At 46.4% G+C, this 72,089-nt stretch overlaps 2 protein-coding genes across 5 annotated transcripts in view; both read right to left on the bottom strand.

Annotated features, from left to right (window-relative positions):
• LOC142557111 (phospholipid-transporting ATPase ABCA3-like) overlaps positions 1–22,057 on the bottom strand; it is a 103,850-nt gene extending 81,793 nt beyond the window's left edge. The window contains exon 1 of the mRNA XM_075668725.1: positions 21,925–22,057. Within this exon, the coding sequence (XP_075524840.1) occupies positions 21,925–21,934 (10 nt within the window). The 5' untranslated portion in view covers positions 21,935–22,057. The remainder of the gene's footprint in view (positions 1–21,924) is intronic.
• An 11,427-nt stretch (positions 22,058–33,484) lies between these two features.
• LOC142557110 (uncharacterized) lies at positions 33,485–63,505 on the bottom strand. 4 transcript variants are annotated; one of them, XM_075668724.1, is made up of 9 exons: positions 63,332–63,505; positions 57,733–58,019; positions 55,844–56,003; positions 50,625–50,806; positions 49,720–50,070; positions 41,937–42,206; positions 38,050–38,177; positions 37,795–37,860; positions 33,485–33,787 (listed from the first exon to the last, which is right to left on the bottom strand). In XM_075668724.1, exons 2-8 carry the CDS (start codon positions 58,012–58,014, stop codon positions 37,830–37,832), a joined length of 1,404 nt encoding a protein of 467 aa, XP_075524839.1. In that variant the 5' UTR covers positions 58,015–58,019; positions 63,332–63,505; the 3' UTR covers positions 33,485–33,787; positions 37,795–37,829. The 4 variants fall into 4 exon arrangements, with proteins under 4 accessions (XP_075524839.1, XP_075524837.1, XP_075524836.1 ...); XM_075668722.1 differs by lacking the exon at positions 63,332–63,505 and adding an exon at positions 62,346–62,674; XM_075668721.1 differs by lacking the exon at positions 63,332–63,505 and adding an exon at positions 61,229–61,769.
• Between the last annotated feature and the right edge of the window lie 8,584 nt (positions 63,506–72,089).

Below are 72,089 nucleotides of genomic sequence, written 5' to 3'. Positions count from 1 at the left end.
CGTTCTTACCGAAAAAATAGGTGTCTAAAAGGGCAAGTCGTTCACGATCATGGCGCTGCCGAACACTTGCGCCATGCAGCGAAGTAAAAAGCAATTTGGTTAGTGCAGTCAGAGCTAGATCTGTGTTTATTTGCTTGTTTGCTTGTTTGTTCGTTTGCTTGTTTGTTTGTATGCTTGTTTGTTTGCTTGTTTCTTTGCTTGCTTGTTTGCTTGTTTGTTTGTTTGCTCTCTGTTCGTTTGTTTGTTTGTTTGTTTGTTTGTTTGTTTGTTTGTTTGTTTGTTTGTTTGTTTGTTTGTTTGTTTGTTTGTTTGTTTGTTTGTTTGTTTGTTTGTTTGTTTGTTTGTTTGTTTGTTTGTTTGTTTGTTTGTTTGTTCGTTCGTTCGTTCGTTCGTTCGTTTGATTGTTTTATTGTTTGTTTGTTTGTTTGTTTGTTTGTTTGTTTGTTTGTTTGTTTGTTTGTTTGTTTGTTTGCTTGTTTGTTTGTTTGTTTGAGCTCTGCCAAGCCAGGCGACCCTAAAAACCCGGCCACTCACGTTCGCGCCTCCTGCCATCCGATAATATGCAATAAGCAAGAAGTGAGCGGCCGAACTAAAACTATCTATACTGTTGCAGGACGCAATGCGTAGTCATAATGATCCCTTTTCGATGGGCCGCAGCTGCTGGATGCATGTCGCACTGACCGACCCAATTCACGGGAACGCGTCCTTGCTTCCGACAGCACTATAGGGAGTGTGGGGTGGGGGAGGGGAAGGTGACATTAATTTTACAATTTCTCAAGATCTTTCCACTGCCGAATCGGTCACTACGCTTTACAGGCATGACTTCATCTCGAGTTCGGACCTGAAATATACAGCTAAGGTTCTTCGAAAATCTTCCGTAGTGTGTTAGTTTTAACAACTTGTTCAAACAGTACAGCACCGGGTGCAGAACGAGCTTGTATCAATGCCGCCTTCGTGCGGCGGCGCCACGAACAAAATGGCACATGTCGGGAAGGCAGGGCGCAGCAGGCGCTGCCGCCAGCAACGTTGATTTCATAAGTTCCTTTTTCAGGCTTGTAGCGCGGCTCAGAAAGAGCAAAAAGGATGGTGGAAAGGGCAATGAAAAGGAACGGAGAACAGCGTGAGCGCTCATTCTGTACTGCATTCTCTTTCATTACCTCTTCCACCTTCCTTTTTGCTCGTTCTGAGCTGCGCTACAAGCCTAAAAAAGTAAGGACATACCAACTCGCCCGAACTGCCAAGCTTTTGACCTTCATAAGTTCCGTCGTTGCCTTGGTTTCTTTTCTGTATTGCGTTGCAGAAATGCCACGTGAAACAAATCTGATTAAACATTCGGCATTTTCTTTTCATCTTCTTTTTTCGTCGTTCTTCATCGTGGCATCACCAGATAGAACGGCGGAAAGACAGTATACGCGCGGTCTGTGGGCAACAGTACGCCCAAAGATCAGCAATTGAAACCCGATACTCGAAGCTCACAGTCGCCGGCACTTTTTGCACCGAGTGCAAGCGCTGGGGACACCGAGCTGATCCATCTTGGTGCACAGTGAAAGCGAGAACCTCTGTGTCGCATTGTGACTTCATTTGGTCCCATGGCAATCACCTGGTACTCACATGTGGCGAAAGAAAAGAAAGGGTGGCAGCCGCGAGCTCCAAGTATTGCGTTTCAATCACTGAGCACTGTACATTTCCGACGCAACTTTGCGATGATTTAGTAGTTCTAACATTAATAAAGGAGCCGTTCATGCGCAAGAGCTTGGCGTCTCATAGGAATTGCCTGTCTTTGCCTCCTCAGCTGTAACGGCTGAGAAGCTTGGGCTACGAATGCAAACACTCAAATTTGTAGTCAACATTTTACCGCCTTATCAGCGCATCAGTCTTCCTTTTATGATTTACTTTCATTCCTCGCGCTTCCCAACTCTAGTTGCATCCGGCACACGCCTGTTTCCTGCGCAACGACAGCGAACGCAAAGGCACCGGCGTGTTCACACTTGCCGTCACCGTCGGCTGTCGTCGCGCTGTGTGAAATGGGCCATGACTGATGATCGGGTTCGTTTCTGAGACATTAACGATGACGAAGCGTTTGCAAAGGTAAAAATAATCAGAGCCGACAGAGAACGGGAACTTACCGACGCATGTGTGATCGGCAAAGCAGCTCAAGAAAAAAAACAATTCATCGACGGTTGCGATACTCCTTAAAGCGAATTTTGAGTGCAGCTGTTTAGGCGTTTCGAATTCGCGATACACTGAGACAAAGAATTTGATTCTGAACGACAGGTAGCCATCAGCGGTGGCGCTGAGTCTCTGCTCAGGCAGCTCGTTTGGCAGCAGCGGCCGACGAAGCATTTCCACCGGTCGCGTCGGTCACTGTTCAGAAAGAAAGCGTCAACGCGGGAACGCGTGGCAGACGCGAAGCGCACTCTCTAGCGGCGTCAACTCAGCAGGCGAAGTAGCGCATGCGCAGTGTATGCAAATCCCATGCCAGCGAACGCAGGCATGCGGCCACGCCAGTGGAAAAAGAAAGGAAGGATGCATACCGCAACGCGATTGAAGCCAACCTGCTGGTGGCACAACAGGTGATCGCACGTCGAAGTGCGCTGTTGGTTTTACTGTTCCCACTCCACGGCACCCCCTGCCGTGGAGCGGCCCAGCGCGCCATCTCAGGGCCGTGGGGGCCGTGTCTCAGGGCTGTGCTACCACGACCACAGGGCCGCGGAACAAACGCACACCGAATAAAAACTACTGGCATACACCAAATCTCCAATCTTGCTTCGTGACCTCGACGAAAGAGGTCACGTGTTGGGCCTGTGGTTTCACGGAGCGTTCGCTTGCCAAGGCTGGCTGCTTGACGTAATGCTACCTCCCATATTTTGCCTTCCTCCATGCTACCGTCACTCCACTTTTTTCCTCACCCTTTCGCCATACCCTCCTCCGCTTTCCGGCTCATAATTCCGTTGCACCCTCCTCCTCCTCTCGGCTTTCCTCCTCGCTCCTCTTCGGCATCCCTGTTTTTTTTTTCGTCCCGCGCTGTGGCCGCGTTCGCTCCCACCTTTGGCTTTGCTCGTTCGCTCGCTTACAGGGGCCGCCCACGTTCGCCGCAGAAAGGGGTACGTCTCGTTTCTATATTTATTTCTTGTCCTTAAGTTAAGAGCGCCACTCTTAAGCGCCTATTCCAACATTGAGCGTCGGCGTAACAGAGCAAACAAGCGCAGCGAAGGATGAAGGAGCGAACGTGGAGAGCAGCGGCGCATCAACGACGGCGATAGCGAAGAGAACGCGAAGAGGGTGCAGCACAAGGAGGAGGGTGCAGCGGAACCATGAAGCGGAAGGAGAAGGAGGGTATGACGAAAGCGTGAATAGAAAAGCATACTGCCGCTCAACACGGCCTCTGCGGCAACGATCGCTAGGAGATGGCGCCAGAGTAGCACGCCGTCGTCTCTTCACCGTTTGCATTCGAAGAGCGCATCCACCGATAGCACATATGAAAACAAAGCGCTGCATGAGCAGAGGTCTGTCCGCGGCTGCAGCTGTGAATCGCGCTCATGCGTCACACACGCGCTGCTCCTCGCGATCTCGTGATTATCGAGGCAGTCGCGCCTCACTTCGCTCCGTTTACAATGTGCCGCACGGGTCAGATTGTCCGCGCCAGCCAATGTATCGCGAAAGGAAAGCACCTAGAGATTTCGCATTAGGGGTTGTCGTAATCTTCGGTGAATTTCCTTTGCTCCAGAAATAAATGGTAAAGCCTGGGCCGTACCCGAAGGCGGTACAATGCCTCGCAGCATGGGCGCCGTCTAGGGGGGGGGGGTGCGGAGGGGGGGGGGAGAGCTCCGGGACCCCAGCGCTCGTCGCATGCTTCAGGGGACGCTTCCAGGTCTGTTTGTTTAGCTTTTGTGCCATGAACCTATTCTTGCAGCACGTTTACACCCTCGTGTAAACTAAAACCATCACTTTTCTTGGCTTTGCTCTGAAGCAAGTTTCTGGCGCGTAATGTACCTGCGCTCGCACTGTGTTTATGCGGTGCGAGCAAAGCCGGGATATTGAAACGTGCTATGCCTATTACATTGCTTTTCGCGTTTCGTGCGTGGTCAGAGCGGCGCTTCGGCCGTGTTATCGAGGGGCTTTTGTTGTCAATGTGATCAGCCGGGCTTGAGAAACGGAAAAGCGTGATATAGACAGGAAGGAAAAGCTGCAAACCCGCGAAACTTGCTGTTGGTGCTCCTTCTTTACCATTATCAAGGTGATGCGCTCTCCCTTCGGGTTTGCGACAGGCAATGAAGTTGCTTTCAGTCAGCTTACTTGAGGGTGCTGTTTTATGGGAGGGAAGGGGATGCGGGGGGGAGCGCCGTCACGGGGTGTTTTTCATATATTGTGAGGTTTGTTTGCTATTCGGAAAAGATTGTACGCAATTTGTACGTCGCTGAAAACACAGCAGTTAGATGTCATTTGGGGCTGCCTGTGATTGCCTACAAATGCCTCATTGACACTTTGATGATTAGAACAGTACTTTTTGAACTAAATAATTCATTGCAATTGTGTAATAAAATTTTAGGAACGAAATAATTACTGGCGGCTACTCCACTTTACTCTAAACAATACGCGCTAGGTTTTCTTCGACTAACACAACTGCTCTTTCTTTAGGTATTGGTGCATGATAGTTGGCAGACACTGTATAATTCACCCAGTAACCGAAATAAGGCAAAGCCGGATTCACTCGAAATCATAATCAACAGCAGTCGTGCGCAGCAGCGCTTATACTCGCACTCACATAAAAAAAAAAGAGACAGCGAGAGATGCTGCACTTTCTCCGCAAAGGCGAAGCTGTATTAGTGATAGCGACAATTACAGGACGGAAGATTACACCCCCGAGAGACGTCCGACATTCTTCGTGGTAGGAGTAAACTCAGGCTGTTAAATTCAACTGTCTCCTGCTTGAAGTCTTGTCAATTTTCATATAAGGCCATCACTTCAGTGAAGAATTCTTCGAGGTCACACAGTTTCTTCAAGAGCAAGATATATATATATATATATATATATATATATATATATGCATAGGGTGTTTCAACGAACACTATCAAAAATCTGTAAAAGTCGGCTGTGACAGATATCACAATTCTAGTTCATGAGCTCGTCTTCTCGAAGCGGCGCACACTATTTGCACAAAAACTTGAGATGCAAATACACTAATTAATAAAAGCTCGCTAATTAAGTGTTTAACCAATTACATTATGGCCCATATTGCAAGTTACAAATTATAGCCGTAGAGTTCGCAAGGCGGATCCACTTAGAACGAATTTTCAAGGTGACACCAATTTTGATATATAAGTTCCCGAACTTTGAGGAGAAATGCATTGGCGTTCCAGTTAATTTGTTAAAAAAGAACGTCGTTTCATGCACTGAAGCACACAACTAACTGGAACGCCCATGCATTTCTCCGCAAAGTTCTGGAATTTATATGTAGAAACTGGGGTCGTCCTGATATTTCCTGCCAATTGGATCCGCCTTGCGAAGTCCACTGCTAGAATTTCTAAATTGCACTATGGGTTGTAAGATAATTCGCCATAAAGTTAGTTAGGTAATTCTTGTTAATTACTAAATTTTGCGTTTCAATATTTTGTTCAAGTAGCGTCCGCCACTTCGAGTAACCGGCTTATAAACTAGAGTTGAGCTATCTGTAACAGGCAACCTTTAAAAAAATTTGAAAGTGTTCGCTGCAACACTGTATATATATCTATATATATATATATATAATTATTGGTTGAGCACCCCCAAGTATGATACCCCGGTTTGTAAGCACCTTCAGAAACCACCGATCGAGTTATGTACGATACGTCTCATGTAGTCCTTTTCCCGGGTTGCAAAGAAAGCCCACGAAATGTGAAAAAGAACCATGTGACGTAGCGCTTGCGCAGTGGTATCGTGCTGCTCTCAAGCGTGCGCGTTCGGTGAACAAGGTCGGCTCACGTCGGATGACGGAGCCAATGCATGCAGCTGGCCAAGAGAGCGAGAGAGAGAGAGAACTTTAATGAGCACCAGCAGTTCAGTCGGCTGGGCCTAGGCCTCCAACGATGAGACGTCGAGGTCTTCCCTCTTCGCCGCTTCGTAGGCCTGCTGGGTCGCCCACAGTTGGTCGTCGAGATGGGAGCTGCGCAGGGCGGCGTGCCATCTCGACGAGAGGGTCACGGGATTAAGGCCTGGGTATTGATGTTTGCTCTCCCATAGCATGTGGGGGAGTGTTGCTGATTCAGTTTTACAGACCTTGCACGTCTGGCTCGGGTAGATGTCGGGGTATATAGTGTGATAGCGTGTGAGGGAGGGATATGTATTCGTCTGTAAGAGGCGAAGGGTGGTAGCGGGAGAGAGAAAAACTTATTTTTGCGCCAGCGCCCGGCGCTCAACCCTGGTCGGTCAGTTACCAGTCCTCACCCAACACGTCTCTGGCGTGCTGGATAAGCAGCAGCAGGAGAATGTTAGTTGCATGGGGTGGTGGAGTGAGCCAGTCCGTCCATGACCGTGGCTTGATGTTAGTGGGAATGGTGGAAAGGGTTGAGTGCAGTTTGGGTTGAGTGTGAGGGCAATGCCATAGACAATGCTCTAGGGACGGATATTCCATGCAGTTCGGGCATTTTGGTGGCCCAGGTAGGCCTTGAATATAGTGACGGAAAAGAGTAGTCACTATTAAGTTTGTTTGAAGTCTTCGGAGAATATCGCTGTCTTCTCGCGAGAGGTTAGTAGGAGGAGTAATAAAGGCGACGGCATTGGCGTGAAGTTCCTTTAAAAGTGATGTGCGCTCCTTGTGCAAAGTCTTTCTGTGTTCCCTTGGGTCGGCCATAGTCACGGGGGACCCGGAAAACTAGCTACGCGGGTGAGCTTACGAGTTCGGGAGTTCCCCCCATGCCTTGGTGCCCAGGTATCCACTGCAAGATAACACAGAGCGAAGGGTGTACATCCAAGTGACATTGAAGTAGGTTGTGTATATGCTCATGTAGCATGTTGTCGCGAAACATGCGGCATGCATCTTGGCTATCGGTGCAAATAAAGATGCGTTGGGTAGGATGATGAGGCCGGGTGACTGCTTCGAGAATAGCGAGAGCCTCTGCGTCAGATGGGTCGGGGACTCCTACGTGCGCGTTCACATGCTCGTAGTCAGGGCCGACTACTGCAGTCAGACATCTACCCTCCGAGTGACTAGCGTCCGTATAGTAATACATAGTGTCTGGTAGTGGGTTTTACCAATTTACTCGTTTGACTAACGGTTAGCGGCGAGCTTCGTGCTTGTGCGGCTGCATATGTTGTGGTATGGGTAGGACTGTGAATCTGGGTAGTGAGTCCCACGGTTGTGAATACAGCGGTGTAAAAGAGGGCAGGGCACCTGTCTGGTATCCTTGATGTTAGAGCAGTTTGCGCCCTTGTGGGGATGTTTGAAGCCTTTGAATTCGCGCTTGTCTGCAAATTGTAACGCGTTCATCAAGTGTGTTGAAAAGCCCAGTGGCGGCCACAACGTCGTTTGCGGCAAATCGAGGTACTCCTGAAGCTAATCTGGTATATTTGCGGAGCGCCGTTTCTAATTTGGAGTGCTGGGTCTTGGTGAGAGATTGATGTGGAAGTTGGTAGAGCACACGGGAGTAGACAATCGCCTCAATAATCCTTCGAAGTTCTTGCTCCTTTAGTCCTCTGTGTTTACGTGTTACTCTAGATAGCATGTCGTATATCTGGTTTAGTTGTCGGATTGTTTTTTCTAACCACACTTCAGCTCTTCCGTCATCCTGAAGGACGAAGCCCAGTATTTTGATGTTAGATCGGCGAGGTATTTGAGTGTGTTCGATATAGAGACTGATGCTTTGGCGCTGCTCTTCCGCGCGGCGGCCTATTTGATTAGTTACCACTATGTTCTCAGATTTTGTTGCAGAGCACTTAAGCCCAACACCGCTAATAGAGCTGCCGAGGAGATAAAGAACGCCCTGCCGCATCCCCGTCGGCAGTCACGATGCAGCCGACCTTGTTCACCGAACGCACGCCTGAGAGCAGCACGATAGCACTGCACAGCCGCTCCGTCACGTGGCTCTGTTTTTCATATCGCGGGCTTTCTTTGCAACCCGGAAAAAGGCACTACGTGAGACCTATCGTACAGGAAATAACTGGATCAATCGTTTCTGAAGGCGCTCTACAAATCTGTATATAATACTTGGGGTCCTTAGCCAATAATTGAATAGTTGGCTAATTAAACCTAATTATGATTAGTGAGTTACGGGGAAAGAAATTGCCTGAGTAACTATTGGTCAGTGCGAATAGTATGCGTTCGGTTCAATTCGCTTCCGACGCGCCTTTCACACTTAAAATGTTGGCTCAAGTTACGCGGGACACCTTGTATATGCATATATATGGGGTTCCGAAAGCTGGTAGGGCCCAAGCACCCCCCCCCCCCCTCCGCCCGGAAGAATGAAAACTTTCCACCTATCTCTCCCAGCATCCTCGTAGCGTTCTACTATGAGGCAATAACTGGGGAATGAGAGCCGACCCCGGAGGCGGGGGTGCAGTAACTGTCCCAAAGCGTTAGCTGCCACTACAAGCGAATGGGACAAACTGAAACGCTCCCACTACTCATGACGCAAGGACACAATTCACTAATTCTAGCGGCCTAATGGAAGCTGGAGGGCACACACCTGTCCTAGACCGTGCTATGCGGGACGTGACGTATACGTGCCAGTCGCGTGAAAGAAGTGCAATACAGGTCGAACGCCTCTAAAATACAGGTCACTTCATTGTAAAGGTCACGCAGCTCGCTGCTCACACAAGCACAGGGACAGGGTTATTCTTTTGTTATACAGGTCATCCTTTCTAGAGGCGTTCGTTGCAGAGGTGCTGGACTGCAGGCTGACGTCGGCCTGAGAGAAGCATGCGTACGGTTTGAACGTCACGCTGACTCAAATACACCAAACGCATAGAGAAAGGGATTGAACAAGAGCGGACACTCGGCGAAAATTGGAAACAGGAAACACGTCTCACTATAGTATTAATATTAACTTCGACGAATTGGGGCCGCGAGCATCGAAATAAAGAAGAATGTGAAATGAGATTAACAGAAATTGTTTTATTTTTTTTTTATTCTTTCCCGGAAAAATTAAAAATATATGCGTATAAATTAAATTAAACTTTGCGGCTTACTTCCGTTGCCTAGCGACAGGCGAACCGGCGAATGACGAGCCAGATGTTTGCGTCGACACACCGCCGAAGCGAGAAAGACCGGCCGCGCATCTGAGCGTTGGACTGTTCGGGCACCCCGTCTGCCTGTTTTTATATTTTGGGATTTAGCCTGGTTTGGTGGCCTCCCGGCGAATTATTGCGTTCATTCGTAACCTCGTCATGGCAGCACTGCACTATTGGACGACGGCAAGGTGAGAAACTTTGTTCGACAGTCTGTGACGCACTTCAAGCAATTAGGCTTACTGCCCGGCACCTAGGCTAGACTTGTGACGCAGTTAACGAAAAACAGCGTGGCCGTCGTGGAGCAGTTAAGTTGAATTAAGGAATCGTACTGGGAGATGTTTGCAACGCTTCCTGTAAGCCCCGATATTATATTAACCAATTTCGGTAGTTTTTGGGCACGCTAGTCGCACATGGTGCTGTGACGCAGTTTCACGTGTACTGAATTTTACTGCGACAAGTTTTGGCGCTTTCCCTGACTGCCAACATTATTGAAACTAATTTCATTACTTTTTGGGCTACCTTTCGAGCGCAGTGGGCGCGCCTGGCGCTGTCACTCGGTTAGCGAAAATCAGCTCGGCCGCCGTGCGCGGTTTCGCGCTTTAATGCATTGACACGTTCATGGCGCTTTTCTTTCTCTGACGCCCAACATTGTTGAAAATTATTTTCTAACTTTTATGTTATGAGGCCCGCTCGCCGCGCCTGTTGTGACGCAGCGAAAAGCAGCTAGGCCGTGGTCACAGTTAGTTTGGCGCGTACTGAATGTTACTGCGACAAGTTTGTGGCAATTTTTATGTCTCCGCAACAATTTAAGCCTTCTTTCGGTACCCACGCTTGTCGAAAACCCGAAGAGCAATCGTCAAGAGTGATAACACGGGAGTGCGCTGCTTGCGCTTGCAGGACGCACAAGAGATAAGCCAAGGAGCTCAAACGCCAGGAACTAGTAACTCGAAAATTCTGTCTTCTGAACGGCACCCACGCATTTTGTCTTGAGTGCGAGTAGAAGGAATTCTGCGAGCGTCCAGCATGGCTCTGGTTGAGAGCCTGTGTTGTGGCCACCTCTGTGTACTCGTAGCGTACTATCGCGTCGGTTGTAGCCAAGTTCGCGAAACGCGCCGTTGCCCGCCCATTCGTGCTATTAAAGTGCAGGAAATAAATATTGAGAAGAGGGGATTGCTTGGGGTATGTACGGTATTGCTTGGGATGAGTCGGGTGTTTTCTACGCCGTGTGAGTAAATACGAAGTGCTTTTGTTTGTAATGCCGCCCACTCACAACTTTCGCACGCTTCGCCTCTACAGGCATTATTCTTGCATGTTAATACCAAAATAACGCCTGTAATTGTTTCAGCTCACGTCGTCTGGTGGAGCTTCCTGCGGAAACTACTGCTGCCTATCTGGTGCCACAACGCTGGATGAATGCACAAAAAGCCCGCGACGAGCATTTACAAAGAATAAAATAAACGTTAATTTTGCCTCATTTCACAAGGTGTCTTGCGTCTTTATGAAATTGCACGTGGCACATATTTAATGGAGCCTTGTGAAGATCGTTCGCAATCAATTTTACCTAATATGGTTTGCAAATAAACATTTAATAAAAAATAAATTATAAATAAATATTTGCTGCAAAAGCAAAAAAAAAAAAAATACAGAACGGAGCCGGCGTGATGCGCACCAGCTAGTATTCAAAACGCGCGCGTACAAAACCGAAACCGGAAGTGTGCTTCAGGTTTTAACATCCACGGCTTGGCGCGCTGCAGTCAATTAATTCGGCCGCTGGGCTCTATGGGAGTGTCCGCTCTTGTTGTATTCCTTTCTCTATGCCCAGCGCTTCACGGCCATTGGAGCCGAACAGTACAGGCGAAAGCCTGTGTCTTATCGCTCATAACCACTGCAGTGACTCCAGCAATCTCTGCAGTCTTCTGCCAAATATTTCGTCATTGTACGTTCAACGAGAAAATCGGAAAGTCTTCGTGGACTACTTTGGTAGCAGCGAAGGCCTCTTAGCTCAATATCACCCATGCAAACCCCTTAATGAGCACAAACACGATGTTGAAGGTCATATTTCGCAAGAACGCGCTTTTTGAGCGCCGAAAAAGAAACCCCAACGTCGACGCCGATCCTCATTTACAAGAAAGAGTGCATTACGTGAATGTCACCGTGTCGGTGTAATGTTGTTGTGATACTTGTAGTGACGCTAGTTGGACGTCAAAATAGGTTCATTCAAGATCGGCATATGAAGCACTTACTTACCCAGTGGTTACATGATTAAGTACGCGACAATGTTAACGTGCACAGTAATATAACATCCGGAATATAAATGCTGGAGCTCCACCTCTAAGCTTACCGCGGTAAGCCCGGTTGGTGGGTTGCATTTGCATCGCAATTTGCACTAGTTTCCTACTTTATATACTACCTGGTGCTATGAATGTGGGCTGCCTCGCACAAGTGGCTACGTTTCTCAAAGCATAAATGCGTTTTCCGGTATGTCACACCTTCAGACCATGAGCGCCTTCGTCCCGTCGTCTGCTTCAAATGGCAGTGCTCTGACTTCTGCGGTTGACGGCGTTGTTCCCCAGCACGTAGATGGGGAACAGCAATGTGCTGTTTAATGTTGGAATATCAGGTATTATGGCAATCAATGAAAACAGTGAACACACAGTGGCAATACAGGGCCAGGAAATACCTCAGCTAAAAGAATATAAATACCTTGTTATATGGATAAACGATGGCGATAGATATACGGAAACAAAGGAAAGAACAATAACAGCAAAAGGGAAGAGAAATGCAGCTGAATGAAGCACAGAGCGCTATGGGGATACAATAGGTACGAGGTGCTCCGGGGTATGTGGAAAGGTGTAATGGTTCCAGGACTTACTTTTGGAAATGTGGTTCTTTGCTTGAAATCCGGGGTACAAGCAGGACTCGATGGCAACCAAAGGTCAGTGGGACGCCTCGCACTGGGCGCTCACGGGAAGGCTACAAATGAAGCTGTGCAGGGTTGGACTAGTTTTGAAGGGAGCGAAGCTCACAGTAAAATTGATTATGATGAACGACTGAGGAATATGGAAGAAAGTAAATGAGCTGGGAGAGTGTTGAGGTAACTGTACAGGAAAAACATTGATTCACAGTGGAGAAAAAGAACTAGAAAGCTTACCACCAAGTATGCGGCATGTAGGGTGAGCAACACAACAATGAAAGTCAAGCGGAAAGTCAGAGAGGCTGAAAGAAACCTGCCATTAGTAACTACTTAAGAGGAAAAGACGAAATCGGGAAAGAAACAATTTATGATAACTCAAAGGGAAGCTCATTACTTTTCAAAGCGCGATCAGGATGCCTTAGAACGCGCACCTATAAAGCGAGATATAAGAAGGAAGAAGAAGCATGTGCTTGCTACGGTAAAGCTAGCGAAACAACGGAGCACGTTTTATTGGAATGTGAAACTATCTGTCCAGCGGTCAATTTAGGCACCACTGGAATCATTGAAGCCCTTGGGTTAAGCGAGATCAGGGGGAAAGTAAACATGTCCGCAATAAAGATTAGTAAGAGGCGATTGGAGGATTGGTGGAAGAAACGTAGGGAAGCGACAAAAAAAAACGGAGTCGTACAAAAGCAATTTGGGGGTCAGAAAATTTGGTTGTGGGAGTTCATCGTGGTATTTTTTTTTCTTTTTTAACCTAGGTAGGACATTAGGCAGTATAATAGCAAGAGCTTGGTGGTGCATCCAACCGCCCCGTTTCAAAGGGGGCCCTCATATCATCCATCCATCCATCGCTGACGCGCCGCTGGCGCCTTGCGACGGCCGTCCGGTGCATATATATGGTGGTGCATCGTGCGATGATCGTGTTTCTCTTATTAAAAATACACTAAGCCGAACCCACGCGCAACTAGGAACTTACGTGAAGCGAAGATTTCGTGAAGCGGTTAAGCACCACAAATTTGTCCATTCCAATCGCATACGTGTTTTTGGCGTACAGAAAACTGGAGTGCAACCGGACCAGGCAGTGTGGCATACGCGACGATATCGCCTCAAATAGCTAGCTGGCATCGGCACGATACAATTATACGCGCAATTTGTTGTTCCAGTGGTTACAGCATCGGGCTACTGCGCTGGGCGACCAAGGTTACATCGCATCATCGGGCACCTAATTCAATTCAATTAAGTGTAAGCCATTCGGCCAAGAAAGGAGCCGCACTCGGCAGCCACGATCAGCAAAGCCCGGGTGGGTGCGCGAAGAAACTTTCGCTCTTTGACGGCAGCCGATGCGTACACGCGGATTGCACCAACCGACACCCGGTAGAACTTGAAATTTCGCGAGTGTCCTGGCTTCGACCGACAGTGCCAGAAGGTCCTCGGGATATACTTTAACTAGCGAATCTCGCATCGGACTTGTGACTTGCATGCTTACCTATAGCATGAGCTAGAGAAAAGCCTTATGAAGGTTGAAACAGCGAAACTACGTGGGTACGGGAAATGTTAAAACTTAGATATTGATCTTATTAAGCCAAGCAAGCAAATGATTTCAAATGCGAATAAGCGTTTCGTTAGATCCTTAACGAAAAAGATACCTCAAGAAATCGCCCGGATTATCTTCCTCACTATTTGCAGCCTCGTGCCATACAATGCCGTGCACATTTTTTTTCTGTTTATTGTCCTCAATACTGACACGTCTACTTGTTTATATCTTTGCGGTCACCACTATTTTACCTTTCAACGAATGTTAAAAGGTTATTCATGGGGTCATGTGGCCGTTGGGTGCATGCCACTGGGTATGTGGCCTAGGGGCCAACATGCACCTTGTTACGGTTGGCGTGTAACACTCCGGTTAAAAAGGATGCTCGAAACACCCTGCTCAACCGAAACAGAGGATGGATTCCTAATCTGCTGTGGTTATCTCGAGTGGTTGCCGGTCTGGCAGGTGCCCCGCAGTGATGACAAGACCCTGTGTGTGTGCGACCAAGGGGAGAACCCTTTCCACGAACTGTCCAACTCTAGGAGAGAATGCTCGCCGCGAACTAAACAGGACCCGCGGGTTGCCGCCAGAGGAGGCAAGCCCGTGAAAACTCGCTTGGAAGGGATCAGCCGCCTATCCCCGACCAGAATCGGTGCATGTCACGCGACGCTGACGTGAGCAAGATCCCGGCTACGATTTGAGTGGGCCTATTTAAGGGGCCCCACGATGTACTTTTTCAAATCATTCATCCTCTTCTGATCATTCACCAAGCATTGAATAAACAGTACAAGTTTCGCACTAGAAATTGTCTCGTCCTCGCCATGTCGCCATGGTCCACTGGACGCCTGCAGCCCGCTGGCAACGCCACCCTACACAATAGTAACGCCGGTCGATCTTCTAGAAACAGGCGTCGCCACAATCTGCAGCTCATGAATGAACCTTTTTTTGACGTCAACTTGCGTCACTACAAGGATCACAACAACATCAAAACAACACGGTGAAATTCACGTAATGCGGTTTCTCTTGCAAATGAGGAAAGACGTCGACGTTGTTGTTTTTTTTTTCTCGGCTCTCAAAAAGAGCATTCGTGCCAAATATGACCTTCATAATCGCACTTGTGCTCTTTAAGGGCTTTGCATGGGAGATATTGAGCTAAGAGGCTTTCGCTGCTCCTGAGACGGTCTACGAGCACCGTTCTGATTTTCTCGGAAAGTATACAAGAACGAAGTATTTGTCAGAAGGCTACAAAGATTACCCGAATAATTGCAGAGGTTATGAGCGATAACACAGACTTGCGCGTGTATTACTCGGCTGCAATGGCAGCAGTGGCTGCAATGGCGGTTTCGCGCGTGCATAGTGGGATCGAGCACATGACGCATGCGGCAGGCACAGCATCTGTTCTTTTCAAGAGCATGGCTAACGCGTCTTTAGTTCGGGCGCGCGCAACAAACGCCTCCAGAACGTAATGACCTCGAAGAATTTCGGACGCCCAAGCAGTTCGTTATAGAGGCGTTCGACTGCATTACACTTCTGTGTATCATACACTTGGATACCACGGAAGCAGGCGAGCTGATAGCAGGACATCCTTCTTTCCCCTAACCACTTCGGCGCATGTGGCACCCTCTCGCACGAAGATATAGAAGCAAACATAATAAAGAGAGAGGCAGGTTTGTGATGCCCAACCACTGCATGCGTCGCCTTGCTCAGACGCCCACGATACATTTTGTCAGAAGTGGCCGCAGTCGCGCGGCAGGAAGCAAGCCATGGACGCCTTAAAACTACTCTGCCCACTACAGTTGACCGCCAGTGTCAGAAGAAACTGGGAACTCTTCAAGCAAAAACTGGACCTATCCCTGACGGTTACCTCGACAGACCGACCCAAGAGAGAAGCGGTCAAGGCGGCCATCCTCCTGAGCGCCGCGGGAGACGAAGCGCTTGAGCTCTATAACTGCACATTTGCCGAAGGTGAGCTCAAGGATGACTACAAGACACTAGTGTGGAAGTTTGACGCATACTTTATTGAGCAAGGGAACGAGGTTTACGGACGCCACTTGTTCCGTATGCGAGCCCAAGATGAGGGAGAGCAATTCGAGCGGTTTGTACGTGACCTGAGGACGCAAGCTGAATTTTGCAATTTCGGGACCCTTGAAGATTGTCTGATTAGGGACCAGATTGTATTCGGGACTAGCAACAAGACTTTCCGACAGAAAATGTCGCGGGACAAAGCCTTGACTGTACAAAAAGCCGAGAACATATGCAAAGCAGCTGAAGCGGCGGCACAACAAAATGCTGCATGGGCCAACAAGCGCATGCAAGTAGACTTCTCTCGCCGATATGAACACGGCAAAGAACAGAAAGGGACGGTGCAAGCACTGTGGTCGAGTAGGCGCGCCACAGCCTTGTCCAGCCTACGGAAAAACTTCCCACGCATGTAAAAAGAAAAATCACTTTTCTTCGTGCTGCAAGAACCCGCAAGTTCAGGACATGCCGGAAAATCGTGAAGATAGCTTTGATGTCCTTCAACGTCAGCATCTGTGACGTAAGCACAAAACCAGGAAAAGGCTGGACAGTGCGTGGCAGGGTCTCTGGCCACGAGATAGAACTGAAAGTCGGCACGGGTTCCCAAGCCAATTTGATTCCGCTTAGTATTTTTCAGCGCATATCGAAAGTGAACACGTCGCGCAAGAGCGCAGCAGTGCTGACTGCCTACAACGGCTCCGAGATCAAGCATCTCGGCGTCGCCACTAAAGCACTAGAGATGAACGGTACCACTTGAGAGACTGCCTTCTTTATCGTCAAGAAAGGACGCCAAGCGATCATTGGCTTGAGCACATGCATCGAGTTCGGCATTGTCCCAGCAAACATCGACTCAGCCAGGCGAAGTGGAAAAGCAGGGCCAGAAATGGAATTTGCACACCTTTTTCGTGGAGGGGGCTGCGTACAAAGAACGTACAGGATGGTTCTGCGACCAGACGCGGTTCCAGTCGTACAACCTGCTCGGAAAGTGCCTTTGGCACTGAAGCAACCATTGCGTGACGAGCTGGCACGCATGGAGAAGGCGTCCATCATCGTCAAAGTAGAAGAACCCACCGACTGGGTAGGTCCTCTGGTTGTGGTAAGAAAAAAGAACGGCGCTCTCCGCGTGTGCATGGACAGTAGAGAAGTAAACAAAATATATTACGTGAGCACTACCCGAAGCCTACCCGCTAAGATATAGAAAGTGAGCTTTCAGGTGCTCGATTTTTTTCGCGACTGGATGCCAACTCTGGTTTTTATCAGACACCCCTTGATGAAGCTACATCGCGCGTCTGCACGTTTGCCACTCCCTTCGGGTGCTATCGGTTCCTAAGGCTACCGTTCGGCATTTCGTCTGCCAGTGCGGTCTTTCAAAAGACACTGACAGAGATCTTTGAAAGTATCCCAGGCGTACGCGTTTTCGTCGACGACGTCCTCATTTGGGGTGCCGACAAAACCCAGCATGACCAACGTTTGCGTGCCGCGCTAGAAAAGGCAGAAAAAGCAGGCCTCACGTTTAATCCTGAAAATGTGTTTGGTGTGAAGGAGATAACATTTCTAGGGGACATAACCAATGAACGCGGCGTACGCCCACGCCCCGAGTTGACTGAAGGCGTCCGAGCCATGCCCGCGCCGGAAGACAAAAATGCCGTGAGAAGAATGATGGGTGTCGTCAACTATTTCCTAAAGTATGCACCCAGCTTAAGCGATAAAACGGCGTTTCTGCGATGCCTCGTCAAGGACGGTACGGTTTTTGAGTGGACTACAGCCCATGAGCGCGAGTGGCAAAACGTATGCGAGGCATTAACATCTCCGCCGCTCCTGGTCTTTTTTGATGAAACTATAGAAACAAAGATCTCGGCAGACGCGTCAGCCATCGGCATTGGCGCGTCGTTATTGCAAAAACACCAGGATGAATGGCGCCCAGTCATATACGCCTCGCGAACGCTAACTGATAGCGAAACGCGATATTGGCAAATCGAGAAAGAAACGCTTGGCATAGTGTTCGCCTGAGAAAAATTTTGCGAGTTTACTTATGGCAGCAAGGTCCTCATAGAGACGGACCACCGACCGTTGTTGGCCATCGCAAAAAAATACATCGGAGAAATGCCACCCCGGCTACAGCGTTTCTTTGTTCACCTTCTAAAATACAATTATGACTTGCAGTTCGTTCCTGGAAAGTACCTGGTCCTGGCTGACAAGCTCTTCCGTGCGCCCGCCCTTTCACCAAACCCGGAAGCAACGGAGGACATCGAGGTTCATGCAGTTCGTGTCGTCTCGTGCATGGTAACCCCATTGACAAAACGTCGCCTTCAGGACGAGACACTATCTGATCCCTATCTGAGTACTGTAATGCATCAATTGCCGCGTGAAACAACGGTTCAAGGGGAATTACGTCCGTTTACGGCTGAGCTATCTGTCATTGACGGCATATTTCTGAAAGGGTGCAAAATTGTCATACCCAAGTCCATGAGGAGCGAAATGTTAACAAAGGTACACGCAGGTCATCTGGGTACTGTTAAGAACAGCCCGCTGAAGTGCAAGTTTTGCCAGCCAGTTGCGACAGCGGCGTAAACTTTCGTGGAGCGCCACCGTAACCCTCTAGCCTCACGGCATCAACAATAGCCGCGGCCTTGACTCTCCGTCGCAGGAGCCAAGATGAGTTCGACGAAGCAGGCTTTGTGCCTGAACCCGCCACCGCCGATGTGGTCTGCTATGAACAAGGGAGTCCCCGGGGGAACGTAGTTCGAGGTCCCTTCCCGCGTGCCTTTCCTGACGCAAGCCCCGAGTTCTGCGAAGTCCGTCTGTCCTCGGGGAGTCCGTGAAACCGGTGCGAAAGTGTGTGTGTGTAAGCCCTGCCGTAAAACGGCGGCTCGGCTGCGTTGAGTGGTCGGACGTTTCCCTCACCTGGGGATCGGGGGAGGACTGAGTGTTTATAAACCGCTGTTGAGCGGCTGCTCAGTGTGCTTTCTCTCGCAGTCATGCTAGACTGATGAACTGCAACGTCCTTATGTAGATACTGTAAATAAACCCATATTCATCGTTCTCGATGAGAAGCAGTCCTTCCCTTCAACAACGTCCTCAGCGTGGATAAGTTGGACGACGGCATGGGCCAGCTACCATCTAATTCATGCCCGACTCCAATCTTGATAACGGGTTACGAGCGGTGGGATTGACCTCCCAATCCTCACAGTATATGAATAAGGGCAACGCAAGAGCGCGCGCACTTATTTTTTGGCCTGGGCTAGACAGTAGCATTGAATCAATGATTAATTTGTGCAACGCATGCCAAAAATATGCGTACAAGCAGCAGTCTGAGCCCCATATTTGGGCCCGACACCCAGTATGCCGTGCATGGTACAGAGTTGGCATCGACTTATTCCATTTTGCCGGGGAAGAGCACCTAGTAGTGTTCGATGCGCACTCCAATTTTCCTGAAGTGGAAAAATTGTCTACAATGACGGCCCATGAGATGGTACAAAAACATCCGCGATTTTCGCGCGCTACGGGATCCCTGTGCTAGTATTTACAGATAATGGGCCTCAATTTGCATCCAAAGAGTTTGCCGACTTCGCAAGGCGATATGATTTTGAGCACATTACATCAAGCCCGCGATTTCCGAGATCAAATGGACTTGCTGAAATGGCAGTACAGATTGTTAAGCGCATTATGAAAAAGACCCCTGAATCTCACGACGATTTTTGGTTAGAACTCTTGTCTTATCGTGTGTCTTTACTAGATGATAGACATTCACCTGCCCAACTGTTACAGGGACGTCGCCTGCGCACCAACGTTCCGGAATACAGCCCTGAGCTAGGATGCCCAATACTCAAGCATCAACAGCAGACCAGGGGCAAAACGCTGCACCTTTTGCAGCAAGGAGACACGGTACGCATACTCGACGACAACTGGTCACGTAAGGCAAGAGTGCTGGTTGGTTGAAGCAAACTCCTTGCCCCCACGTGGTAGGATCCAGGTGCTTCACGGTCTCCCAAACTCATTGTTTTGACCAAACTTTTAGACACGCCTAAAGGAGTCGCATCGCAACGGAAGAATTCCGCGGGGAAGCTCTGTTTTCTTTTTCTAATGTTATCTTGCTTGACAAAAAACGAAAAACAAACGTTTCTTTCCGAAATGGTCAATGTTTTTTTTCAACTGCTTACATCACTGGTCTGGTGCCGAGTCACGCAGTATCTCAATAAAGTGAAAACATCCGCGAGATTGGTCATCCAAAAATACCGCCCCAGTTGTTTTCCCGACAGCTGTTCGCACATAGTCGGATCGCTGCTCCGATCGTCACCCAAGTGAACTTGCCACGGTGCCTGGCATAGTTTCAATTTCAATTTATTTATTTATTGGTAAAAACAAAAAAATTACATGTCAGTAGTATACATAAGGAGGTGCCATAGTCAAAGACTGCTTCGGGACCTCGGAAAGTGAAGTCGTCGGGAAGCGATAATTTCCCTTTATATTCGAATAAATTAAAAGCATGAAATTTCGAAATCGGCATTACTTCTTTTTTACAAAGCAATAAAATAAAGTTTAATATAATCCTTACCAAACGAAAAACTCCGTGGAACTGTTAGTGAGGTTCCTAATTCTGTGTGCCTGGATGCAGCATCATGAATCAGCCTGCGCACGTTTGACTTTCGCAGCACTTGCATGCATACTCGGAGCCGGTGGTGCTTACGACCTATGTTTAGACACCAACGCTCGCGCCCCGAACGTAGCGAAGGGGAGGGATCGTATCAGATGACGCCCGGAGTTCTTCGACCGTCGCTTTGCGATCGCGCATGCGCCGCAGGATTTCGCGAGGCGCCAGCGGTGGCGCTCCGCGGAGTACTGCCATGGGCTCCCGTGCTCCCGCTAGCAGTGGCCGCGTCTGTACATTTTAGAACATGCGCGAGCGCCAGCGATTACGCTGGAACGTTCGACGAGTCAAGTTTAAATAGCCGACGCGTCTATATAAGCCGCCGACCAGACGGGATCACATTCTCTGTGCGCGCATACGCGGACACAAGAGAAGTGCACAACAAAAGGTCGCCTATCAAGTGAAGGAAGCATCGAGGCGAAAAAAAAAAGACACAAAACTCATCTGCGCAGGCTCTGGAAAGGTAGCACCACGTGTCAATCGGGTACACGTGCCGGTCTACGCGAGAGATAACTGTTAAGGGGTTCGATCTCTTCCTCATGTAAGGTAATCGAAGGCTGACTAACGCACGCCATTCCGCCATTATTGATATGCCATGCCTCGGCCACAAGACGCGTTACTTCATTTTTGTGCCTGTACCATATCGCCCATTCATCTGTCTAACTTAGGCGTGTAGTTACAATATTGGCAGTCTTGGCAATGTAAGGAAAAATTAGAAGGCGATCCACCGGTTAACGGCCTTTTATCTTCCATTAGCATCTGATTGATATACCGCCCCGTTTGCCTTACGTATAAATAGCCACAGCTAAAGGGAACATTATATACCACACCCATACGACAGTCAGTAAAATTGTTGTTCTTGATTGGCCTCTTGTGTCCGTGTCTGCACGCCTTTCTTCTTTGCATTAGGAATCTTTATTAACTAGCTCAGCTTTCTGTAGTTCTAATCAGATTCTCCCCGATCGCGAGTTTGCTCGCCGCTATCGTTGCGCTTCACTGTCGCTTGTTTTGATGGGCACAAGTTCACCCCGAAAAGATGTTGAATTCTAAACTCACAATTTTGACACTGCGTCGTTCTTCACCGTCGCTACAGCGTGACAGCACTTCACACTATATAGGTAACCTAGCAGCAGCGGCGTAGCGAGGGGTGTCATCCCGTGCACATGTCCCCCTGCGCCCTCCCCTGAATTTGTCAGTACGCGGCCTTCCCAGACCCCTCTCCCCCTTTTCCCCATCGCTCGTCAAGTGAGTACTCTTCCCCTCCCCTGAGAAAAATTTCTTCCTCCCCTGAGAAATTCAAGACGCCACGGCACTTCAGTTGGATTGGCGCGCTCCTCCCGTAACGGTACTTCGGTGCGAAGTTAGAGCTGGTGAACCGCGTATACCGATTCCCCATCTCGTAACTGCCATGACAGAAAAAAGCTTCTTGCAACTGGAAGCTCCTTCGACATTATGGAATGGTTGTAGCTGGAGTCTCATAATGGCAAACGCCGCACGTACCCGATTATGAATGCTTGCAGCTCGCAGTACGCGTCCTATAAGCATTCTTAATCTTAAGCGAGAATTGCTGGCGCTGCGCGGAAGAGGTCGAGAGCCACCACTCACCTAACTGCATCTTAGGGCTGAGGTGGATCCCTGTTGCCCGGTAAATTTAGCTGAGCCGAGGCTGCTTCCTTCGTTGCACGGCGCTGCTTTCGAACGACCACGGAGATCGCCGGCGGCCGCGTGCCTCGCACCAGGCTTAGTGTCTCGCGCACAGCACACGCGCCACGTTGCAACGAGGTAGTGGGTCGTTGTAGTTGTTGTTAATGATTGTGGCGCATACCCACGGTAGGGCATCATCATCATCATCATCATCAGCCTGGTTACGCCCACTGCAGGGCAAAGGCCTCTCCCATACTTCTCCAACAACCCCGGTCATGTACTAATTGTGGCCATGCCGTCCCTGCAAACTTCTTAATCTCATCCGCCCACCTAACTTTCTGCCGCCCCCTGCTACGCTTCCCTTCCCTTGGGATCCAGTCCGTAACCCTTAATGACCATCGGTTATCTTCCCTCCTCATTACATGTCCTGCCCATGCCCATTTCTTTTTCTTGATTTCAACTAAGATGTCATTAACTCGCGTTTGTTCCCTCACCCAATCTGCTCTTTTCTTATCCCTTAACGTTACACCTATCATTCTTCTTTCCATAGCTCGTTGTGTCGTCCTCAATTTGAGTAGAACCCTTTTAGTAAGCCTCCAGGTTTCTGCCCCGTGGGTGAGTACTGGCAGAGTCCTTCCATGTTTTTCTGGTCACGAAACTCCGCCGTCACACTATGGGAGAGGTTCATATGCTGCCCAAAGGTGCCGCGACGCGGCGCCACTGTGCCACAGAGGGCATCGTTCGCTTACCGAAATTCGTGCGCAGTGCGAGGCGAGCTGACTTTTCGGGTACGTTCTGTGCATGTGCTGTGCTATTTTTCGAGTGTTGGGCTGTTTGGTTGAAGTGGTGGGGTGGGACAACGATGCCAAACACGTGTTGCGTGCCTGGGTGCCGTTCCGGCTACAAGGGCACGACCGAAAAGGTGTTGTTCTGTTTACCTAATAACAAGGAGCAGCGCGAGAAATGGAAGCGGGCCATACCGCGGCAGGAAAGTGGCGGTTTTAATTTCGAATCGAAGTATACACGTGTGTGCGCGAAACACTTTGACGCCTCGGACATCGTCACTGCGTACAATTTCAACATCAACGGCGACGACGTGTCCCTGGAGCGTGAGAAGCCGACGCTGAACACATTTGCTTTATGCTTTGTTGCAACCTCAATTTGTGTTGTACCAGGATAGAGTAGTTCACAGCAATAGCGCCCTTACCCCGACCATCTATGAAAGGTATAGCATTAGAATTCCTTTAAATGCAAGTGTTAAAACAGAATAATATGCATTGTTTTATTTTCCATTGTCCTTTAGTCTTGGCTAATGATGGGCTACAATTCTTCAATTGCACGTACTTTTAAGTCTATAAGCTGCTATGAGTAAGAAGGTTGTTAGCACACTGTTAGCTACATTTGTATTGTGATTTGCTGAGCAAGTTTTGTCTGCATGTTTAAGTAACAGCTGAAGAAGTAGAAAGGTGGTATCTCTAACAAGCCATTTAAAAAAAATTGCTGTATTTGTGATGTGGCTACTTGTGTTCGTTTGAGAGTTCTTTAGCCATGTGTTATGAAATGCTTATGCTTTACACTTTCTTGTTTATAGAAACAATCGACTATGCATTCTGTACTTATTGCCATTCGTTTGCTGGTGTTTGTTTCCTGCCTCCCAATGCATACCTCTCACGTTTGATCTTATTTCTTTATGCGTATTATATCAGTGTCATGCTTTTAACAAACTTCTTGCATTGTGAATGGTGGACCATTTGTGACCGGACGCCTCCGTGCTATCTGTATTTCGCTCCGCTTATTTTACATGATAAATAAATGATCGTGCTTGTATTTTGTTTTTGCACCAACACGTTTCATTTATTTTCTTAATCGAATTATAAAGTTTCTTTTTTTCATTTTTCGACCATGATAAGAATATCAGGACCGGTGATTGCAACATTTTAACATATTGTAAATAGTTGCGAATTAAGAACCAAAATACCTAGTCTCGTCGTTTCTGCGTCGAAACCACGAGCAGTGAAGTGCTGGGCTTACTGACGCTTCTAAACGACTGCTTGCTAAGGCAATTGCCTAATTACAGCTAGTTTCAACTGTGCAGGCCCTAACACTTCAGGTTCGCCTTAATCCGTTGTTAAAAGCCGCACCGAAGGCATTTAGCAGGATGCGTTGTTGGGCAAGTTGGTTCATTGTAATAGGAAACATTGGTTGCGCTTTCTAGACAATCACATGTAAAAAGACAGGACAGGTCTGTCTGTCTGTCCTGTCTTCTTACATGTGATTGTCTAGGAAGACATTTAGTAGCGAAGTTCGTCTTGCATTAATTCTACCTAAATCTTATTCAGAAATGACATCGCTTTGCAAGAAATCTTAAGCGCATGGAGCAGCTCAGTTCCCTTTTCTTTGTCATTAAGTATTCTACGGTAGCAGCCCTTTGCAATAGCAATTTCATTCTTTTGATCTCGTTATAAGATACTGCCCACAGAGTCCTTCTATGCCACAGTTTAACAGAAATTGAACAGCTGTGCTCGGCGAACAATCTGGCGCTATGAGCAAAGGAGAATTGGCGCTTACTCCTCTGGTGATAAGTGGGACCACTGGCGTTTTGTTGCGAATGCGCGGTGTTTAATTTAAGGCAAATATTAAAAAGCGGAGCCCACCGAAGCGTTGAGGCGAAGGGCGATGACGAAGAAATCCGGACCGGGACCGCTCGGCCGTGTACAGCGGACGCACTTCGACGGGGGCGAAATGCAAAACACCCGTTTATTTAAATTTAGGTGCATTTTAAAGGATCCCAGGTGGTCAAAACTAATCCCGAGTCCCCCACTACGGCGTGCCTCATAATCGTATCGCGGTTCTGGCTCTTAAAATTCCAGATCTTTCTTCTTTTTGGTCTGAGACCGCCACAAGCTCCATGTTATGAGCGGCTTTTTTTTTCGTCCCGTGCGCTCATATCATCGCAGAAGACAAGCTCAGGCAGTAATTTAATTATATTCAATGTTAAAAATAGTTACGTGAAACTAAAGCGATCGTTGAGGAAGTTGAGAAAGCTAGAATACCGAGGCTGCCCCACACACAACCACAGCGGTAGCGGCGTTCGCATGCCCTCATATGCACGGTTGCGCCTCTAGCGGCGGGCGCTGGCGCTATATGAAACTGAGGCGGCAGTTTTGTGACCAGAAAAAAACATGGAAGGACTCTGGTACTGGTAAGACACAGCTATTATATCGTAGTAGTATATCGTCGTATCGTAGTTATATCGCATATCGTATACGGTAGGGCATCGGCCGTCAATCGGGTGCTTGAATGAAACGGTCAAGAAGGGGACACTAAATTGGATTGTTGCTAATTGTCCCCTACCGTTATGATCATCGCTCGTCCTCTCGACACTGCTCGAGCGATCATCACTCTGAGTACTTACTTAAGCCTCCACTATCATCCTCATCAGCTGTCGTGCGACATGCCGCGCCATCCGAATGAAGAAAACTTCGAGATAGAGAGAGAGACAGAAAGCAAGTCGTCGCTGTCGGAGTCCAGCTGAGTCCCCGATCAAACACATCGAAGGATATTCGCAGATCTGTAATGCGCAAAAATCAGCCAGTATAGGTGAACTGTGATAACAATTCTCATTCCGGCGCCTAATGAAAGAAATTGAAAGAAATGCGAAGTGTTGCTCACAATAACGCGTGTTGTTTTATTGCGATAGCAATTATACGGACACTCCAGGCGCATTTTTGCCGCGCCCCGTGATGTTCCAAATAAAGTCCAAGGGCGCTAACACCGGTACCGCGCGTCTATGTTGTATGTGCGAGTGAAAGCACGCGAGAGAAGCCGATGAACGGGGCTCAATCTGGCGCGCGCAGAGAAAGCGGAGAGCAAGCGCACCGTCTTCCGTCGCGCGAACGGCAGCTGCGCATTTCGTGACCGCACGCAAAGGGAACTGATGACCGCAGCTGAAACTCGCGCGCCATACATGAAGGGAAGGGGAAGGCAGCGCGGGATGGAGGGGGGGGGGGGAGGGCTGCGACTTCGCCAACAAGTGCGTATTTTACGCCGTATCTTGAAATGGATCTTCAAACGGCTCATATCTTTTGTGCGCACTGTGTTCTAGCCGCTCTTGCGTTGAAGCGATATACGGCACGAAGGTCACTTCGCTCGCCGCTGCTGCCGCACTTGCTCGCACCGGCGCTTTGACAGCGAGTGTCCGCGCTCATCGAGTGTGATGTGTTATTGTATGCTTGTGCGCGCTGACACCATGCTTCTTAATTCATTTAGTAAACGAATGCTTCCAAGTTTATACGGCCGATAAAACTAATATTCCTACTTCGTATAGCTGTCTACTAATTTGATTTCCATCGATGCTTCGCCTTTCGGGCGAAACTGCGACTTTTTTATCATGTTATGTCATGTCATTCATTAAACGTAGGTGCGACACCTGGAAAATGAAACTCAATCCGAATAAAACAGTATATACATGACTTTGTCTAGAATGTTCTCAATTATCAGTATACTTTTGAGAACTGTGTAGTCCATAAGGTTAAATAAATTGAGTATATCGGCACCACATTCACACGCGATCTGTGCTGGAATGTCCACATAGATAACATATGTGGTAAAGGCAGTAAAGGTCTATGGGCCCTTATAGGCGAAACTTAAAAAGTGCTATTTGTGATATTATACGCTTAGCTAACAAAACATTAATTCGACCCCTCTTTGAATACGCGGAAATAGTATGGGATCCACATACACCGATATGACCAAAATAGACATATTCGGACTTGCTTCACGACTTTGTATACAAGTATACCGTCGTTGTTACTTACACTCAGTGTTGTGTAGGCTTGCTGACCTTCCCTTCGCTCGAATGTACAACTTCTTATGAAAGACCTAAAGTTCTTTTTTTTTTCTTAATTATACATCAGCAGGGGTGCTATATTCTACGCGTTCGAATAGACGACGTTCGGTTTCGCCTTACGCAACTGTCCAGGCCGCGCAGGCATGGCGGCCTATAGGTCGATCTGTGGGCCAATCGAGTGAGGTGAAACCGAACGTGGGCTTTTCGAACACATACAGGATAGCGGTGCAGCTTAAGATTGACCACACAAATTATTTTCTAGTTGAGACTATTGGAAATCCCCCTCCCTCCACCTCCGCCACCACCATAAACTGTTCATTGCTATCCGACTAGAACGTAATCAATGCTATATAGTTTTGTCTCCGAGTTATAGCAAAAGAATCGAACTGGTTTTCTGATGCTGTGGTAAACTCACCTTCTCTGGACTTCCTGAACAGAATCAATAATTTAATATTCTCTGACCCTCCACGATTGGTATTTCTTTTCTGCGTTGATTTTTATGCGTAAGTTGTACCATTTTGCTGGTTTGGTATTGTTGTTGTTTTATGTATGATGAAGTTATATATTTCTATTGCTGTACTTGATGAGGACTGAATGCGTTGCCCTTTATGAATATTGAGTGTATTTAAATATGTAAGTGTGTCCGCTCTTGTAATAGTCCTACACGGGGCTGACAGTGTCAATAAGTGAATGATTGAAGATCAGCGATGCATTGCTAGCTTATGCCATTTGTTATGTGCTCGCGGTCTTGCCTGTAACGACATGCCATTCATGTTGTCGTGCATGCCCATTCACGTTCATGATATTCATGTCACGCATTCATGGGGAGTGCGGAGGAAGGGATGGGGGGGGGCGGTCGCTCCGTCGATTGTGCGTTCGCTCTCTCGGGCTACTCGGTTACACTGAAATTATCGACGATGACTTCTGCACGTTCTTTAATGCGAAGCATTCTATGCCTCATCCTTGGCACTTTGCAGTAGTTAGGTTCCTGCCTCGCCCTGCCTTTATACAAATAAAGTGCGACCAATGGTGGAACCGAACACCTCTGCCATGGAGCACAGCAGCCGATGCTTTAATTGCTACGTCATGATCGCGCGCATACTTTTTTCAAATGCAGCCAGCTCTCGTCTTCGTTCCTCGCAACAGCTCGCGCTTTGAGGCGCAGTGTCAGACTTCGCCATCTCCGGGACAGGCCTACGTTCCCCCAGTGTTTTCTTCATAGCATTCCACGATATGCAGAAACAGTGCGACGTTCTGCCAACTTCATGATCGCCTGAGTTAATCGTGTTTCAACGTTTCTTCACTGGAGTACCAGTGTAATAGTCGTGCTAGCATGCACCACATGACGTATAGCCATAAGTATACTTTCGACTGTATGAAGCGGACAATTGTTGATGACGTCACAATCCGTGTTTCTCTCTCTCTCTCTCTCACGCTCGTTCGCTATACCCATGCAAAACCAGACAATTGTCATGTAGCGAGCACGCGTCGAACAACCAGCGCAGATATCAAAATTCCTTTGCTGCCATACGTACGAACGTCTTCGATGTGTGTGGTCGATGTCGTGCTGCTGTCGTCCCACACACTCATGCTCGCGACTCACACGCACTACTCAATTTACACAAACACGTTCGTTCACCTGGTGATGGCTGGCGGAACGCCAAACAACATGCTGGACAGCCAAAATGCTTCGCATAGCATCGATTCCCACGGCACGTGGCATCTGCACAATAATTTTGGTCAGTATTTATTTGCGCACAGTTTTCTGGGATGGTTGCGCTCACGTGACTGGACTTCTTGTATGCGACCGATGAACTTTACAAGTTCGGTTCGCACGGTTCACCGTGCTTAGCGCCACTGAAAACAATGTGCATACCTTTCGAGCAAGCTGTTCGGTTCACGCGTCTCACGCTGCTTCACGCTGCCTTGAAAACAGCGTACATGCTACTAAGCATAATTTTTAACGCTTGAAGATTGCCAATAGGCATTGCAGCTCTAAATAGTCTCGTACATCCTGTTATGCCAACAGTGCAGCGAAAGCGGAGTACCCTTCGAAAAATATAAGTGCCCAGTCTGCATAGTGCGATATGATTGCGCCCTTCACATCTCATTTTCTCGTCACCTTGCAGACATCCTCCTAAAATACTTTTTCGTGTTAATTATCTGATTGACATCAACTATCATCTACACTGGCAGGAGCGTGATCTAAAGGAATATAGAGAGGCTGGCTTGATAACCTTGATAACCTCTTACAGCTTAATAACTCCATTTGGCTATTGTTCCTTCCATTAAGTGTCTTGGAGGTATATTTGAGCAACATTTGTCGTGGAATGCTCACGTGGAAATTGTAATGGGTAAGCTCTCTCAAGTGACTGGAATACTATGCAAGCTGTGGTTTTTTTCTTGCAGAATGTATTAAACTTCTTTTGTACAAATCGCTGTTATTACCATATATAAGCTATTGTCATCTTGTCTGGGGCACTACAACGCTTTCTAACATCAATGTACTACATAGAATACAGAAAAAGGCCGTACGTTGTACACTAGATGTCCCTTACTTAACGCATGATAGTCCTCTATTTGAAAATCTCAATTTTCTATCCACACCTAACGTTTATGAAAATATGTTAGTGCGAAATTATATGACCAGTATTACAGAAAACGATGGCACCTGAAACGTATTTGCAACTTAATAGCAAAACATAAGGCATTCAATACAAGGAGCTCTGAAATATGGGAACTATACCTAAGTCTAGAACAAACTATACTTATCAAATGCTACGTTTTCAACTACCCTACCATTTAAACAAGGCAAACATAACGTAATGCTTATTTCTGTGCTAGAATAAATATATATCTAGCCGCAAATGTATATATAGATTCTTGAAGGTTCTTTGGTGAGGTGCAATTCTTGTATAGCGACTTTTTGTACTAAGCATATCAAATCCTTCTGTATATGCTACTGCATGAAATATTCCATATATTGTGCCCTATAATAGTGATGTACATAGTGCTGCATATCTTGTGATTATTTCTTGTGCATTTTGTGATGTATTGATGACTAGCTGTATTTATGAGAATTACTCATCATGTATGCTTTACTTTCTTCTGATACTTCCTCCTAGTTATACTGAAAAATGTTACACATTATAGTGTGGAAATCCTAGTTTTCCAATTGTGTTCAACTGTGCTCATGCTTTGTTGTATTTGTTGCTGCCCGTAAAACGGTGCCATGGACCACGTCAGGCCTTGCTGGCTTTTTGTCCTTGGCCCTCAGCATCAGTTGTATGTTGAAATAAATTTGATTTTATTTTATTTCAAACACACACACACACACACACACACACACACACGCACACACACACACACACCTGCTTGCGTCAACAAAACTATCTTCAGGAAAACAGTATCAGATCTGCAAATGCACTGAAAGTTTGGTTATACCAAAATAGTGAAAGTATACATTAAAAGCACATAAGTACATATATTTAGTTACGCTCATATTCAAAAATATGCTTACGTTTCGCACGATTGAAGCACTGTCAACAAGTTCTTAGAATGTGGATCGTGTTCCTCAAGTGACTTATTTCTTCGCTAAATCAGTAAGAAAATTACAAGCGTGCATCAGAAAATAGAAAGAAATTAACCGACAATTACGATAGTCCCTATTGAGGAATTTGAGAGCAGCTCTATAAGCGTTTCCATATCGCGATATATTGGTTGGAGCAGACGCTCTGTCTCGCGCGGCACGTTGCAAACGGAGCGAAGTGCGGCGCGACTGCCTTGCTAATCGGGAGGTCACGAGAGGCAGCGCGTGGGCCACGCCTGGGCGCGACTCGCCGCAGCCGCCGCAGTCAGACCTCCGCCCATGCAGCGCTTTGTCTCCATATGCATGACGCGTGCTACTCCGACGACGTCGTCGCAGCAGAGCCCATCTTGCGCGACACTACGCTTTTCTTCTCACGCTTTCGCCATACCCTCCTCCTTCGCTCTCCTCCTCGCGCTCTCCGCTATCGCCGTCTCTCATCCTTCGCTGTGCTCGATTACGAGGCACGCTGGGGCACGCCGAGGCATGGCGACGCTCAACGCAGGAACGGGCGCCTAAGAACTGCGCTCTAAAAAATTCTGCAGGGACCATCCGCCATGATTGTAAAGTAAGCGCAAATCGCACACCAACGAACGAGCTGTCTTGTCCTCCTCGTCCCTCACGGCCGTGCCTGCAACTCGGTAGCTCGAGGGTTAACGCGCGCCGCCGCCCTATGTTGCCGGCTTGCCGCGCACTATTGAGGCATTCTGAAATGTTTACCAATGACTTTACGGCATCCGGTGCCAGCCACGGTATCTACACTACGCTCATCTCGGAGGCCACAGGCAGCAGACGCAGCAACGCGCAACTGTCGTGTGTGTAAACCGGCAGTGTAAAGCTGAAACATGCGCTCAATTTAAAGAACGACCCCGGTTCACATTTGGCGGTTGTTTGCCACTTAGGATTGTGTAAACCCGTTTTTGATAAAACTGAGATTTTGTACAGGCATAGAGTGCCAAAAAAAAAAAACAATTAATGGAAGCCTTTTACTTGTTTTTGGAGGGTGACAGATGCATCAGTCAACCCTCGATAGCTTTGTCACAGGCAGAAGTGTCTTGCCTTCGGGAGTTTGTGCATCAGTTCTCGATTAGCCAGCTTTGCTGTTGCCACGTGTATGTTATTTTCGTTTTTCTCGTGCTCACTTGATAGGGTGGTTGTTCTCCTTTCAGCGTAGTTTTCTACTTATTGCGCACTTTTTCGTGAAGATGGAACCACTCTAACTCGCCCAGCTCTGTTTTGACGAGCGTAGTGGAGAACAGCAGGCGGAAGCTAGGGGTGGCAGGATGCACCGGCGCTTGATCGGCCGCGACGGAGCGGACTCGAAAGCTTCGCTGACACCGATTCCCAGTGTATGGAGTCCGTGCTTTTTCCCCCGTAAAGCAGAAAAATATTATCGAACTATGTTGAATACTTCACGAGATGCACTTTTCGACAGTGTCATTCCAGTGTGTCACGCACCACCAGTCGCAACTAAGGCCGAGGATAGAAGGGAAGTCAGAACCACAGAAAGCAATCTGTTGACGCATGTACACATGCCTTCCAGTGCCTATTTACCACTGTCATTGGCATCTTTAGCTTGCAGCTACGGCAGAGGGCTCAAACATGCCACCCTCAAGCAACTTGGTACATCAGTATGTCTCATAAGGCTCAAATGGTTTTCGCAGGCACACAAGCCTTTCCCTGAGCTTTGTCCAACGCATCAGGCCACATGCCTGGTCATGCCACAACTTGGTTGGCAAGTAGTGTGGGCACATGTGTAACCCAACGCCCCACTTTCAAGACCACAAAAGGCCTTAAGAAGTAAAGTACCACCCCAACGTGGTGAGGACCGACAATAGGGCCCAGCCACACACTAACATTAGACGCTTAATAATGGAGCTTTGCACGTGATAGTGAGCCACACTTCGCCCCATCTTTTCCTTATCCACTTCTCTCCACTTCTGCCAAGAGGCCTCTCGCTTTTATTTAAATATTCTTTGTCTAGATGCACTCGACACCATGTTGATGCTGCCAATGCCACACGGTGTTGAGTAACATCTGCTGCCAGCAAGGGTTCCAAAATACAAAAAAACATGTGCAATGCTTTCCGAGACTACTAACATTTGGTCAAAGCCGTCTACGAAAACAGAATTGTATAGACCAATTTCAAGATGAAAAGCTGTCGCACTTATTAACATGACAAGCCCACTCATGATCACAAAGCAGAGACAAGAAAAAAATATTTAACAATAGGAGCAAGTTGCACAGACGCACTACCCAACTTCCTCCTAAAGTTACCTAACCGGAGAAACTTACAATGGCATTCCCTTCGATGGTCCCTTGAGGCAAAACACAATCAAGTATAGACAACTAGCATGTACTTTCATCATGGCACTGGCAAAGCCACTGCGCATGTTCTTTGACGTGGTGAAATCGTATCTATTCACAATGAAAATTAATATACCGCCTGACAATAGCTCGAAGTGCCAAAAAAGGAACAGATACCGCAAGTGCTGAGAGAGAGAGAAATAGAAGAGAGCAAAGGTAGGGAGGTTAACCAGATGCACATCCAGTTTGCTACCCTGCACTGGGGACGAAAAGAGGGAGAGGAGATGGAGAGAGCACCGTTTCGTAGGCATTTGAAGGTTCGCACAGTCTACACACAGCTGCCAAAACCTGTCGACTTGAGGTACTTCAATAACGCTCTCGCGGCTCTCTGTGCCATCTATGTATGCGTACGGCCATGGTCCAAGGATCTTATTTCCGAAAATGGTCTAGAGTCCAGGTGGTTCAATGCTATCCGGAGAGCTTCATGCTCGACGTCGTAGTAGGGACAGAGACATAGGACGTGTTCAACTGTTTCTATAGATCAACAAGAGTCGCGCATGGGTGTATCCCCCATTCTAATGCGGAACGAGTAGGCCTTCGTAAATGCCACCCCATGCTAGAGGCAGCACAATACTGTCGCCTCAGAGCGGGAAGCTTTTGATGGCACTTGTAGCTTTAAGGATGGATCAAGGCTATGAACATGACACTTCGTGAGGTTGTGAGAAGACTAGCATTTGTGTGTCATAGCTTTCGCCACAGTAAAACAGAGGACACAGGGATCTAGAAAAATGTGCCAAAACATGTCATGCAAAAAAAAAAACTATTTGGCATCCTTTATTCGTGATTCATGGGGCACAATACTGTACACAATGAAATTCATTGAGAGAGAGAGAGTAAGAAAGGGGCAGCAAATATGCACACTGCCATGACATAGGGTAACAAAACAAGAGGAAAAGAGGCGAGGCCTGAGCAAAATGATCAGTGTAGTCGTCGTCGCCATGATATCGTCAGACGTCAATGGATATGGCCGACTCGCAGTGGTGTCCATGCAATGACAGAAGCGTTTTCTTTACCCGTGCCACCTGTAACAAAGGAAAACGGGGAAGAGTCGGCAAACGTTTGCTTAGGGCATGCAGGGGCCATATTCTGACTGAAAGTGGAAACACACGAGTCGGTTTAGACGTGAAGCAACATCCACGTACCGTAGTAGCCGACAACTTTCTGTGGCAGTGAAGGAAAAGCTACAGGGGTGATGCTCCTGCAAGTGTTACCGTGCCGACTTTGAGAGCGCTTTCTGTCAGACGTTTTTATTATGATTAGCATTCCCAGGATAATTCACGCACTTTCGGGCATATACATGCAGATGTAACCTGTTTCCATTCATACCAACTTGGTACATTGGGTATGCGCCGTTCTTCAATAAACTCTTTGACACCAACTTGTGTTACTGAGTGTGTGCCACCCTTCACAATAATAATCATAACATATAAAACATACTGTCGCCAATTACATACCCATCACAAGATTGATTGCTAAATGCATTAATGTCACCTATCATTTCCAAAGGACGCATGTGGGGCATATTTTTTGGAGCAAGTACTGAATCAGCATAGCATGCTACTTGCGACAGCTCTGCGTTTTCTAAAATTCCGTATCTTCTGTATTTTTCGCCCTTGGCGTGATGCCCTTTGATCCCTGCTGGCCTGGGGTGGGGCATTTGTGCTATGTTGGGTAGCACTGGAGACAAACGGCTTCCGCTAACTTAGGGCCCCCTTATATATTACATATATACTATATTCTATATACACTATATACTATATATAAACTATATTCTTGCACTGTTGAGCGTAGCGCCCAGTGGGCCTTTTGCGGCCTGAGTGTGCATGCTAGACAACGAGGCGATGGCTGACGTAGCCCAGTGGGCCGTTAAGCTCGAACCCGTGGTGGTCGGTACTCGTGGGAGATACTAGATCACCACAACGTAAGCAATATTCAGCGCAGGTTGGTTTGCTTTCACCGTGCATGCAAGCAGAAAATCGCAAGAAATCACATGCTGCGAGAAACAACAACATAAAAAGGTCCCTACAAGAAAAAAAGAAATTGCTCAGAGGCAGAGTGTCGTGTCGAAACTTGCTTCGTTCCCAGTTCAACTAAGCAACGAATAAATAACGGTTCGGACCAGTTCAAGTTCATTTGAACCAAAGAATAACTACAGGAAAAAAGCGTAAATTCATTCAACAAGAAAAGCTCGATGCTGCACGCAAAGGTTACGCATGTTGTCCTTCGTGCCCCATATAGTTATAAGTTACAAAAGAATATGCTGATCTAGCCAACGGTGCTGGAATCTATGTGAAGCAAAGCTGTAGAAAGAGAGAATTTATTGAAGAAACGCAGACAAGTCCTCCAGCCTGCTACTCTTCTCTCAAGATGGAAGAGGAGAAAGAGTGGGAGTGATGAGGAGGAGAGACAGTGGGATGAGACTATATATGCATTCTTTTCCGAAGGGCCAATTCTCAGCCTTGAATCTAAGCCAGCATTAACTAAAATTCTGACGGAGCCTTGACGGCTCGCTGCGTTGGTACCATGTCCAGCCAGGGGCCCAGTAAAATTTTTTTCGCCCAACTGGCTCTTGTTAATTGATGCTAACAAAGAAGTTTTGTTCACAGAAAGAAGAAGTTTCACAGAAAGCTTACCCTAGAATTGTCGGCAAAAGAAAATTCTAGAAAATCCTGCCGCTGAACATATTATTAGCGAACATGGTAAGCGAATGACGAGAGCACCTACAAACGAAATGCTTTGTGAATTATTCCTGTCATAGCAGGCCACACACATCTACAATCGCTGCTCAAGGTGCAACATCAGAAAGCGTGCGCAACATCAACACCTCGTATAGAAGTGCACAGCCTTTACTCAGAACAGATGCACGATTATCAGATGACCACCTGTACCTCTCTGCCCCACAAGTTTTCAGCAACGGAACAGGTCAAAGAGCTACAGCATAGAAATGGGCTCCTGGACTGCTGTAGAATGTTTCTGCAAGACCTACATGTCCAAGCGCCTAATATTAACTTGCCCTATGCTAGTTCCGGTTCTCTCCAAAGTGGCAGCACCAGGAGGGCATGCCACACTCGTTTATTTTTAACAGAGCATTTGTAATAACCCCGGAGAGAAGGCACACTAAGATTCGATTTCAAGATCATTCAGCAGAAGCATATGTCAGAAGCAATATGTCATTTCTATTGACCTACTCAACTTCTGCAATTAAAGGTCGCCGCCCAGCTAGGAAGCATTTCTTTATTTCAATGTTACTCCACAGGCCTCCCGCTAACTGAGAACTATTTGACAGTCACCAATTTCAGCTGCTTATGACTGTATTGCCAACACGTCTACTGCCCCCCCCCCCCTCCCCTTTAACGCAATACACTGAAAACCGTACTACTGGTGCTGCTACTTCTAAAATAAGAGGAAGACTGTGAGTATCTACAAATGAAGTAGCCTAGCTGAGTCACAAGTGCATGCAATGCAAGGATGAAAAGCTCTAGAAAAGGTGGCCAGCCTGAACCAAAAACATTTGTTTTCCTTTTAACTACAGAGTTTAAAAAAAAGAACTGATGTTTTGGTTCAATTCCAGTTCAAGCAAAAACAGCCTTTATTTTTCCCGGTTCGGTTCCAGTCACAGAGTTTCTAAATATATACCCTAGAGGGAAATGTGGTGCTAGTGTCTACGGGGGCTTTCATGGGCGTTGCCTCAACCTACATGGGAATGATTGGACGTACAGGCTTTGGATTGACTTCGATCTTTAGACTAGTGGCATCTGCTTGTGGCGCAGTAAACGAAGCAATACTCAAATATTATCGCGCAAAATCTAATTTTATTTCTGCAGTGTCTTATATAATGCACAACACGTTACATAAACTTCGTATGACTTTGAGATTGAAGCACTGTTTACTATGGTTTATCAACAGGGTATGCATTCTTGTGCGATTCTGTTCCCGATTTAACGCCAGAGAATATTTTTTTTATTTAATTTTACAACAGCAATAACAACCGTGCAAGTACTTATATAAAAATAGTCCTAAAGTATTTATGGAAATAAAAATCTATTGTGAGAAAGTGTTGTGCCCTTGAGAGGAATTCCAGAAGAGTCGTCTGCTACGACGCCTGCTCGCTGCAAACACGAGGCTTTTCTCGCAGACGACCGGCACTTGCGAACTCTCTCGCTTTTTCGAAAGGCTGCGTCGGCTGTCACGATTGCTGAACGTCTTCAAGTACTTTTAAGCATATCTGCTGCAGTGCTAGCTAGGATGCTTGTGGCCTCCTACGAGTGTTTCATTATATTGACGTACCGCTTCTGAAGCCTTATGGCGTGGCTTTGCACTTACCCATTTTGCGACACTAGACAACAGCCAGGAAGCAGCAACCTTTCCTACCACAAGAAGCTTTGTGTTCTCAAAGTCCTAAAACACACATTTCAATGTGTGTTTTAGGACTTAAACATAAACAAGCAATGCATAACGAAGCCATCAACAAAATTTGATTGTCAAGCCACTAGAAGTACAATTGTCTATGTTTTGTATCAGTAGTACCTTCTTTTTCATATTCTCAAGTTTCATAAAGCACGTAACACTACAGCACCAACCTAACACACTTAACAAACCACGGTCCAAACGGTCAAAACATGTTCTTTCAACGTTTACGATGCCGTCGCTTCCTTATCGGGGCTTCGACACCACATCCCGACACAAACATCGTCCCAGACGCTGGCCCAGCGCGCTATCGCCACTTCGAGCAACAGAACAAAGGCAGAGAGCTTTGTGTTGCACTGTCCCACTGCAGGTTATAGCAATTGCACTTGGAACGGAATGCCAATCCAAACAGAATGCCAATCTGTAGCCTGCACTTCCCATAATGGTTGAACGATCGCACCGCCAGACTTCCCTCTAGTTGTACTAATATGAAACTCTGTGGGTTCGAGTTCAATGCGCTGCTCAGGAGTGTTTAACCCAGCTACAGTACACCTTAAAAAGGTGTAAAGAAGGGAGGGGGTGTTTAAATAAGAGCAAGCAACTTGATCAATCTGCAACTCACGTTCAGCACGCATTGTGTCAGTCACACGGCCCCAGTCACCTCGTAGACCAGCAGCCATCGAGTCTCCTGCATCAAGTGAAAAAAAAATGACACAACCTAACTAAGGGGCCCGTGCAACAGATGTAAAAGTGTCCGCATCACGAGTGTACGAGACTGTCCCGATGCTCCAGAGCTCCACACAAGCTTTTATTATCGCAGCCTGCAGCAGCACTGGGGCCCAAGTGTACCAGTCAATAGCTGAAAGGATTCACTCACGTGGGCTCATTTCTGTCCAGCCAGGACGAGGAAGCTGTGTGGTCAGTCCAGCCTGACGGTGCTGTGGTCGTGCCTGCCATGGCTGCGGTGGCACCTCCTGCCGCGAACTCTGCTGTGCTTGGCTCAGACTGTAAAAAATAGGTCGACTAAAGTGTCAGTTTTCAGGACAGCTACAAACGGAGGGAGAAAAAAGGAAAAAGGAAAGGACGGCGGGGTGTGGGTGGGGGGGGGAGTAGGGGCGACAGAAATAAGGCACAGAAGGAAAAGTCCTGTGGCAGCTTTATTCCAAGAAGTAAAGACTCTTGCAAAACCTCTAACTTGGCATATGTGCACGACTGAAAGAAACCTGTAAATCGACTGACTTAAGCGCTCTTTCAAAGCAACACTGGGGCCACGTGAGATAGTGTTTAGGAGTAGTGCAACCGATACGCAACATGAACGGTACACGCGCAAACACACACACCCATAGCACTACATGCATGTTTGTTGCTCTTGAGTAAAAGAGTAGAAGGACCCGAGGCGCTCAATCATTTTTCTGTTACAACTACCACAAGAAAAAAAAAATGATACCGGGGAAAGCATATGGGCAATTAACTGTTACACTTTACTGACACGTAGAAGTAGTAAGGAAAAGAAAAAGCGTTGAAAGGACAATTGGTCACAAGAGGGAGCCGAACTCGCATCTTCTGCATTACATGTGCACTGCCTCACCTGTGTTGGGTGTGCCATGCATAAAGCCTCGAGTTCAACGTGCCAACGAGCCAAATGTACTGCCCTTAACTACACGAGATGCCATAGTGGAGGACCCCCAATTAATTTTGAACACACCAGGTTCATCAACACGAGACATTGAAGGTTAAAGCATCTGCAACAACAAATTCGGCATTCGCAACGAGAACACAGCTTTTGCAAGCGACAAAATGCCAAAAATTTGAGAATCGGAGTGAGTGGCGCCATTTCTCGTGGGCTATGGCACTTCTCGTGCGAGGCGCTTTTCATGCGAGGCCAGCAATGGCCGATTCAGAGAGAGTAGCAGAGAGGGAGGTTACGTGGAGATTACGTCAACTTGTCCATTTAGGAACAGGTGGTTCAAATCGACAAGCGGCAGCGGGATCCTTGGCAGCCAATTCTCTATGCAATGAAAGTGATGTATAGGCACAAAAAAATGATTGTAAGGCTTCTAAACGTGTTATCTATCATCTAGCTTCACTTAACAGCACTTCACTTTACTGTCCCTTAAGTTCACAAGCGTTTCTTGCATTATGTTTCCACTAAAATGCTGTGGCCGGACCTCAAACCCACAACCTCACGCACACAGCCATGCACCAAGTTACTCCGACATCCTGTGCACAGGTTAGTTCTCCGTTGTGCAGAATGAACAGCTGTTTTTTCGCACTGAATGCCATGCAATGCGCAGTGTTGTGAAGCCTTATGCAGTACTGAGCACAGCACGAAGGGAAGCAACATTAGGCACAATCATGCAAGGGGAACCCTAAATGCAGCGTTCCAATAAACCAAGATTTAGAATCACCTAACAGCTCTGCCTATCAGCATGCCTTTGTCGAGGTTTTCTTTTTTCTGTAATGCAGCTGAAGCTCATTACGACAAGCATTACAATGTCCATCTCATTTATACTCTACTCCGTTTAATACCCGAGAATTCCGATTTATGCAAGGAAAACTTAATTGTTGCAATAGTGGCGTTTTTATATGCTGGAGCAAAGCTTCAGAAGTGAATATTCTGGAAAACGAGTTATGCTATTTAATTATGGCACTGAAACCAGATTTCACTGTTTGTGCAATAGCAAGAAATAGAGGTGAATAGAAACAGAATACCTAAACAGCTTTACAATACTTACACTTGGAAAAAAAAACAATGTAATATACTACTCAGCACATGTTTTTATTATTTTATTTCCTGCATTAATGTCTGAACCTCCCAAACCCGTGCAAAAATACAGGCACCAGGACACGGAAATTAATTACAATCAAGAGCATTGCTGTCTCATGATGCGAGCATTGTTAATGACACTGGCGCCAGCTCTCGGAGATCTACACCGGTGTCAAACTAAAATGCTTCCCAACCTCCACACCTGCTACATGTTATTCTATTACATGCACAAAGGTTACAATAAATTTCTAGAACTTCAAACCACTTCGAAGTGCCACAAAAAGAAAACTACACTAAGTTTTTCGGCAACAGTGCATGCCAGTGCATTCTCTGAATCAGTGGACTTCACCAATACGGAAACTGCTTGTTACAAACTCAAGATAGCAAAAGGTATATGCACCTAAACTCCTCAGAATTGAAGACCACTCGGGAATATGATTGCTTTCCAAGTCGGTGATCTATTGGTATGTTATGAACATAATAAAAACAATTTTTTTTAGTTTAAATACCCCTGTTTGATGCTTTCAAAAGTAGAAATGAACCACCTGCTAATGACCCTTTTTGCAAAAAAGCTTTTATTGGCCTAAATATGGAGACGAAGACGTAACGTCATGTGGAGGCTGGCACGTTTACGCTGCGTCCTGGACTTTCCCGTCATCTTGCAGTATTCGGTGGGCACTTCATCGGTGCTTCTCGGCGTCACCGACTACACGATGGCCTACAACAAATTGGCGGGAATTTTTGCAAAATCGGACGCTAATACTGCACTCGCACCGCTTCCACACAGTTCCGTGGGCATTGAAATTTATATTCGGGAGAAAATTTGCTTGCACAATCACTTTGAAATCAATTTTGAAAAGGACTGAATGCAAGGTAGTATACAAATGCATACTGAGGGCCAGATGAGGTTATAACAGGAAAAGCCCCAAAACACAAGTATGCTGTTTTCTCTTAGTTTTCTGGCTGCAGTTTGGATCCTGCATGGCCCCATGTTTTGGGCAGACTTCATCAAGATGGAGGCTGTGGCAAGCAGTCGAATTTTCAATTTTATTCAGCTACAATATGCAATACGATTGATGTTGCGGAAAAAAAAAAAAACGGTAAGAAGGCTCTTAGAACATGGCACAATAGCTGGACTCGCAGATGACTTTCCGTGATGATGAAGAAAAAGCCGTGAAGATTAAGCGCTTGCATGACAGCACTCCCAATAACAGTCCCACAGACTCGCTTTATTTATTTATTTATTTAGGCTGGAAAACAGAACACCCACAAACACCTTTGCTAAAGCACTTACTGTAGAAAAAAAAAGAAGCACCCAGTGTTACATGTCTCTCCCCCCTTCTCACTCTTTCCCGTTTGGGCAAATGCGAAACTGTGGCAAGTCTGTGCTGCACTCATTCAGTACCTGTTCCCGGAAACGAGCAACACATGCAGAAACCCTGTGCCCCCCCCCCCACCCCGCCCCGTAGCTTTCCCTCACCAACAAAGAAAGCGGTTTGCAAGTAAAGCATCAAACATTGTTTACAGCAGAGTGGAGGGCCAGATCAATAACCAGCTCGCTTGGAACCAAACAGTCAACAAGTGCACTCGGTGTTGTGAAAAGCAAGTTTATTTGGGCAAAGGCACACATTGTGCCGCTACTGTTGAACTTGAATGACGCCACAAGGCCATCAGTTTTAAAGCAACTTTCCGACATGCCGCTTGCTCGCCATATGCGTGAGACAGCCAAAATTGCAGAGTAAATCGCACATTTTGTGAAGAATAAAAACATGGGTAACAAATTTATTCAAGAATTGCAGTGCACATTTATATTCACTAACCATCATGGTCTTTTGGGTAATCCAGCAAACAAATAATTTATACATCCTCTTTTTTTATTTTCTTCCTGATCAAGTGAAACTTAGGTTAACAAGCCCTTACTGCAAACGACAAACTGTCTGCTAGAAGTGCTGGCATGACGCAATGGTAGCGCAAAAATCCGCCGTCACAGTTTGTACCTTTATTGTCGGCTTGGGGCCAAAGCCTGACACAAAGCCGCTGTCCCCGACAGCCGCTGATGACAACTGCTCCCCCTGCCTGGCCGGCGCAGCATCCGCCCAGAACATGTGCGGGCTGTCGCCCGTCACGGTGTCTGGCTGAGCTGGGCGCGGAGCCGTAGCCAGGGCGGCGGCCAGTTGCTCCTTGAAGACATGCACACTGTGAGGTGCCAAAGACGCTTCATCTTCGGCTGATGACACTGGGCTAGCCATGGCTAGCTCCATGGGAACCTATGGTGAGACAGGAAAAAAAAAGGCGAACAAGGTACTTTTAACAGGCTTGCCAAGAAAACAAGTGCTCATAAAACACTACACTGTGACCCTTATAACCCGCTGCTGAGTATAACCTGGACCCGAAGTACAACTCTCAAAAACACAGTGTGATCTGTGAGCTTGCCTTCAAGCCTGGCTTCACAGCAACGCAGAGAGCATTGTCACGAAGCCAACTGTGTCAAATTTCTTGGACAGTATTTATAAGTCTTTTATATAAAACATTTCTGCGAAACACCTGTCCAGTTGCACTGTTCAGAATTTTATCACCGAGGGGGAGGAGGGCACTACAGCAATATCAGTGGTAGATGCCACTCCGTCAAGACAGAAAACACAATGAAGTTATAAAAGTGAGAAACATAAAAAAAAAAAAGATTAATATGAAATTCCAATGTGTTATTAAAGTGTTCAAACGGTACAAGTTTCATCTCTAAATAATAGAAGATTATTAAAGGAGTCTTGAGCCACATTTTCTTAAAGTCAAGAAATGCATTCTACATTAGAACACACTATTTCAGAAACAACAAAAACTACAATGCAATCAGAAGTGAATTTATTGGCAATCAAAGGTTGCCTGTGATCCTATTTGAGCTGCTCCTGCTTTTCTACTTCAATGCCTTCAATATGGTGGAGTGAAGTGGTGCCCATAATGTTCCACTTACTGAACGTCGCCAGGCCATGCAGTTCAAATTTGATTTTGGATGTTCACATAGATGCCACTACTTCAGGTTTTGGTGCCTATGACATGCCAAATTTAGAGGCTATCTCTCAGATTACGGTTGAGTTCGTGTCATGGTTCACAGTGTCTCATCCCTTTGAGGTGCTAAAGTGTACAAGATAGTTATGTGAGGCTATCCTCGCAACCAAGTGACACGAGTAGGTCATTCCCTTCCACACTTATCTCTACGACACTCACACAATTTACAAGGGTCGAACAAACTTCACCTGTATGTTCACTCGTGCAAATTCGTCGGCAGTACTAGCAAAGGCTAAGCGATGGATGCCCAACGTAAAGAGCTTCGACTGTGATGGCGACACACCTCGAGGGTGTGCAATTCAGAAAGCAGACAACCTGTTCGTCAGAAGCTGGTGCTTGCGCCTTGAGTCGCATCACCTACAGACACCAATCAGAGAGCAGCAGCGAGCTCAGCGAGTACGCTCGTCGCAACGCCCTGCAGTATCTACACTACGCTGCAGACACAGCTACATGCCATTGTAGCAGCTAACTATGTGGACGACAGGGTTGGAGTGTGCACCCGCACTCGTGTTCTAGTCTGGCCGTGCTATGTGGCGCAGACCACCTATGTCCTGTGCCAGCTTGACCAACAGATAGTAGCCACATCCAAAATTGTGCATATTGCGCAACAGCTCAATATGAAGTGGTCTGCCAAGGCGTCTAGCCAGGAGCAGGCATAAGTGAGCAAACGCTGGCAAGCGTACATCTAGTCTGACCTTAAAGGGGCCCCGAAGCACCCCCTCGGGCTTCGTGAAATAACATAGTCTGCAGGCTGCATATGCTGCTGTGAACATTTCAGCCTAGTTTTGCTGTCGCACGCAGTGCGTGGAGCTTGCAAGTGGATTGTGAGGTCACCTTTTCTCTCAAACACTCTCTTTAAACAGAACGCCCCGTCCTCACTCTCTTCTAGGCGCACTAGTTTGTCATGCCCTTAGACAGCTGCTATTGGCCGATAGCTGACATGAACCAGCGGTTGGCTACACGGCATAGATACTGCGGCCACCGCGGGGTGCCGCCACCAGTCCACTGGCTAAGCGCACTGCGACTCACCGAGGACAACTGCATTTGGCTTATGTTTAGCGTGTCATAGGCACCAAAGGCGGAAGTCATGGCATCTATGTTAACATACAAAATGAAATTTCAACCACGTGCCCCGGTGACATTTAGAATGCGGAGCGTTGTGGGCTCGCCCCATTGCGCCATAGCCTTTGCAGTGGAAGGCATTGAAGAAGGAATGGGAGAACAGCGGAGGCCATGTTTGATGGCCAATAACTCCGCTTCTGCTGAACGCATCGAAGTACTTTTTGGGGCAAAGTATTTCTAAAATAGCCTAGTTTCACTTCAACTGCCTTTCCCTACTTTAATAAAAAGTGGTTCAGGGACCCTTTAAGTTTCGCGTGGTTCGAGGCTAGTTGAGTGTTCCAAACTAAAGAAAATTAGCGAGGCCTGGCGGCTCCGACACTGATAAGCAGTGTGGTCAAAGTTTCATTGCTACATGCATGCCTGCCAACCTGGCGCGATCAAAAATCTGGAGACTTTTTATTCGCGCCAACAAAGGGGGAGGGGGGGGGTGTTCAAACTTTCAGGCAGTGTTCGACGAGTCCTTTTGCAGGGACCTTGCAGTAGCAAGCTTTGCTCACTGCAAAAATTTGTCCGAGTAGCTTTGCTCAAAACATGGTCCAGACTGACGGCCCTTCACTAGCAGCAGGGGTTGGAGGGTTGTGTTGAACATTGACGAGCGGAATTCAGTCCTACTTTCTCGCGCTGTGCTAAAATTCTCTCGCACTCTGCCTTGCTATGCGGTATCACAAGTAAATCGAGCATCACCTTAGCAACTCCGTGAAACATGTTTTCCATCAGTTTTTCCTTCTTCGAACCATAGACCACTGCACGTCCCACCTTTCTTCATTCAGGATGTGCTCTTGAAGACTGTATGCCTGTAGTGTGGCAAACTCAGCTTCGAGAGCATCTAAAGCATCTTCAGCAGATTCATTGAAATCTCGGGGCAGCAGCTGAGGGAAACTGAATAAAAAAATGAAGACTTGAAAGTGATGCCTGTGAAATAAATTTCAGGTTCGTCACCTCCGCATTCTTTCGAGTTGCGTTTCAGAGTTGCGTCGACACCCATAACGCTTTGCCTCGTCGCATTTCGGAAACATTTTTCGTAGAAGAGGCCCAACGTGGTTGCTGACACTAAGGGGTAGGTTGTGTTCAACAAGGAAGCCCGTAAACAGGCCCTCCACACGTATGGCACTGTCGTCGCAGTTGTTCTAGGGAAAGTTCACTATGTTGTCTTGCTGCTCAGAGGTGCGCCGTGGAAATGTGCTGTTTCAAGTGGCCTTTGCCACCATGTGCTGACGTCGCATCCACGCGTACGAAATGCATAAGGTTCTCCTTTTTTTGATGTCAAAAAGCACAGAAATTCAGAAGTACAAGATCGCAAAAACTTCTGCAAATACCTTTTCTTGGGCTTTGATAGCACCATAGCATCAAGCACACGAGGATTGTAACTTTACACGGTGCACCGCATACACACGGCCTAGCCAACACTAATCATACACACAAGAAGCAACGCCTTGCAAGCAGCAGCAACAAGATGCACCAGGGAGGAAAGGCCTGCATGAAATGCAAGAGCTACATTGGCTCTGGCTTTGGTCGGCTTACTAGGCACCGTAGTCGGCTGCTTAGACTATGATACCGGTGGTGCTAGTGCAGCCGTTGTTGGTGATGCTGACGATTACGATGTGGCTTTAGATTTCGCAGTGCCGGTTTCACAAAAACCATTATTGCTCGAACAGAGACCACTTTTCAGGAGATATAAGACAGTGATCGTACAATTGGAAAGTTCAGTCAAAAATCGGGAGGGCTGGCAAGCATGTACATGGCCGAGTGTGGCCAAGTGTTAGCAGACAACAGTCAGCAATAGTACGATCATAGAGTTTCTAAATAAATACCTAGAGGGAAATGTGGCGCTAGTGTCTACGGGGGTTCTCATGAGCGTTGCCTCAACCTACATGGGAATGATGGGAAGTACAGGCTTCGGATTGGCTTCAATCTTTAGACTAGTGGCATTTGGTTGCGGCGCAGTAAACGAAGCTTTACTAAAATATTATCGCGTTAAATCTAATTTTATTTCTGCAGTATGTTACATAATGTGCAACACGCTACATAAACTTCGTATGACTTTGATATGGAAGCATGGTTTACTATGGTTTGACACCAGGACACACCAGGGTATGCATTCTTGTGCGCTTCTGTTCCTGATTTAACCCCAGTGAATAATTATTTATTTATTTTTGCAACAGCAATAAGAACCGTACATGTACTTATATAAAAAATACTCAACAAGTAATTATGGAAATAAAAATGTTGTATTGTGAGAAAGTGTTGCGCCCTTGAGCGGAATGCTACAAGTGTAATCTGCTACGACACCTGCTCGCTGCAAACGCGAGACTTTTCTCGCAGACGACAGGCACTTGCGAACTCTCTCGCTCTTTCAAAGGGCTGCGTCAGCTGTCATGATTGCTGAACGTCTTCAAGTACTTTTAAGCACATCTGCTGCAGTGCTAGCTAGGACGCTATAGTGGCCTCCTACGAGTATGCTTCATCATATGTTATATTGACGTACCGCTTCTGAAGCGTTACGGCGTCGCTTTGCACGTACCCATTTTGCGACACTAGACTACAGCCAGGAAGCAGCAACCTTTCCTACCACAAATAAGTTTGTGTTCTCAAAGACCTAAAACACGCATTTCAATGAGCACATAAACGAGCAATGCATAATGAAGAGTTCAATAAAATTTGATTGTCAAGCCACTAGAAGTACAACTGTATATGTCTTGCATCAATAGTGCCTTCTTTTTCCTATTCTGAAGTTTCATAAAGCACGTAACGCAACAGTGCCAACCTAACCCACTTAACAAACCAAGGTCCAAACGCTCAAAACATGTTCTTTCAAAGTTTACGATGCCGCCGCTTTCTCGTCCGGGTTTCGACGCCACACCGCGACACAAACATCGTCCCAGTTGCTGGCCCAGCGCGCTGTCGCCACTTCGGGCAACAGAACAAAGGCAGAGAGCTTTGCGTTGCACTGTCCCACTGCAGGTTATAGCAATTGCGCTTGGAGCGAAACCAAAACTGCCAAAAAAATACTTGTAGACTAGTTTGCTAGTCAATAGAATGCCAATCCGAAGCCTGTACTTCCCATCATTCCCATGATGGTTAAACGATCGCAGCGCCAGATTTTCCTCTAGGTATACTAATATGAAACTCTATGAGTACGATAGCTGTACTACTGGAATTATGTAACTCCTACCGAAATTCGAAATGCAGATTTTCGTTTATTTCAGCCTGACTGCATGAATAAATATACACAGTAATGGTAGGAAGAAGCACACTGATCCAAACACCCTTCTTGATGTTGTCGGTTATCAGCCAATAGCAGCTGCATACAGGAATCTGCTATATGACGAAATATGGCAGCCTGAAAAGAATGGTGACAAAGCCTTTATTGAAAAGAGTTTCAGAAAAAGGTAACTTCGCGCTCTGCGTTCGAGCTCCACGCCCCGCGCACGAATGCAAAATTTAGCTTAGACGTTCATAGCAGCATGTGATATGCGCAGACTGTTTTTTTCGCCAAGCCAGAGGGGGCAGTTCAGGACTTCGTTAAGATACGCTTTAAAGAGACAATAAAAACCAGTGCTGATAAATTTGTAGGACATGCCTACATACTCCTCTGGCATTTGTTCGCCAGTAATTATTGGCAGAGAAAGAGCATGCAAATCTTCTTGAACATGAAAAGGAAGTGTCGCCATTTTTGCTGCTGCTGTTGCAAATGCACGAACTTTATGATAAACTGTGAGCAAACGTGCCTTACTACCGTCACATGGTAGTAATTAACAAGTCTTGGCTTGACTATAGTGTTGCATTACAAAATGATGTGATGGAATACATGCAAGCGAATGGGAGCATGGCAACCTTGCACTGTTTTAGGGGAACTGCTACGTTATTCACGCTTAACTTGAAAACAGTGTGGTAAAACTTCTTCAAGAGTACCATGCATGGGGTTCTACCAGCAACGGAAAATTGAATTCGTTGTAAAAGGGGTTGGATTCGCTCGTATATGCATCACTTCATGGAATGGAAAGACAACTTTTCATTGAATGAATCCCACCTGCAAAAGCAGATTAGCTCTTAGCACTTTGTAGCAAGACTGCAGCTGAAGAGCAACTGTCCGCCGGAACAAATATGCAGCGGGAAAGGGAGGTCTCGTCACTCACCACAGTCGGTGAGCACGGCGGACCAAAACCGAACCTGCTATCGACGGAAGACTGTCGAAGCAAGTGAACGGCTAGTAACCCGAGCACAACCACAGGCCAGCTGCAGCGGTCGCCGCGTGCACATCAGATACCCGCTGCACGTTGCTCGTTCGACAGCGTTGCGCAAGCAAAGTCCTGCTTAACACATGCCTCAGGCATCACAAATGATGTGATGCGGGATGTCAAAGGAGACTAGCGGCATTCCCTGGAGGAGAGCCTTAACACCTGCTTCTTCACATGTACCAATGTCCTGGCTTTTGATGGGTGGAATCCTTTAGCCACCTGGAAATTGTCCTGTAGCGCTTTGGTAAGTAACTACATTGCAGCATCTGTTTTTAAGTTTCATTTCCCTCTAAGCCACGGATAGACCTACCGTATTTACTTGCATAATGATCGCACTCGAGTAATGATTGTACGCCTGAATTTTGTCGTCAAAATTACATTATTTTTTTTCCTTTCTCGTGTAATGATCGCATCCTGAACTTGCCATAGCGATATGTCATGTGCAAATTCTAGCTAACGATGATCGCGCTTACAATCTGTCGAATGCTACGCGAACGACTCTTCAAGACATACCAAGTGGTCTACATGCACCGAACATTCTTAAGCAGATGCCCCATTTCAGTCATCAGTTTCCGCACGTCCATGAAAACAAGCTACAAACAAACTTGCCTTGGCTTTATTATTTGTAGGCTTTATAATGGTTGTGGCCAACAACAACAAAAAAGGCGCTTTTCGATTCTTCTCATCTGCACTCGCGAGGACGCAACAAATTGCGAGCGGCAACGATAGTAGCCACGTTTACACCGATACGTTAGAAGTGTACCCTATTCATGCGCCAACGCTTGTAACACAGCGAAGCTATTCGCCCACCCACAGCAGAAGCATGCCATATTAAGATAGTAGTGAAGACAAATCCCGCAGTTTCCGCAGCATGCCTGCCATATGTTTCGATGTCACTGGCAGCTAAGCGTGCCCATCTCTGTTTATGTCCCCTCAGAGTGGTCATGGCTATGTTATTGCCGCAAACTTGCCGATAGTAACAATATTATTCATTACTGATACGGAAGAAACTGTTGCAATGCGCGTAATGTGCTCACGAGAAGAAAAAAAAACTCGTTCGGCGCGTTCGGCTTGCTCCGCTGGCCACCATAATTGTTTTGGTGTCCCGCACTGTTACAGAGGCAGCCGCCTATTTGTTGACCTGTTGTCATCCCGCAGCAAACGCGGGATGGGAAAAAAAGATGTATTCTTTTCGCGGGAAATGATCGCACCCATCAATTTGCATCAATATTTTTGACAAAAGTGCTATCACTGTTCGAGTAAAATATGGTATACTTCGATTTATATGGCAGGCCCCCTACTACTAGTAACTCCTAAACATCTATAACCATTGGACAATGCATAACAAGGCACTCACCACTTGGTCCTCCTGGCGGGCTTGCATGGGCGGTACTGATGATGCCGGTGTCACCGCTGCTGTAGGGGCAAGCGGATCCGTGGCCTGCTGCTGCTGCGGCTGCTGCGGTGGCTGTGGGGGCACTAAGAACGGCTGGTGGTACCCGTGCCTGATGGACAGCAGCGCCTGCACCGCCTCCATGTCGTCGGGACCCCAGGATGCACAAGACGAGGTGGCCCCCTCCTGCTCTTCTTCTTCGGGAGGCGTGGACGCTTCCGTGAGCGAATGCAGCGAGGACCAGACGCCCGACGAGGAAGAGGTGGAAGAGGGCGTCGACCTCGACTTCTTGCCAGCGTTGCTGCTGGTGTAGGCCTGCAAAGGAACAACTTAGACAGTCAAACACAAGCTTCACGTTTGCAAGCAAAGGGGGCGCTGTATGATGTGTCGCAATGACGATAGATCATGAATGAGCAGCATGTGACAATTAGCCTAGAAATTAAATTCTGGGGTTTTACTTCCAGAAGCATGGCCCGATTAAAAAGCACACAGTAATTAAGGACCTCGGATTAATTTTGACCCCCTGGAAGAAACATGAAGGTTGAAAAAAGGTTATTAAAAGCTTAACATTCCCTTGTTCATTCATTGTGAACCGGAATTGAGAACTCCAAGTTTCTAACAGTTTGCGTTTTCACCATGGTGAACATGTGTGTTGCCTCTTCGTAAATCATTACCGACCAAAGGAGATTTCCTTGCCCTCTCAACTTCAAAGGTACAATAAGCCGCGAGAATGCAGCACCATGCCTTCAATTGCTTTTAAAGCATCGAGACTTTTGCAATAAGCTTTCCCGATAGAAAAACCTCCACCGAACGATGTCCTGTATATTATAGGCAATGTAGGGGGGGACTGATGTCCAATTTGATCTGACCTCTCCGTAGTCTTCGTACAGTTCATCCAAGTCCTCGTCGTCGTCGTCGTCATCCACGCCGGCAGGGGACTGCACCCGCTGTTCCTGGTTCTTGCAGTTGCAGCAGCCTGCCACACACCCACACGACCGCCGCTTCTTCCGCTTTTTCTTCTCCTTGGGCTCTTTCCATGGCTTTAGGTAGGCTGCGCATGGAACAAACATAATACACATACACACATTATTATCAGCAGCAGCTCATCCACTGCAGGACAAAGACTTCCCCAGCTATCTCCAAAAGCCTCTGTCTTGCGCTAGCTTATTCCAAATTTTGCTTGAAAGTTTCTCAATTTCGTGACATCTACTTCTCTACTGTCCTCAGCTGTACTTCCCTTGGCACCCATTCTGTAATTCTAATGGTCCACCATCTGTCCTATGCATTATATGGCCTGCCTAGCTCCATTATTGTCTGTTAGTGCCAACTAAAAAATTGGCTACCCCTGTTTGCTCTCCAATCCAAAGTGCTGTTTTCCTGTCTCTTACATTGCGCTTAACTGCTACAGCACAGAGGCACATTCCCTGTGATTTCCCTGGCTTTCATTGTCTTCTGGCTTCATATGGTTGTTGCTAGCTAATGCTGCTTGAGAAGGCAATAACGGCATGACTGAGCTTCTTATGTTTAAGTTACCTATTTAAAACTCTCTTGACACTCCTGCTATGTTTTTCTCTCCTTTGCATCCTCCGGCCTGCCCTTAACTCTTGCACAAATTTTTAAAATTAAATTTGTGGGTTTTGTGTTTTAAACCACGATATGATTATCAGGCAGGCTGTAGCTAGTTGTGGGCCACTAGCTTAAGGCAGGGGGCATTCTCTTCCCGTTGACCTCGCCTCTTTCACCATTACATTTCTTCATTTGTAATGGTACTTAACTCCTTTTGCAACCACTTGAACTTTATCAGTAATAAGATACAAGGAATGTACATTTTTATAAAAAATTACATCCATGAAACTATTCTAGGCATAGGAACAGCATTTGTCTTGAGTATTGCCTAGTAATTATGTAGGTTTATTTGCAGTGTTCAAATATTGTAGAAGAAACCCTTCGAAGGAAGTCCACTGCCAAAGAAGCTACAGTGATGACACAGTGAGGAAAATGCATCACCATACCTCCTAATTAGTTCTCATGTAAGGAAAAACCTAAATCCTTAATAAAGTAACCATACAGTGAAAATTGCAGTAACTGTGTATACCCTAATGCAATAATGTAAAAGCCAGCCACGCAATGCCTATCACAACCGACTGGCCTTTTTTTGGCAATAGATTGTACCTCCACATAACCTGTCAAGCAGTGCACATCAAATAAACTAGTTCGCAGGAAGCAGTGGTTCATGCATTCCAAATCTCACAGGGGCACATAAGGCAAACACTGATTTAACCTCGCAGTTATACGTCACCCTTGTAGAGCCCTCATTACAACTAAATTAATCTGATAGTCACAGATCACTGCTCCAGAAACCTCATGACTATGTTATGCTGACCGACCATTGAATCAGTGTAACAGCTACAGATTACCCTTCTAAAAATTCCATGACTGTTTAATGCCGAGAGACAACATAGGCACCGGAAAATAATTGCGAACAGAGGGAGCAGAGAATTCTTTCACAGTTCCAACCACCGTTCACAAATTGGGCGACTTGCACAGGACACAAGCGTGGCTAGCAGGCTCACAATTCTTGCTCAGTCAAGCCACTTCCTTCAAGGTGGAGGCCTTTGCAAAGAGGGTGCCATGTCCACACAAACAGTAAAGTCCCTGCATAAAACTAAACGGTAGCGACATTCCTCCTCACCCAGCCTCCCATTCCCCTAACCTTCTCGCAGCTCGCTCTTTTTTTCGTAGCTCGCCCTCGCAGTTTGGTTGTTCACTCGGAAGCCACCCATAGAGTTACACGAGGCGAGACATTAAATATTGTTGTCGGGTGTTTGTGGATGAATTTTTACCGTATTTAAGGCTTCATTATTGTGTGCTATGCTAGGAGCGATGACGAAATGCTATGAAACTGGCAGAAGCAGATGTTTTTTGTGCTTTTTCGGCACATAACTATGAGTTTGTTTTGTGGTTTCGGGTTGGCTGCCTGCCTCCAGTTAGAAGAAGGCTTTCGAGGCTAGTTTGGTGGAAAAATTCCTTTTAGTGTCGAGTGCTAGCACAAAAATTAAAATTCATTGTCTCGCCATAATGTATACACAATGTACACGATCTTTATATACATGCCCGAGCTTTGTCGGAGTGTTGTGTTGTTCACGGCCATGAATTGTTCTCGTAAGCAAAAAAACCGTCGCGGCTTGCACAAATCAGCCCACTTCGCAAGTTACAGTCGCCGACCGTTTATTCGGACCTCACGGGGACTGCAGAAATGTCTGAATAAACAGGTGTCCGAAAAAGCAGATTAAGAAAAAAAAACTAAATCCTTTATTTCCACACACTTATTCGGGCTCGGCAGTAGGCTTGAAGAAATCGCTAATGCACCGTTGCACACTGTTCCATTTACGCGCAATCAGATAAGCCTGAATCTCTGAGAGGGTCGTACGGTCACTATAGGCGGCTGAAAGCTAGTCACTGCTTGTACACACTCCGCATGCGACGGCAGCGTAGCACATGGTGCGTCATCTTAAGACTCCGAGTCATCGTCTGGCAGTGCAGCAGAAACCTGACGAATGATCTCGCCGTCGTCGAGTTCTGCGCATGTCAGTACGGCAGTGTAGGCACCTGTGAAACTGTCAAATGAGACGGTGTCCGGAATCGCAATGCAACCACTGCGCAGGTCTCGGCAGAACATTTTCCGCGTCAGTAGGGAGCACATCGGAAGGCGACAAATCTTAGGCCTTCCAGCACCCGCTTGCCAGCATTCCCCAGCGTATTCTGCGCGGGCACGGTCGGCGCTATTAGCCACTTGATGCAATGTTTCCGTATGCCACGTTGTATCACCAGTACCTCGGCGCAGCCCAGAAAGCAAACACCACCATGCTGACACCAGTCGCACAAACAAAAAACGTGGCCTACTCGCAGCGTTGAGCGCGAAGAAACAAATCAGCTGCTGGATTGTCTTGACATGGCTTACTAAGCTGAAACCGGAACTGCTGTAGAACCAGGCAGAAACGATGATGAGCGGGGATTTGCAGTAGTGCCACTTCGTGGGGCAGCAAGGAGGCTCTGTTCAAAACAAAAATGGCATTCAGCAAGTTGAACCATGCACCGGTCAGTGTCGGTGCATGGCGCTCTTGATCGAGTTGGCTCAAGCAGTGTCCGAAAAATCAGACAGGAGGTTGCAAGGTGTCCGAACTTTCGGCAGTTGTTATACATTATGGTCTATGGGGAGAATGGCGGTGCCGCAAAGCAGACCGAATAATCGAGCATGTCCGAATGTTTAGAGTCCGGAAAATCAGTCGGCGACTGTATTTCTATTGCATTGATCAGGTTCTTTATTTGGCTTTCTAACACTTGCCCAGCGTGAAAGGGCTACGATGAAGGTTTTGCTGGTACATGACAAAGGCGATGTGCTTTCATGTGTGCAGCACTATGTAGCTGCTTATTGAACAACTCGGATGTGTTTGCGCTGCTCTAAGTGCGTACATGTGTATTTGCGTGTACCCAATCGAATGCCTTGTGTCCAGCTTGTGCAGCTTCATAATTTAATCATCTTAGTACCATGATGACTGAATGCAAGGGGCATGACATATTCGCCTTCATAAAGCGAGCATCATGCAGAAACGTGCGCGATCAATGCGGAGCAACTCAGCTATTCTCACCGTTTCGTCGTGACACTGGCATCTCATTATGCAGTGAAACTGGTCCTACGCTTTTATGACAAACTGGCACCACTGGCTCTCAAGCACAAAAATCCCAGTGAAACCTGTACTTCATTTGTGAGCAAAGCACATGCAAGGACGAAAGTTACACATAAAAATGGTTTCCATCAATAAGGTCTTTCCCCCTTTGGGCAGTTCCAACTCAATACGAGTCAACAAACACGTGCACCACTGTATCCTGCCGAGATGACGAAGCGGAGAAAGCCTACTCACAATAGTAAAAATCATTTGCACTTGTAGTGAACAGCTTGCCCTCGCAAAATATATTTGCAGCTCCTAACAAAAGCATGGACTGACAAAGCTAAGCACTCTTAGTACTACAACAATAACATGTGTTACGTTTCTCGCACGATATATGACAGAACACTGCCTACGCACACCATAGGTTCATACACCTGTTGACGATACCGCGATCAGGAAAACAAATCTGAACAAGCGCTGAGAATAGCACGCATGCGTAAGCTTACCCATTCCTGAGCTCTGTACCTCGTCAACAAAGAAAAAAAAGCTCTGTTCACACACATTTGCACCTCCAGTACTCTTAAAATCAATCCCTAACATAAAACAAAAACAGAGTTCTTCAATGATGCGGTTAGTCACAAAACTTAGCCAAAACATCCGAAATCCCTTGCGAAAGCCTTGCCATGGAAACTGGACGGTCAACTGTTATGGTGGCAAGTGCGCAGAGACGTGGAAAAAAGGGGAAAACAGAGAAAAGGGCGCGAAAAATACCATATGACGGTGCTCAGCCAATTAGGAGACACAGACCTTCTCTCCTGCCTCCTTGCAGCAGCGGTGCCGGCAAAATAAAAGTATGTCACTACCTTTTAGTTTTATTCAGGGACCTTAGCAAATAGCACTGACAGAACTTACTTCTCACGCAAGAAGCAAGCAAAATTGCATAAACTGCCATTTTATTTCATGTTTAAATACTTCACTCCTTTTTATCCACAGCTGACTATAGCTTAACACCCATAAATGAGACTTTACTTGTGTCAGGAGTTCACAACAAATTTTTGTGGTGGCAGTAGCAATTCTGTTCTTTTTTGACACTGTGCAGGGACGTCCGGATGTCCCCTGTTGTTTGGTTACTCTTGTGAAAAGGCTGAATGCAAGGGTCATGACAAGGAGAAACTTTGCTGCATTCGACAATCATGTCACAGCTCGCCACATCATCAATCTCTCTTGAATATGGAGGCCACGATCTTGATAAATGCAATGCTTTGGACATCTTAAGAACTGTTTACTGTTCGTTGTTATTCTCCCTTCAACTTTTAACCTGCGTTGTCCAGACCTGGTGCACAAAAACATGACTAGGGGAAAAAAAAAAGGAAAAGAGCTAGTGCTATGAGTAGCTAAGATAGAGGAAAAGAACTGACTTGCGATGTCCTTGATGCGGTAGATGCGGTGTGGAGCAGCACCATCGTTGATGCGACGAACATTGGGCAGCTTGCGAAATGCGGCCCGCACGCGCTGCTTGGCTTTGGACAGTCGGTTGGGGTCCCGGTCATCCCATTTGCGTTTCAGGATGGACCAGTCCTGCAAGAGGATTGCCAGTGAGCACACACTGTGAGCGAGCAGCTCGGCAGCTAACAGGACAAAAGATGTTTTAATTGGTTGATTCGGTTCGTTTCCGAGCAACACACAGGCTACAAGGGATTCGACAGGGGAAGAGCGCCGGATTAGTGGTATGTTTGTCTGGTTCCTATCGCGTTCCAATTGAAATCGAAACTATGCAAAAGCCTTTCAAGGTCAAGGTTAGAGAAAGCCTGCCCAAGGCAAATGTTCAGCACAATTATAAATTCAGTATGGATAAAAAAAAAAGACAGGTCACTTGATTTCCATACCACAACGATGCACTTCGTCAAAGCTATGCCCACAAATTTCCTAGTTATCAGTGCTCGTGAAAGAACTATGTGAAACGATCATGGCCATGTCGTTAACAGTGACAATTATGTAGTAACATCTATGTGACCTTTATAAAGGTCAAATACTATGCTGCCGTGCCTTGATCCACTTCAAAATTCTGCAGGGTACTGATTTGTCCAAAAGCTGAGAAATGGAGGCAGTGAGTTCAGATTTGCATGAATGAGCTCAGCTGCTCCAACATGTACAGCCTTCCTACAATTGATCTGTCCTGCTATTCACCTGGTGCGAAACAGACTAAAAGTTGCTAAAATGGCAACACTGGTGCCATGCTGGTATGAGGAGAGCCAAACTGTAGCATAAACAACAAGACCACATGGTGGCAGTTTATTACACTGTCTGATGGACAGCCCATAGCTGTGGCTACTACAGTGACTTCCACAATGATGACAACAGCATGCTTTAGGTTTCAGTTTCATTTTCACTAGTGAGTTCGCATCAGTGGATCAAAGCTTTCATTCTGCCCATTTGGCATAGGCTCAGTGTGCAATTTTCTGCTAGAATGCCATTCTGGAACAAGATGGTGCAAAGGATTGCTCTTGGCAAAACAGGACCCTCCTGATAATTCGCAAGCGCACCTCTCCACAGTGCATATTTGCCCAACTAATGGTGGTACTGGTCATCATTCAAATGAAAACAAAGTGATAGCTTCACGTGCTGGAGCTGGTCTCATGCGCGTGGCTTCATCATGACGGCTACGCCTACATTTTCCGCACCGCAACACAGGCAAACTGCATCACAGGAAGGCTAGATTTACAATTAAGAAAAGGGTGTACTGGCTCAGCTGTTCTGATGGCATCATTTGGGAGGTTGCGCCAACAATGTGGCAAATCAGGGGACAAAAGGTAAAGACAAGGGAAAGAAAAGTGGGAAATATGGCAAGCCTAATGATAAGCGACACCAAAGTCAAGCTATGTGTAATCCTTGACTACTACCTTGAGTTCTTTAATGTTCACCCAATCAATATACACAAGCATTTTTGCATGGCTGCAAGCAAATGTGTCTAATGCATCTCCTAAAGCTTCTGCAACCAGCAGTCACAACACACCACTTTTGATTGCAACCAAAACATACATCACATACTGGATGCACAAATGTGTACAAATAATATGTCAAGTTGTAGTTACAAAATGTAAAGGAGTTATTCTGTAGAAGACTCCAACGACTGCCCTACTCACGTAACGTTCCACGCCATTGCGTGCCAAGTATGAAACGAAGTGCAACTGTAACGATGTTGACCTCTAAAAACACTTTGCCCTCAGTTCTACACAGAAAATCGGAGAAAGCCCTATCCCTCAGCAGCAAGGAGCTGAGCATTCAAGAGAGGCAAGAAATGGCTTACCCGAAAGACGTTGGGCCCCTCACGGTTGAAGCTCTTGCTGCCCTGATGGGTCCAGCGGATGAGGAAGACGCCCCGGCGGCGGTTCAACCACTGCAGGTCATCGCCATAGCAACGACTGTCCAGGCACGGAACCAGAAAGTCCCGCACCAGCAGGCAGTTGCGGGGGCTCCACGCTCCGTTTGCGCCACGGCGCTTCCCGCCGCCGCCACTCTTGCTTGTGGTGCCGCCTCCCACGGCGGCCCCATCCCAGTTTCGAGCCGCTTCGTCTTCAGATCCAACCATGCTGCCTGTAACAGCGGCCAGCAACAAATACCTCGGACTTGAACGGTTTTCCGAACTTGACCCTATCTGCTCAAGTGGCTACTGTCGGAACCACTCATCTTTAAGTTTACCCCGAGCACACACATTTCGTGGGATACAGACACACTCTACAATGATGCTTTACCTTGACACACTGCACGCAAGGAAACATAAAAGAGTGCAAACTGGCAAGCAATGTTGTTTTCAGATCACAGTGACTTTTTCCGCGACTTCACCGCTGCCAATATCACCTGCTTTGGGACCTTGTCTGAATAAAGCTGCTTGAAGGAGGTGTCCCTCTGATGTCCTTTCGCAGTCAGAAGATTTCCAAGGGTAGGAGACTGACGAGTTAAACTCTGCTGCAAAATAAATCTATTTTTCTTAAAACTCTATGAAACACTTGTAAAATCATAAACAATCCCAACCCTGTAAATCATATGAAAAATTTAGGAGAGTTGGCAGGTATGAAAGACAAAAGAACCATGGGCAATCAGAGTGTCAGCAACGCCAATTATGTGATCTATGTTGACTTAGCACTGTAAATCATCTCTCAAACTCTGGCTCTCTCTGAAACTTAGAAAAAATGCACACGCTGCTGCATGCCGAGATAAGGCACCTGACCTGTCTTTGGAGCCTGCCACTTAAGGTGTCTAAAGTGTCTCAGGCACGAAATGAAAACAAAAATTGAAAATTTCTGCCCATGCCTCATTGAACTGCGATTTCATTTAGCATAGTTGCACGATTCTAATGCATACCATTCATTTTATTAAACCTGCATTAAAATTTGCATGTACGTCACAATCGTAACTAATTCTACTCAAAATCAAAAACAAATCTGCTTCTTACTACCGAAAAAAGCCCAATACAAGGTAGCTAGCCACACTACCATCGAACAGATGTTTCTTTAATGCTGTGGTTAGTGGTCACCACATTTCATTTTGCTGTACATGCGGCATTTCTAATGCATTAGATGGAACTGAAGATGACTTTCTGTGGTTGGTGGGCAACGAAAAGGAGGTGCCGTCGGACTACGATAGCGACTAGCCACTAAGATTCAACTGTGTGCATGTCTGTGTGCCTTTGTATGTTCCATAAAGCTGTTTCAACACAGTAGGTGTCGACTTGGGTTTCGTGACTTGATGTGCGCGGTGGAATCGGCACCAAGTTATTTTCATATGTGGCCGATAATATAACCACACGTTGCAATCGGGGGCGTGGTAGAATCGTGCAAATACAGTGAATGTCCGAAGCGCCACAAGCTCCCTGCAGCATACTGAATATGTGTCGGACACTCGCATGTAGTGAAAGAAGTGCTTTGGAAATGTCATTCTTACTCTTTCTTTCCTCGTTCAAGTTGCACAAAATATAAATTTGTTACTTAACAAAATCTAAACCAGAAAAGGTTACGCATTCCATTTTTAAGCCCTTTTCTGTCCAAACGCCAAAATGCAACTGAGGTGTGTGTGATTCCATTATGACGGAAAGTGCAGTTGTGCCATTTTTGCGTCTGCATGCAGGCATCTCCTTGTCCACCTCGGACATGGAGCAATACTAGCTAGCCAAGCAAGCAGCACCTCGCTTGCGATTGGCTTGTATTATTACATTGCTTTTTGTAGGATTTAGGGTCCAAAAACTGCGGAGTGGATTATCAGAGATGAGCGTTCTTGAATTCAGCCCTTACCAAAATACCTCTACAACTCAAATTTGCCAAAGCCAAACAAGTGCATCAGTGTGTTACAGCCAACCTCATATCTTCCACTTTCATAGTGTCAATACAAATGCCAGATTGCATGATAGTGGGTAGAGAAATTTTACCACTAGATGTGCACATATGAACTTTCTGCCCTGTACCACTACAGTGAAAATTCAGGTTTGTCGGTTCTTCATCTCCTTCTAAAAAAGGCATGTCATCAGCATACCAAAGAGAGAAAAATTCAGTTCGGAGATATATGCAGGTATTCAGACTTTCGCAGTGCTGTACAGAGTGGACAGAACGGTACACGTCAGACCGAGAACTACAAGCTAAGTGCTATTATCAATGCACACACAAAAAAAGCAAAAGTTTGCCATTTAGTAAATCTACATGTTAGGCAAATATGATGACGAATATCAGGCAAGAAGGCACATCATTCACACTTTTAAGGGCTGCCTTCAAGCCTTGCTTGAAAGCAGCCCTCAGGCATTTTCTCAAGTGGTCTATGACTTTTCTATGGCAAGTCTATGGCTTTTCACCTGTGGCACCCCCACCATTTGACGTTGGATAGTGAAGCCTTGGCTTTATCAAAACTGCACTTTTACAATGAGTGTGACTGTACACTCAGTGCATGCCACTAAGAATCGGTAACTATACTCCAATATAGAAAAAGACAGGACTAAACTGAAGAAAAAATGCTTCGAGAACTTATATAAATAACAAGAACAAATGTAGGTCAGGCTCACCACATTCTGGACATTACACTACATGGATAAGATTGGTTACCCACATTTGTGAGATATGAACAGACCAAGAATACTGAAGTGTACGAACATGAAAAATAGAATAAATGAAAAGCTCTGAATCAAGTTTCTCAACTCAGACAGGCAAAAATCAATGCAATTCCAAACAACAGAGCAAATGTGATCGGCAGGTACTGCAAAAGTCAGCAGCACTCACTAAGAAACCAAATATTGAAATGCGGTGTAAACAAGGGCAGCAGAGCTTGCCAAAGTTTTTCATGAGCAAGAATGGGTCACTAGTGTTCACACTGATGCCTGCAAATGATACAACTCTTGCGAACAGTAACTTTGGCAGGTCGAAATAGGGATTGTTAGTAATGAATCTTAGCTCTGCATCTACAGATGCAGAATTAAAATTAAAATGATTAAATTATAACGCCACTTACAAAATTAGAATTTTCTTTACTAAATCTTCCCGTGCAATTACAACACAAAGCTTACGCTGGCCCACAGAGAAAATAGGAACACTCAAATGCGATGAATAGGAAGCGAAGCTGCAGCTAACGAATGCAACTGCTTCAATGCACGTGCGTTTTTTTTGTTCAGAACTTTCGCACGCATGCACAAAGAACCACACGCTCACTACGACTAATTCGATTACGCAGCTTCGTCGAAGTAGCAGCAGCAGAAGTCTTAAAAAGTAAGAAAATGTAAGTAAATGTCGCGCTCATGCTACTCTAAAAAAAAAAAAAAAACTCACCACAATATGTTATGAGCAAATGGTACCTTGCAGGCACTCCAGAGAGCAGAGACGCAACCATCCAAAAGGAAGTTAACTTGTAAACTTGCACGCGCAATGTGCAATGCATGTGACCGGCGGCGACGTTAACAATGCCGCGAACAGTCAGCGTAACTACCCTGACAAGCCATTTCTACGGCTAGCACGGCTACCACGCCGTTTTTCTAATTACGAACTAAATTTAAACGCACCGCGCACGAAGTTATTGACGAAGCCGGGCGCGCGCCTCGGCTTCATCGGCGAAGGCGAAACCGGCCCTCGGCTTCCTTCCGCCGCTGGGTGACGGCCCCCGAAACAGCGCGCTCCAATCACGAACTAAACAAAGAACGCAGCCCTAAACAAGGCATCGCTTTCTTTTTCCAGGAATCGCGAAAACAGTGCCTGTGTATCTCTACCACTGTTATCGATGCCAGCCGTATCAGCGGCGTTTCGGAAGAAGGAATACCGATATGCCACCAAACGCATTCCAAGGAAGGAACCCAGCAGACAAAAGATCAACACGGCGTCGCACTACTGGGACCGCTGTCAGCGAGCGGCCGCTGCACGGGCAACGACATTTTTTTTTTGCTTACGCGTTTGAAACTACCAGAAGCCACAGAACGAAAGCGGCGTTTCAACGACTATGTTTGAAAACGCGAGCCGCCAGGCATCCACGAACGCCGAGTTCGCGCGAAACCGGAGCGTCATTGTTGGCTGCGTAGTTAAAACGATCCGCCACGGCTCCGGAGCCGTGTTTCGTTTCGTGAGCCTTCCCGCGCCGCCGACTCGTTTTCGAAGCGCATTTGGAGTCGCGGGCCCGTTCCGAACATAGTTTAGCCGGCGCACTGCTGTCAACCAGCGAGCGGCACCCGCAGCACCCGAAAGCTAAACAACCGCCACAGCGGCTGGCTTCTCCCCCGGCACCCAGAGGCCCGTTCAAAAGTTTAGGCGTGGGGCAGCACCCACGTGCTTTTGCGACAGAGCTACTTGGAAATGGAAACCGCGTTCACATCGCATCGTCCGGGTCTCGTGCAAGAAAACCGCGGCCTTAAAACACTCGTTTCGCGAGAAAAACTGTCAAAACGCGTCGCCAACATACCTGGCTTGCGGCCACAACAACGTGGTCCTAGCGAGCTCCTTTGTGCTGCGGCGGCCGGCGCCAAGATGGGCTTCGCACCAATCCGAAATGTCCCGGCTTTCAACGTCGGTGGTTCTGCATGTTTCAGTTCGCTGCAGAAAAGGACTGGAACGTCGTTTTTACTGCTAACTTGCTTGGATCGCACAACGGAAACTAAACGCAACTACGCGCACGGATAGCTGTTTGCGCGCGGGTAAGAAAGCTGGCCGAGAGCGATTGATATCGATGCCAATGACTAAGCGCGGGCGCTCCAAGCGAAAGTGAGTCCACGAAATCCGAAACCAACCGTACCTTGTGGTGGCACGGGTAGGACTGACGTCGTTCGTTCGGCGTCGCAGTTTTGTTTCTCGGTCGTTGTGCGTGAGGAATCAAGATTTTGATAGGAAAGAAGCTGATTGCTGGCCCCACAGCGGCGCAGTTTATATCTTTACAATGCGCTATAATCACTCGACGTGCATGCAAACACTTAACCTGTGCAAAGATCAAATGAAAACTTTAATTTCGCCCATACTGACATCGATACGGCTGTAGCATAATTGAATGACTACAACGTTGGTGGCTTTCATATCTCTATTAGATCAAAGAACGGGCGATATGATATATATCAATACTATCACCAGTTGCTGTCGGTCTTCGTACCACTGCACAGAACTATTTTTCGAAGGCGGTTCCATACAATGTGTAATTAAAGAGAAACGCGAGAAAGCTTAGTTTTGTTGCAGTACTCCCACTATCTGTCACTTAATAGAATTGTTTTCATTTCTTGTTTATTCTTTTTTTAATTACCAGCATGCGCAGCAAAACGTCAATATCAGCGCGAATTAAGTGCATGAAAGTGTCTTCATCACTCGCTCTCATTCCGCTGTAGATTTGCGATGTTCCTTTATGCTACAGTGTGCTAAGGAAAGCAGCTATCATCGCGGAGATGCGCAGCGAGTTTCGCTTACCTATTATTATCAGCTGATGGGTGGTCCAGTGCAAGTACCGCGGTCGCTGCAACGACGACTGTCGTTTGTGGAAGTGGCACTGCTGTGCAGAAATCAGCGTTGTTTCTCTGCGCGCGAAGCGCACTTATGCTGTGGCCACTCTGTGCTCCTTTTACTTTTCTGCGAAGTTTTCAAAGCGTACTAGAAAACGTCACCTCGAAATAACACCACCGTCTCTGTTTGACGTTTGGCCGTCAAAATAAGCGACGGCGCTCGCCATTATGCCGCGTAGTTCGGTCTCTGTGAGAGAAGAGATACAACACGTGCAATTTTGTGCTACTTCTATTGTCTTAATAGTGGTGTCTGCTTCGACAAGTTATCAAGGAAGAACTGTTCTTCCTTGATAATGTTAGACTGCAGCCTATTAATGTTAGACTGCAGTCTAACATTAATAGGCTGCGCTTTCAAGCATACGTGCCTGCCGGCGTCTTGCGTAGGAACACTTCTCGTCTTGTATCCTTGCTTGTCAAAAACTTGCTATGCGCGGAGTAGGGAAGAAAATCGTGGATGTTTATGCTATAGGGCAGAAAAAAATTTTCGCGTGTGGTGGGCTTGAACTTTCAGGAGCGACACATATTCTAACGAAACGCGCGTTCATGTGGTAAGAGCGTCTGTTCGCTGTGTGATCGTGCACGCACTAGCTGGGTCCGATACGCTACCTTCAATAGTTTAAGACCGCTTGAACTGCTAGCAGCTACCGCATGCGAACACTGCACGCCGTGATGTGATTATACGTGCATTTTCATTACGGCGTTTGTGAAAGTGCGGGCACTTACTAGCCATCTTCATTTAGCTGGCAAAGGCAGTATGTCGTCATTGCAGTCGCAACACAGAAAGAGAATTGCCTCGTACATTTGCGCACCGTTTGTTGCGTTGTCTGTGTTGACTTTCCTGTGCATGCTGACTTGCACTCACTATGGCCTTTATTAAGGCGCCCCGTGCAAAACCGTGTGATATTACATATTGGTGTGTGATATGGTTGTTGAAGTCGCTGCGAAATTGTGTGCATCAACAGTGCGCACCTACAGGTTGTACTCCTGTAAACAAGATGCAGAGAACAGGTGCGCAAGGTTTTCTTTGTGCAACTAGCTGCCACAGTCCAAAAAAGCAGCTACAGCTGCTGCAATGACACGAGTGGAATCTACGATTACTTTGCGGGTTTTTTCTACTTCAGTCTCTTCCCACATGCATCTTCAGAACAGTGCGAAAGAATGACACATTAAAAAAAGAAGTGACACAAGGTGCCGCTGATTGCCATCAGCGAAGCTAAATTTTGAGAATTAGTAAAATTCAAGTTATAAGAAAATTCATGGAGATACCGCACGTAGTGGAAATCTGAAAGTGAAGCTTCAGTGAGCTCGCAAGACTAAACAATGCAACATGGTAAGAGATGCGGAGTGGCTTTTTTCCTTGTGTCGTCCGTACGAAATTTCAGCAACGAGTGCACCCTACAACTGTCTTTGGTCATGGCAGCAGGCCTTACAGATGGTCGCGGAGAAACGCAACACAGTGCCATCGCTGGCTACAGCATCGAAACCTTCAAACTCTACGAGAAGGCTTCACTAGACACGGGTTCCCAAGAGCTTGCCAGTTTTCTCCTACTGAAGCTGTAGAATTGTGGTTCAGCAAATGTAGTTGTGATTTAATAATGGCACAGCTAGCCATGTGCGCTTCTTTGTCAGGCACAATATTTCTATCTAATTTTGTCAGCTGTAGCACAGCGCTGACTAGCTAGTGACGAGACGTTGGTTTGGGCAAGTTGGTTCATAATTAACTGAGAAGAATGCAGTACAAAAGGACACTGGCAAACAACAGACAGCACACTTGACGAGCACTGGCTTACAACTAAAATTTATTGCAGCCAACCACTTTTTTTTTTATATGTGCACATTTCCATGTAAGCACGCACCTTCTCACTTAAAAAAACTTGCTTATATCACGCTGATCCGCCCAAAAATTGAATATGCTTCTGCCATATGGGATCCCGATCAAGCATACATAATCAACAACATTGAATCTTTGCAAAACCGTGCTGTTCGCTTCATCTTTTCTGATTATTCACGCTTCACTAGCGTCACATCGTTAAAACAACGTGCCGAGTTGGAATCACTATCATGTCGACGCCAGTTTGCTCGCCTAACCTTATTTCATAAACTTTATCACCATTCCACGCTTCACAAAGACTTCTTTTCACCACCCCCTGCAGTTTTCCCGCGCCGTGACCACGCTAACAAAGTAAAACGCATAATGTGCCGCTCGTCGCTCTACGCAAAATCACTTATTCCTCGCACAATAATAGAATGGAATAACCTACCATCACGCATAGCTACTGAAGTTAGCCTACCATCTTTCCAAACTTTGTTGCAAGAAAACGGTTAGTGGTAGCTGATTAGATATTACTTATGCCTATATGCACATATTAACATATTATGTAAAATGTTCTTGTGTTTTCATGACTAAGTGCATTTACCCCTTGTTCATATCTATATATTTTATGTTCCTTGTGTGTATGTTTATTTTATGTAGTTTTATTTCTTGTGTATATTTCATGTTTGTACCCCCCCCCCCCCCCCCTATGTAATACCCTCATGTGAGGGCCCTTAGGGGTAATGTAAATAAAAAAAAAAACATTCTGCCATGCCAAATCACCTGAAAATGGGTAAAATTTTATCACGTAACCATTTGACACAGTCTTTAACATCACTTGTGTTTGCACACGCACTTTAAGCACTATAACTGACACACGGCAAAAGTGACGAAAACCCCCCATCAAATTCATTCACAAGACAGGACACCAATAGCAAGGTAACACCTCTCATTTTTCTTTTGTATGTCACTGCTAATCCAGTGTATTGTCTTCTTTGTCTGTGTCTTCTTCCACTGCATTCTCCCCAGTAATGCTATGATAAGATGCCTTTATATAAATCATCACTGAAGAAGTCCAGATACGTTTTACACAGTAAGAAAAAGAAAGTGCTTGAAAAGACGGGGTAACACACATGCCCAGCAGCTGCTGTAGAAAGCCTTTGTAAGAATGAAATGGCCAGAGAAAAGACAGGCTGAAACTTTTGTGGTTGGTTAAAAGAAGGAAAGAGCAAATGTCCTTATAATGAAAACCAGTCATGCTGAGCCCCGGCATTTTGTATTGCTGCTTAACTAGATCACAGAAATGCTGATATTGCAGGTGCTGGACACCGGACGTGCAAGTGCCTTTGTAAGGAAATGGTCGGCCTGGAGCTGGAATCTTGTGACTTGTGACAGCACGTGGTCTGACATGAGCATAATAGAATGGGATTCACAGCCGCTCTGTGTTGTGTTTCGGGACGAAGAAAAGGAGAGAGCTGAAGGGACCTCCTTCATCTTCACAACTGAATTTTTTTTATTGAAAGCCATAATGTGTGCAGTATGTGATATGCCTGTATGCTACTGTACCTTTTTCTGTCACCTGTACCTGCTTTGATCAGTCGCTTGATGTGTTGGTAGCATATTGCTCTTGCCATTTCTCATTGTCCTTCAGGTGTGTGGTTTTCAATGAAAAGTTCACTTGTGAGAACAGTGCATGTCATGACTTGAGCACATGCAGTGCAATAGAACGAGATGTAAATAAGAGACAAGCAGCAATGTTGTTTGGTCTGTCCTTTCCCTATGCCTCGTTGTGTTTCTTTATTTCTTTTCTTTTTTTTCTACTGTTTCTGCTTGAGTCATGAACCAACCAGCCCAAATGACTATTGCCCTGCAGTGATTGTCATATCACTTTCCTCCTTCGTTATCCTTCTCTTGTTGCTCTACTTAAAGCAGCTATGAAACCACTCCAATTCGTTCACCTGTCAGTCCTGTTGCAGATTGCATTTGCTGCCTGTGTATCGGACATTATCATTTGCAAAGCACTTCTAAAGTCATTGTGACTTGTAGTGCACATATTGTTTCTTGCTGTTGCCGTCACCATGTTGACAAGGCTGTCTTTTATTGCGGATTCTCATAACACTGAAACTACTGGCAGTCAGCCGCCATAGCTGTCACACATATTCTTCTGCTCTTGGGACCCTATCACGCTGGCTTAAAGTGTCTGCAAACAGTGCCTTCGCCGTGCCAAAGCAACAACAGTGGTCAGGATGTGTGATAAGAACATGTGCCTTAACAATTGTCCAAACAAAACAGAGGTTCACAATAAAGATGGATGCAAAGTGACAACAATAGTTGAACATGTGACACCTGAGGTTGCAGTCAACGTTTCTTGCCTTGGGCAACTACTTCTCGCCTTGACTAATACAAGTCCCCTTTATGGAGCGTTGGCTGCAGCCTGACTTGTTTGTCCACTGCTGATAAATAATTGTCATTAATTATGCCCGGCAGTACTAACAGAAGTGCATTGTCTGTTCTGCGGATAGCATTGGACAGCTTTATTGCCCAGTGTGGCAGAGCCCTAATGATGCTGGAAAAAACAAAGAAAAGAGGCATCTGGATGCAAGTGGGCTTTCTCCTCCTCCCCCACCCTCCTTTTGTTCACTTGCCACTCCATCTTCCTCATTTGCAATCTCGCTTGTCTTGTCTCTGGTCATGCCCTTGGGACATTTTCTGAAATGCAGTCTACATTAGACGTGCTTGTTGTGTACGTATTGCTTGGGAACTGTGCGTATTTGGCATCAGAAAGAGTGATCTGAAAGGTGGTGTCATCCCTGTAGATATGAACCCTGCCTCCCCCCCCCATACCCTTTCTTTTACTTTCTTTTATGTTCAACCATGCATTAATCTCTCCTCTGAGAGCTCGAGATGCTTAGAGAGGGACAGTCGAACTTTGTCGCACCCAAGCTGCATACTTGTCAAGCTTAGAGCAGAGCAGTAATTTTTGTGCAACATATGTCTCGCTTATCTAAATATACAGTGTCGAGTATTTGAAAGTAGTACTGGCGAAAAATGTTTGTCTAGTTTTTCTTGCTTTATCGGACAGCGGCCAACCCAGTAATTACGCTATGGAGCCTCAATTCCCGAAGATCGCACCAAATAATTCATTATGTTACATTGTAAAAGGGTCCTGAAACACTTTCTGAACATAACAACATAATAAGAAATTATTGGTGATCTCTAAACGAGGTTCCTGTGAACATGTGAGCCAAATATTATGTCACTGCAAGCAGCAGGGAATTCACAGTCTCGCGTCAAAAACAGTAAAAGGTCGCTTGATCTCACCTTTACAATGTTGTCACTCAGCTACGTCACAAGCAGCCAAGCCCACCCATTTGCCGATTTCGTGATCACGAGAACATTCTTCGTAGTAGTACAATTATTGCTAATTTTTGGGATGTATAACTGAAAAATATATTTATTTATTCAAGTCACCTCACAGGCTCCAAGGATCAGAGTATTGTGTGAAGGGGGGATTACAAAGAAGGGGGCAAAGTCAGGAGCTTGAGTAACATGGTTATACAATGTTTATTGACTGTTAGTACCGATCACTAAAATGCAAGAACAGCTTTATACAATAGCTAATGATGCCTTAGTAACTAGAGAATATGGCGGTTACTTCGGCCCTAAAAATGAGCGGCTTATATTTTTTACCGATCACTGAAATGCAAGAATGTCATTTTTGCCATCTCAAAAATACAGAAAGATGATTTCATTCTTGCACTGCCAGTCTATGCACGACACTCGTGCGTAACTGCATCTGCTGCGTGTGGCCTCCAAGATAGCAGCCGTGTGCTGAGTAGCGTAGATACCGCGGTCGCCATGGGGTGCTGCGGCTAGCTCTCTCACCAGCCAGATGCACAACTTTGGGACAGGGACTTTCAATTATTAAATCCTGTTCGGCATCATCAGTTATACATGCACTAACACACGTAACTGCAGAAAAAAAGCAAACAGCACATGGGTACACAGACACGAAGAGAACAGATTTGCAGCCAAGTTCATTCAACACTTTACAACACAATACATATCAATGTGAACAGTGTAATGCACTTAAGTGAACAGAAGGTGAGGAATGCATAACTAAATGCCACACCTCTCGCTATCCAACAAGCAATCCAGGTCAGAAACTAACTACGATATCAGTGTGATGAGCAAAACGAGAACAAGGTAAAAGCGGGAGCCAGTGTTTCAACAAGTGGATTTCTCTTTTTCAAGGCAACATATGCTTTCCTCAGCGCAGTATATATAGGTAGTGTGTCACGATATGATTGTGTCATTCATGGAGGCACTGCCTCTCTTCTTGATATAACAAGCTTTGTTGCTGCTTTTGACTATTACTCATGCTCTTATCTCTCCAACCATTACTATGCACTCACCTGATCTGCATGTTTCATTTTTCCATGTGTGTTGTGCTCATTTCCTTCGTGTCGAAATTGGTTAGTCTTGTCAGAAGTTCGGCTTCAACAGCAGCGCATCTTAATAAAATGCAGTGGTATCAAAGACGACAAAACGGTTTTGTTCAAAAGAAGTCTCTCGAATCACCGAGAAACCATGGGTCTCTGATTTGTCATCCTGGACTGTCCAGGACTGCCCAAGTTGCTGCCCGCGGCAACACCCATTGTCCGAAAGCAAAGCATCCTGGGCACTCTGCAACGACAAATTCAATAGGCCCTATGCAAGTCTTTGAATGGTTCAGAGTGTTCATCTTAACAGAGCTTGTCTTAAATATAATCTGCTGCATTGCTCTCATGGTCAATTCGTTTGCCATGTCCATTCTTCTGTCTGCAAAGGGGCATGGTGGAAGACCATCTGCATTACTTGCAGGGCCTGATCAACAGTGGCAGCAGCAGCAAAGTCAACAGCACCAGCCAAGTCAGCAGCAGCACCAAAGTCAGCAGCTTCAGCCTGGTAGGAAGCGGATAGAAGTGACAGGACTTTTATGCAGCTTCTGCCCCCAGGTGTTCGCCTTCCGCAGCTTGCTGCTAAGACACGAGCGGAAGCACACTGGTCAGTCACTGTTACACGCCCTGTGCTCTTTTGATTGAATGCCGTAGCATGCACTATCGTGAACAAATGAAGCACGAGTGTGAGTAGCACCTCGTTTTTTTTTTTTTCAACTTCTGTTTGCAAACTCCAGTTCAGGTAATTGACAGGTCCCCAAGGGGGTATGGTTCTTAGAGATTTGCAGCATCGCCTGTCCGCCACCTCTGGCTGTGGTTTTTCTGTAATGAACCCTCTAGCCTGCTACATCGGGTAAGTGGGTGTGACGTTCTGTGGTGGAACATGAGGTTCGATACCCGGTCACAGCGACCACACTTTGATGGGGGCAGTGTGTAAAAGCAGTTGCGCACTTAGATCTAGGTGCACGTTGAACCGTCCCAGGTGGTCAAAATCAATCCGAAACCCTCCACTTTAGCGTTCCACATAGCGCTAATTTTAAAGTGTTGCTCTGGTACATTAAACCCCATGAATCAGTCAAATCAGTGCACGCTCAGTTTTTAGAAGCAGTGTTAGCACGGTGTAGTTGGCCAGCTTGAGCATGTCACATTGTGTCAGGCTCATGGAGATCGTTCGTGTGACACCCAGATATGGTCACTTGTTTAACTGCACGCGCATTGTTTCCCTATGGTGAATTCTGCTTAGGTTGGTTCGTGACCAATTTGGTTCGCGACCTGATTCGCGGTATGAATTAAGCTCGTAGGCCGAGGTACCACTGCACAAAGTAGAACACCTCTTGCCAGTAACAAATCGAGGCTGCTAATATTTTACTCCACTGCGTATCCAATCAATGGTGATGGCCTCAAAACAGATATACAAGCCAGACTTGTGCTGACATCACAAAAAGCAGTGGAAACTGAAATGAAGGAGTGCATTAGTGCTTAGGCCTAACTTTTTTTGCATTTCATTTGTTAACAATAGTAAAGTCAGCCAGAAAAGCTTACAGGACACGATTTGTCATAAAGCTGATTTCTTGTTAATGCCACGGCACATTGTCCTGAATTCAAAGTTTCAATCTGTAGTAGTTTTTGCAACCTCCACACTACACAGCAATTAATTAAACTAGAACTGTCATTCCTTCTAGGAGGCTCTCTAGCACCTGACCAATCACTTCACAGTGCTGTCATGAACACCTTAGGAAAATATTCCTGTGCATGCAGCTGGGAAGCTGCAAATTCATTCAAAAGACTGTCTGCACTCTCCTGGAACTTTTCAAGAGATTTAGCTATCTTTTTTTCCATATTATAACATCCAGCAAAACATGATGGCTGTTGGCCAAAGTTTTTTTATGTTACAGCTGATCAATGCCTCCATCCTGAACAAAAACATCCTCTGCTTCTGTATTATTGTTCAGTTCAACTTAGCTAAGCAAGATATTGCAGATGCCCACCGTCTCAAAAACCAACATAAGAGACTGTTTTCCACTTACAGCCTTGAGTGATGGCCATTCAGTCAAGGTGCATTGCCTCCTCCAGATTAGACAACGTATGAGTCATCGTAGCTAAACTTCCCTTTTTTGTCCATCCCTACTGCTTTTGTATGCTTTGGTTCCTCTTGTACAGTCACCGTCATACTTAATCCAAATATGTCTTAGGTACCTTTCTTTGCTTCTTGGAGTGTTCTGGAGATTTCTGTATGGGGTGCCTCTATGCTGCTAGACAACAGCACATATGAATACCCGGTTCTTGTTTTTCTGACTAAAATCGCAAAAACACATCAAGAATAAGCATAATCAACGAAAAGAAAAAAAGTAAAGCCAGTTCCGCGCAGCGAAAGCTGTCAAAACAGCAAAGCTGGTGATCGTTTTCTCAAGATT

This window comes from Dermacentor variabilis, chromosome 9 (genome assembly GCF_050947875.1).
Source record: "Dermacentor variabilis isolate Ectoservices chromosome 9, ASM5094787v1, whole genome shotgun sequence".
NCBI lineage: Eukaryota > Metazoa > Arthropoda > Arachnida > Ixodida > Ixodidae > Dermacentor > Dermacentor variabilis.
Note: the sequence above shows the minus strand (reverse complement) of the source record. Positions and strands in the feature narration are given on the sequence as shown.

Bases quoted from the DNA above. Each gene is read 5' to 3' on its own strand.
- LOC142557110 (XM_075668721.1), bottom strand. From the start codon at position 61,337: ATGCATTGCACATTGCGCGTGCAAGTTTACAAGTTAACTTCCTTTTGG. The intron at 50,071-50,624 runs GTCAGATCAAAT...GTTCCTTTGCAG, and splicing joins TGTACGAAGACTACGGAGAG to GCCTACACCAGCAGCAACGC. The intron at 38,178-41,936 runs GTACAAACTGTG...TATTTTTTACAG, and splicing joins GCCCCAAGCCGACAATAAAG to TCTGAGCCAAGCACAGCAGA.